This window comes from Phoca vitulina, unplaced genomic scaffold (genome assembly GCF_004348235.1).
Source record: "Phoca vitulina isolate PV1807 unplaced genomic scaffold, GSC_HSeal_1.0 scaffold40, whole genome shotgun sequence".
NCBI lineage: Eukaryota > Metazoa > Chordata > Mammalia > Carnivora > Phocidae > Phoca > Phoca vitulina.
The window spans coordinates 2,626,926-2,695,996 of record NW_022589743.1 but is presented as its reverse complement, the minus strand read 5'-3'; the positions used below and the strand labels follow the sequence as shown (position 1 = coordinate 2,695,996).

The window sequence follows — 69,071 nt, the reverse complement described above, 5'->3', positions numbered from 1 at the left end:
CTAGCTCCTTCTTCTGGCCTGAAATGGGAGCAGACTTCACTACTGGGGGTGAGGGATGACTTGCATGACAGTGACACAAACTATCCTTGGAATCTTCCAGACCAGGGCCCATTGTAGTGTCAGCAGCAGCTGAGTGGATTCATTTAGGAGGATACATAAGTATAGATCTTACTCTATGATGCCCTTGTACAACCATAAAGCACCAGCTCAGGCCTGTCACTCAAGGTCTGACTTTATGACTTTCCTAATGAGGATTCCATTTCCTAGCCATGAATGCAGAAGCGTTGGAATTCTTCTGGCAAATCTGAACACATTCACTCTACTTCACTTTGTCATGTATTTAATGACACAGCTGTTTATCTCCTCTTTCTCTTTGACCCAACAATTCTACAGCTAGGAATTAATCCTATAGCTACACTTGCACACATGCAAAAGGATATACACATGGGGCGCCTGGCTGGCTCAGTCCGTGGAGCGTGTGACTCTTGATCTCCGGGTTGTGAGTTTGAGCCCCACACTGGATGTAGAGAATACTCAAAAATAAAATCTTGGGGCGCCTGGGTGGCTCAGTCAGTTAAGCGACTGTCTTCGGCTCAGATCATGATCTCAGGGTCCTGGGATCGAGCCCCGCATCGGGCTCCCTGCTCCGCGGGAAGCCTGCTTCTCCTTCTCCCACTCCCCCCTTCTTGTGTTCCCTCTCTCGCTGTCTCTCTCTCTGTCAAATAAATAAAATCTTTAAAAATATATATAATAAAATAAAATCTTAAAAAAAAAGGATATACACACAAGATTACTTGTCTGTAATAACACACCACTAGAAATGACCTAAATATTCAGTAGAGACCTGGCCAAATAACTGTAGTATATTCATAGAATTAAATACTATGCAAGAGCAAAAAAGAAAAGGAAGCTCTCTGCACTGATGTTGGTAAGAAAAAAAAAAAGCAGCAAAGAAGGGTAGGCCTAATGTGTTCCATTTGTGTGAGAAGGGGGTCTCCAAGGGCACCTGGCTGGCTCAGTCCGTAGAGCATGCAACTCTTGATCTCAGGGTCATGAGTTCAAGCCCCATGTTGGGTGTAGAGCTTACTGAAAAAAAACGTGGCAGTTTGGGGTGGGGGGGAATCTCCAGTTGTTTCTGTGTGTAGAAGATATCTCTGGGAGAACAGAGACAATAGCACTGGCTGCCTCCGAGGACAAAGTGCATGACTGGGAGGGTAGGAGGGAGATACTCTTTACTTTGTGCCCTTTTATACCATCTTTGTTTTGAATCATAAAAGCAAATTTATATATTTTTCCTCCTTTAGGACACATATCCTTGTCTCTGGCCTGCCTTTATGAAGAAACTGATCGTCAGGAGTTCCTATCCCCTACCCCAGCCACCCCACCAACACCATGGATTCTTCTCTTTACTGAAGAGACCCAAGCCTCTGACACCTTGTAGTAACTGAAAACCGCCAGCGAGACAAGTGGGAAAAGGCACACTCAGCAGATCTGTTACTACACCTGCCTTGTCATAGCTCATCCCACCTTTATTTTTTTTTCATCCCACCTTTAAACATGTCCACACATCCACTTCTGCCTTCTCCACAGGCTTGTCACAGAGAAGGTGAGAGAGAAGGAAACCTTTGGAGGAGGAAGTTGCTGGTTGTTTCATCTGATTGGAAAAGCATAAATAAACTTCATATTTGGTTCCTGGAACAGTATGTGATAGTGTCAAATTTCTTTTTGCAGTGATCTCAAAAAGGCCGGTTCTGGGCATTCCTGCCACCTCCAGACAAAGTAGAAAAGGAGAGCCAGAGAGAAAACAAGAACCCGGACAGAGGGGGGGACTTGCGATTATCTTCCAGGGCAGAATCATCTCTGGAATCCGAGCCTGCCTGCTTTCTGTTTGGCTTCTCAGACTTCCTTTGGCTGCCTTCTTGGTGGTTTTTCCTTATGTGCTGAATCTCTGAAATGAGACAGGGCTAGAAGCAAGTCCTTGGAGTCAGCACATTGGAGAGTTCCTTCCTGGCCCTCAGCTCACAACCACAATGTGTCTTGCATCATAAGTCCCAGGCAAAGGCCAAGGAAGTGCTTTGGGGAGGGCTTATGTGTACACAGCCCTGTTCCTCTTCCTGTGGTCTCACGTTATCTGTGTCTTAAAGAGGCAGCAAACATAGTGGTTAAGAACATAAATTCTGGAAGCAGACAGCCTGAGAATAAATCCCAGTTCCCCATTTACTAGGGGAGGAAGTTACTTGACATAGACACGCCTCATCTTCCTCACCTTAGAAAGGGTGTAGTCCATTTCACTGGGTCATTAGGAAGATTAAAGAGTCAACAGGTGTAACATACTTGGGACAATGCCTGCCACATAGTAACTGCTCAATAAGGGTTCGCTATTATTATGGCCAGTCGCTATGCAGAAATTTTGAAAAATGGGCAACTGCGCAGCTATAGAAATTTTCTCTCTGGAACTGCCTATTCAGAGCAGCCCTGGGTTGGCAGTAGCCTTCCTCAGCTCTGTAACAGCCGTCTTCTAGCCCTGCAGTAAGACACCCATTTCACATCACCAAAAGAGAGAAACTGGAGAGCAAACGGGGATGCTTCAGTGCATTCCAAGTTTCTTAAAAGATTTTTATGCCAGCCATTCATTTCCAGATTGTCTGACCCAGGAGCATAAAAAAAAAAGGAAGCTTTTTGTGTATGTGATGGATAAGGAGGTAAGAAAAGGGGACAAGTGAGGTTGGGGAGGGAAAAAAATGAGATAAAAGGCAATACAGAACTGTTGGTAACGGGCCCTCCACTTTACACAGGGTGCTAAAGGAGACTGAACCACTAGGTGGCAGCAGATGAGCAGATGAACCAAAAACAACCAATTGCCTCCCCTTTTAGGAGCCTTTGCACCAATCCCAACCTACAGGTAAGCACAAGGGCATTGTTCTAAAGTGGTTAACAGAGGAACCAAACTGACCCCCCCCCCCCCAGAGTGGTCCCTCCCTTAAAGAACCCCCAGGGACCCAAGGCTGGAAGGCTGGTGGCTAAGAGAGGAGAAAGGCATTGTGCCATTGCTCTGGGACTGAGAGACACCGGAAAAGGGGACACCAGAAGAGGAAGAGACGGTATCTGGGACAGGGTCAGAAGGGGGATGAAAAAGGAGCAAGGTCAAGGTAACTTCACTCTCTGCACAGTTCAGGGATCTCTCAGTATCATGGTCATTGGCTTCCAGCATTTAAAACAGCATTTAAAACAAAATCCCCTTAGTGCAATAGTCCCTTCTATACCTCTAGGCTTGTGTATACCCATACCACTCACCATTCTGTGGAGGTCTCTGGTGACTGCAAGCTAGCCACCACTCCGACCTCTGACCCTGCCAGCTGGAAAGCCCAGCAGGAAGAGAAATCAGATTATTGGCCCTAAAAGATATAAAATGGACTAATCCGGAATTCGGTCCATCACCATGGGGCGATCTTTGACCTTGTTTCAGGCAGAAAAAGATAAGAGCAAGTCTGAGGGGTTGATAAGACTATCTCCAGGCTGTAGGGCATTCTCTGAGGAGAACGTTCCACAGGAGAGCTTTGGGAAGCACTGGGTTCCTAAGGCCTGAAGAGAAACCTCACCCAGCAAAACTGCTCCCCATTCAGTTCAACAGCCACTATTTTAACCAACAGCTTCAGAAAGCAACTGGCTAATCAGGTTACCACTTCTCTGTTTGACCCCACTAACCAAATCCCCACTTTAGCGCCTGTGACTAAGATAACCAGGGCATTAGACCACGTAACTAACCACATGGTATGTAGGATGGCTTCTTAATAGCCACTAATTGCTCTGGCATGTGAAATAGGAGAGGGAGGCTTTTTTTCCTTCCCTGATTTTATGTAAAGGAAGGAAAATAAGAAAGGTAAGATCCTAAATTTAAGATGCAAATGTATAGGGACGCCTGGCTGGCTCAGTCAGTTAAAGGTCCGACATGATTTCGGCTCGGGTCGTGATCTCAGGGTCATGAGCTCTCTGCTCAGCGGAGAGTCTGCTTGAGATTCTTTCCCCCACTCTTCTCCCTCTCCCTCTGCCCCTCCACCTGTGCTCCCCCGCCCCTTCCCCCCGGCTCATGCTATCTCTCTAAAATAAAGAAACAGGGCGCCTGGGTGGCTCAGTTGGTTAAGCAACTGCCTTCGGCTCAGGTCATGATCCTGGAGTCCCGAGATCGAGTCCCGCATTGGGCTTCCTGCTCGGCGGGGAGTCTGCTTCTCCCTCTGACCCTCCCCACTCTCATTCTCTATCTCATTCTCTCTCTCTCAAATAAATAAATAAAATCTTTTAAAAAAATAAAATAATAAAATAAAATAAAGAAACAAAATCTTAGAAGAAGCAGGAGCCCCAAATGTATAAGGGCACGTGGCTGGTTCAGTTGGTGGAGCATGTGACTCTTGATCTTGGGGTTATGGGTTTGAGCCCCACATTAGGTATAGAGATGACTTAAAAAAGTAAAATCTTAAAAAAAAAAAAAAAGGCAGCCATTGTATATCTTCCTTTTACAGATAAATAAATAATAATTTACCAAGAACTCGCTGACATCCACCGCATAATCTGACCTAGGGCCCCGTACGGTTGGGCCTGCATTGTCCAAGCTGGTATCTGAGAATACTAAATACTCTGAAAGCAGTCTTTCAGCTCCATTTCACTATGTTTTCTCTGTCATCTGTATAGCAAAATAGCATACACATTGTTTTGCAACCATCTCAATATTAAATTTCCTCGTACTGTTATTATCTCTTAGAAATCTGTATTTAATTCAAAACCAACTGCACTTCTTCCTCTGGCGAATAAAAACGGGAAAAAGAAGGGAATTCCTACTGCGTCTCCTTCCCGAAACCCAGACAGTTTGATTCCATTTAAAATTCCAAGGGTGGAACCGACGAGATGCCCGCCCTCCCGTTCGAAACAGATACTTGATCTAAACATAGCGCATAAGGAACTGCCTAGATTTCAAGTTATCATTCCCTTCTTTTTTTAGCCCTTCAGTTTGCCCAGTTGCACCACCTCACGTGTCATCGGGTCTTTGCGAGTGGCAAAGCTGAGGATCTGAAAGGGGGTGACTTGGAGGAAAAAAAAAATCACACAAAATCTGCCGGGGAAGAGCGAATGCAATGAAGGACTCTGGAAATTCTCGGTCTGCTGCTTTGCTTACTGAACCACTCGAGTTGTGCCGCCGTTGGACACCTCCGATGACACATTTTCAAATTCTACACTCCATGCCCAGCACGTGGGTCACAGTAAAGCAGAGAGCCAGACAATGCCATGATAATGGGGCGAGGGAGATTCACCCCTGCTTTTTTTTTTTTTTTAAAGATTTTATTTATTTGACACAGAGAGAAAGACACTGCAAGAGAGGGAACACAAGCAGGGGGAGTGGGAGAGGGAGAAGCAGGCTTCCCGCGGAGCAGGGAGCCCGATGCGGGGCTCAATGCGGGGCTCCATTCCAGGACCCTGGGATCATGACCTGAGCCGAAGGCAGACGCTTAACGACTGAGCCACCCAGGCGCCCCTCACCCCTGTCTTTAAAAACCCGTTGGAGAAAGGTGGAGTTGAGAGAAGCAAGAAAGAAAAAAAAAGAAACCAAAGTAGGATTTTTTGTGGTTGGTTTTTGGTTTTTTTTTTTTCTTTTTCATTTTAAGAACAAAACTCTCAGATGCCAAGGACAGGGGTACTTTCATCTTTGGCCCCAGAGCAGCCTTCCCCACAGGTTCTCCCCAGCCAAGAGTGGCTCGGAAGGGTAAATCTTACGTGGCATTGATTTGCTAATTCCCGGAGCACCAGCGAAATCTGTGGAGCTGACTTTAGAAAAAGGAGCGGTCTACACAGAGGATTATCCCTGCTACACAGCCCAGTGACTCAGACTCATTTACTAGTTTGTGGATTACCATAGTCCCTTGCTCCTCCCCCTTCCCCCCTGCCCAGCTATTGCCTTTCCCTGTAGAATTTAGAGATTGGGTAGGGAGTTTCAAACTCGCAACCAAAAAGAGATTTTTTTCTTCACAGGATTCAAATTGTTCTCCCTATTTCCCTATCAAAAACTAACTGTTCAGAAAACATGGCTGTTTTCTGTGGGGGGGTTTGTTGTTATTAGAATGAATCGATGACCATTCTTTTGCAACTCTTTAGGATTCAATTAATGATACATTTTAAGATGCAGCCCATTTTGTACAAAAATCTTTTATAAATGTAACGCCTCCCCCCGCAAAAAAAACCCTATTGTATTAGAGGAAACTGAAGTAGAATCAGTAGGGCGACCGTATAATTTATTTTCCAGAGACACTTTGAGACTGAAAGGGGGAGTTATTGCTAATTGACGCCAAGATCACAGGTGTAAACCAGGATCAGAGGTCACCCTAAAAATCAGGCAAAACGGGTTGTCCAGTCACATGGGGAGCGGGCGGTAGATAGATGACGGGGCTCTCCTGGTACGACGCTGGGCAACGTGCCTTCTAATGAAGTCCTCCCCTGCCCGCCTGGTTCCTAGGCAAACCCTGCCAACGAGGCTTTCTTTTCCTGATGCCCAGGCTGTCCTGAGAGGCCCGGTATCTTTGGCATCAAGCGGCTGGTGGGGCTGGCCGGCTGTCAGTAGCTATGTGTGTTCAGTTCCCTCGTGGGGCCCCATCACAGCCCGCCACCTGGCAGGGTGCCACGGAGGGAAGCATGTTTGGAGCACGGGGCAACAGTATGCCACTTCTTGCCTCCTGTGACGGGAGTGAGTTCCAAGAGGCTTCTAGTGCTGGTCCTCAAAGAGGGCAGGCATCTGGTTCTACTGCAGACGCTCTCAACCTGATGGTGAGCAGCTGGTCCTTTTATTCCCCCTCATCAGATCAGGGAACAGAAAACAGGCTACAAACACGCCCCTTTACCCACGGTCAGCCGCCCCGGCATTGCTCTGCCTTGAATGCCCCAGGCGGCACCTGCACCCCGCCCACACGCACCGGACGCCTGCCACGGGCCCGGATGCAGGGCTGACTTTGCGCCTGCTCGGCCTGCCACTGGCAGAGCCCGCCTCGGGGCGAGCGCCCGGCTTCTGGAGATTTTAGATCATTTCTTCTGACATCTCGAAGGCAGTGCAGGGGAAAGTGGGGGGGGGGGGGGTGCAGAACTTGGAGCTTATTACTTCACCTGTTAGTGCAAGCTCTCTCAACCTGGCACTCCTGGGGCCTGACATTTGGGGCCAGATAACTTTATGTTGTTGGGGACATTGTGGAATGTTCAGCAACACCCCTGTTCTCTACCTACTAGATGCCGGTAGCACTCCCCCCACTCTCCCTCCCCCCACCCCGTGCTGACCACCAAAGCTGTCTCCAGGCATTGCCAAGTGTCCCCTGGGAACAAAATCACCCCTGGTTGAACACCAATGTCTCGGGTCATTTGTTTGCTTAGGGCCAAGCACGGAGAAACTGCCCTACCTTCTAGAAGTCTGTGCTTTAGCCACTGGATTATAGCACTAGAGAGGAGCATACTGCTAGGTTGGGAAGACCCAGAGTAGAAAGGCCATGGATTCCTCAGGGTTTAACACCCAGCAAACCAACTGCCACGCTCCACAAGCACCTTAGAGAATCGTGGGCCTGCACAGCTGCAGATTTGCGCTACAAAAAGAGATGTTTTCAAATGAATAAGCCCAGAATTGCCGGTTTAGAGAGCTGTAGGCCAGCGAGTCCCTCACGTCTAGAGCTCTGTGGTTGCGATCCTTGTTTCCCTTTTCTGTAGCAGAAATCTAAAAGGGGAGCCCTGAAACTCTTGATCAGGACTGAGTGAAATGCCGTGTTCTGCTTCAGAGCGGGAGACCAGGGTCGTCGACCCACGGAGAGGGCAGCAGCTGCCCCCGATGGGGGGCTCTGGTGCCCCGCGCCTGGCAGGCACTGGGTCGGGCTGGTGCGGGGCTGACTGCAGCCGTCACGCAGGACAGATGTCACCTCCCGGCAGCTACGGCCTGCCATCCTTCCTGCTCCTCCACGTTAGTTTTGAAGGGGAAGTTTTCTTATGCAAAGTAACTCCTAGGAGCTCTATCAAGAACCAAAAAAGTAAAACCCAGCCAAAACCCACTGCCTTCTCAGGAGGCCAAGATAGGACGATGGGTCCATTACCTTTGTTGGTTTTGCCTGCACGGGCCAGACAGCAAGGCCATTGCTGGCCCTGGTGCCAGCCAGAGCCCTGACGACGCTGCCTCCCATGGGCCCCGAATCCGAGGCACCTGGAAGGGTTATTAGCAGGATTGGAACTCATCCCTCTGCTGGGACTAGATCATAATTACAGTAATTTTCTAACAGAGCTGGGCAGTAGGACTGTTTAATCAGCATCCGACTCCCTTGTGCTCCCAGGCCTCATCACTCAAGGAGAGGAGTGGGATGGCTCTTAAAGAGACAGTGCCCGCCTTTCAGCGCTTCGAACAGATGTGCCCTAATTGGTAGAATATATCTAAGTCTCCTAGCGTATAGCAGGCAGGTTGCATTGCCTCCAACAAACCGCCTCGGGCTCTCCCTATTCTGGGCCTTCTGCTCAAGGGACTTGGGTCAAGCTGCTGGTGGGCCTGGCTTCCCACACCAACGTAGCCACCAGGGGAAGTACAGACCCAGGGCTAGAGCACTTACGGAAAGATCTAAACTAGCTGGCCCCTTCAAAATGGATGGTAGAAGGAAGAGGTGCTTGGCTGAAGGATGGAGGGAGGGACGTACAGCCACAGATAAGAAATTCTGGCTGGGGGCTTCCCATAATCCAAAGATTACAGAAGCATCTCATGTTCCTGTCCTTCGATTGGGCGGGGGGGGGACCCTTAAAGACTTCCGGGCAGTCTCTGAATTCTCACACTCTAGCTTTCCCATCTCTCCCTACGTATTTTTCTTGCCCCTTTCACTGCTGAGTAAGTCTCCTTTGCCTCCTTTGCTGGTGGAAGTGGGCCAGGCCTTCCCTGAATGGACGGGAAGTAAAATTATTCACTTTGCTCATTTACTCAGGAGCAGTCTATCTCCTAAAAAGCATGGCTGTTACCCTTTTGAGCATAAACTATCCATGTTTTTTATTATATCTTGAGATTTGAGGTTCCAGCTTTCAACTCCAAATCTAGCCATTTCTAAGGCGGAACTGGTTCTTACCAAGAAGTTATTTCTCTAATAACATGCTAGGACTGGCCCCTGCTGACCTGTTGGTAAGTCAAGTGCATATTTGGTCTTTACAGCAGTTCCTGCAAGAGTTCTGTAGAGCAGGGAGTAAATGAGAAAAGGTGAATTGGGAGGCTCCCAAAGTGGGCTGAGGAAACCCTCAGGAAGGAAGGGATAGTGGTAAGGAGTATGGGAAGGGGGATGCTTCTCCACAATTCAAAGAAAGGTTACTTTGAGCCAGGTGACATGCCCTCTACAGAGCTGAGTCCCTGATGGCAGAGGGCTGCCCAGGAGGCTTGGCTTAGGATCCGTGCCCAGGCGGGCCTGAGGAAGTCACCATCCTGCACCTCGCTGCTTATCTGCTGGGCTTTAGCTGCGTCTCAGCTGGCAGCCTCCGCATAAATCAGCAGATGCCGCTCTAGTCCCTGACTGGATGGTCCTGTGGCCTCCGGGAGGCAGGCCAGGCGCTGGTCTGTTTCCATCTCTACCTTCAACCCCACTTCACGTCCTCCTGGCCCACTGTCTTCCCCACACCTCAGGTGGGAAGAATATCCAGCAAGAGCTGAGGCATAGAAACAAATTCACAAACATGGACCTAACTTAAAGTCCGATCAGACTGTGAAAGAGTCATGATTGCCTCCCAAACTCAGCTGCCGGAGAGGTGTCTAAGACGTGGTGGTGTGCATCTAAGGAAGGAGCAGTCCGAAAACAGGACTGCAGAAGAGCTCGGATTTCTGAGAACTACTCTGAAAAGCTACAAGAGGGGAATTGTTTTTTTTTTCCTTGAGTAGTAGTGGGTGTATTTTAGTTTAAAAAAAAAAAATGGGGGGAGGAAACAAACAAAAACCTCATCTTACAGAGCTGGGGAGGTAACTCACATAAATATATTCTCCCACCATCTAAAAATATGCTTTGTAGGGGCGCCTGGCTGGCTCAGTTGGTAGAGCACGTGACTCTTGATCTTGGGGTTGTGAGTTCGAGTTCCATGTCAGGGGTAGAGTTTACTTGAAAAATAAACAAATACATACATTTTAAATGAATCAAAACATGCTTTTTAAAAACCATGCTCAGCTCAGCTTAGTTTCCTCAGCTAAAAGATGGGTGTAGTACTGGACTTGCACTCCTCACTGGCCACTGAGGTCAAGTAAAGTGAAGCAAACAAAGGAGACTTATCTTCAAACAAGACCTACCTCCCCCTACACACACGCACCCTTCCACCAAACAACATGAAACCCATGAGCAGGGGATCACTTATCCTGGGTAAGAAGAGACAATCAGACTTGGGCCACAAGTAGCCACCTGAAGTAGCGGTCAGGTGGTGACTCAATCAGGCACAGAACCCAGCTGGAACCTAAATCCTAACACAAAATACTTTTGTTCTACAAAAGCTGAGTGCAGCTCAGCCAGCCACTCCCTCTACAGAGGTGGTCGGCCATGGCGGCCAGCCCTTAGCACACACAGGGACAGAGCAAAACGTGAGCGGCCAACTGCCTGGATGGGGAGAATTCAGCTTTGCTGTTTTCCCTGGAAACCAGGCCCGTGTTAGGAAAACTCTTCCCTTCTTAGGACATCTCCTCCCATGGCGCACACTCTCAACTGTGCACAAGCCGGTGAGGGGGTGGTGTCTGGCCTTGGAGTAACTGAGCTGCTATTGTATGCACTGCTGGTAATGGATCATTAAAAAAGCCAGGAGTCAGAAAAACCGCATCCGTGTCTTTGAATGGCTCCCGCTGTCCCAGCAGCCTACCCTGCTGGCAGAACTAGCTGCTGAGCCCCAACTCCAGGAAGAAAAGGAGCGAACAGAAGAAGGCCAACCCGGCTTGCTGTTTTTTGGCTGAGTAGGGAATTGACACAGACCACCTCCGGCTCCTGTCTGGAAGTTTCGAGATCAGAGAGCTTCAGGCACAGCTGGGTTCACAGCTGCACCATTTGGAGCATTGGGCTCATTAATATTCATGAGTCATCCCCACCAATCGGCAGAGCGGATGCCATTAGCTCAGCATCTGTCGGGTTTTTGTGAGCGTTGTGGATGGAGTTTTTTTGTGGGTTTTTTTTCCCCCTTTTAAATGAACTTCTTTTGACATTTTGGATTTGCCTCTGTAGGTTTTCTCTCCTCGCCTTGCTCGGCTGCATCGTCTAAAGGAGAGGCCCAGGGGAGGCGGGCAGGGAAGAGGGAGGAGCCCCCGCCAGGGCTCCGCATCTGCCTGTTGACAAACTTTCCCTCCCAGCACCTGGGACCTCAGACCGGCTGCGAGGCCGCAAGCGGCAGCAGGTAAATTACACCTAACGAGGCTCGTGCCCGCGACGGTGCGGAGGGCCTGCAGCGGGAGCCGCGGACGGTGGCCCCTCCTCAGACCCCAGGCCGCTCGCCCCACGCGGGAGAGCCGCGCCCGGCCCTGCCCCCACGCTGGTAAATTCGTGATTTATGAAAGCAACTCCCGCCAGCGCTCGCACCCCCTCCTCGGCTACAGCTTGTTAGGCACAAATGGCAATAAGAGCCTTAAATACTTGGATTTTATTTCAGGCCAAAGCCCCTCGACTCCGATCGCAAGGCCAGGACAGGCCCACGGCAGAGGCGGGGAGGGAAAGAGCCCACAGCCGGGGCGGGGGGGCGCGAGAGAGGGAGAGCCACCCGCCGTCGGAGTGCAGAGGCGCAGAGAGCAGGCAGAGCGGCCGCCGGCTGGGGCTCTCGGTGGAGAGGAATGAGGGCAGCGGGAGGGCAGAATGCCTCATTGTCTGAAGGCGTGTCGTTGCTCATCTCCATCCCCAGAGCCCTCTCTCCAGGCACAAAGCCCTTGAGCCCCATTGGACTGAACATACGGCCTCCCTGCCACACAGCAGAGCGACACTGTGGGAGCTGAAGCCCTGGGGGCAGGGGGCTGTTACTAAGGGAGAAGAGCAGGATTCAAAAAAGAAAGGAAGGAACCCAGGCCAACCCTGCAGAAAAGACCGCCAGGCCTGGGCTCTATAGCCAGAGGAGACGGTGACAGCCTGGACAGCCTTTTCTAAAACAAAGCCCCCCCGGGGGTGTTGCCTTTCCTCTGGCTTCCACCGGGTCTCGGGTCTCTCCCAGGGACCGCCGTGAACCACGTCCTGGGCCTCGGGCTCCTCACACCAGGCTGAGGGCTGGGGAGGGGCGGAACCCGCAGCCGTCAGTGGTATCCGGGAAGGAAAAGCAAGGAGGTGGGAGAACATTCACCACCCTGGCCACGAAAGGAGGGAGGCAAGAGGCCAGCCTCCCAGAAACAAAGTGCTCCAAGGGCTGCAGCAAAAACCCAGCCAGTGGGAATACAACTACACAAGCATTTCTGTTGGGTCAGTATTCAATAGGACAGCTTCAAAGTGGTCACTTGCAGGGCCCCCCAAAGCAGTCAACCTGAGGCAATGCTCCCGGGCCCATTAACAAACATCTAAAGAAACTCAGAGAGTAAATATACCCCATATTTCTGTGCAAAGCCAACAGCCCACGGGCCTTATGCCTTACAACTGTCCAGTGTTTAATCCTATGGAGGAAGCTTGAGGAGTTGTGGTGACCGACCTCTGTGCCACCAACCTGAGCAGAGGTGACCGTAAGACACTAAGTGGCCCAGCCTCCTCAACACCTACCCTGCGCCCCCTCCCACCCCAGCAAGGCTCCTTGCCGGAATCTTCTCTGCCTCAGAGCAGAACCCAGCGCTTGGACCAGAGCTCATTTTTCTAAAACCCTTTCTAACTGCCCAGGGTCCAAAGGCACAGCACGGTCCCCTCCCACGGCCCTCCTCACAGGCTGAGGAGCAGAGGTTTCCTCGTCAGGTCTTGCAAAATCACAGCATGATGGTGAGGGGGAGGGTGGTAGAGGGGGGCTTTCCAAGGAAGGAGCTTCACAGTCAACAACGGGAGCCCACACCTCGAAATGGTCCTTTTCTTCCCTGGGAGGTGGTGAGGGAGAGCTCCTCCTGCCCGATCTTGGAAGAAAGCAGCAACTGGAAAAGAATGGGAAAGGAACAAGAAGGGCATGAACAGAGAGATAAAAATCAATGGATAAGCCCAGTGAACAAACCAACAAAAGGCGGAATGGCCATGCAGATGGAATATCATTTGGCCACAAAAAGGAAGGAAGAGCTGATAGGCACGACAGTATGGATGAACCTTGAAAACATGCTGAGGGAAAGAAGCTCATCACACACGACCACGCATCATATGACTCCACTTGTGTGAAATGTCCAGAAGAGGCAAATCCATAGACGCAGAAAGATCAGTGATCACCGGGGGTTAGGAACTGGGGAAAATGGGGTGTCACTGCTGATGGGTACAAGGTTTCTTTGGGGGTGATAAAAATTGGGGTTCTAAGTTAAAAACTATTGAATTGTACATTTCAAGGGTGAATTTTATGGTATGTAAATTATATCTCAATAAAGTTGTTACTTTAAAATAGAGAGGGGAGAGAAATAAAGAACAAGCGAGACTTCTCTTCTTTTCCCCAGGTTTCAGCGGGAGAGCCGGCTACCCAGGTTCGGGCTCACCCAGACGCTCAGGCCCCGGCGCATGAGAGGAGAGAACCGTGCACAGGGAGGACGAGCCTCTTCTGAGAGCCTACAGCGCTGTGACGGTACTTCCTCTGTTAAGCGGACACCTCACTGGCCCAGGTGACAGTAATCCTAGCCCTCAGTGCCTCAAAAAAAAAGAGGGAGCTCCAGTTACCTCTTCGGCTGGTCTCCTTTAGCCAGGTGAGAGGAGCCCTGCCTTTCTTCCTGGACCCAGCCACAGTTTGACATAGCGTAGTGAAGAATGGCATCAGAAACGGTCATGGCGCTTCGGCCCTGGACACAGGCTTCTATCTCGGGCACCGAGAGCTGGCTTTGCAGGAAGAGGTGTAACTGGCTGTCTGAGAGGAGGACCACACTCTGCAGGACCCTGGGGCAAACACAGGGGTACAGCACAGACTCACCCTGAGCAGCTGCTCTCCCCAGCCCCCCCCCTACAAAGGGCTTCTGGCTTGAGCGGGCGCTGAAGGCATGTGGGTGCCTGTCTGTTCCAAGGGGCCATCCTGCCAGCACCTTCCCCCTCCCCGCCCGCACCCAGGAGGCAGGTGCTAGCCCACCCCATCTACTCACTTTTCCAGGAAGTGCTGCAGACCCTGTCGCCGCTTCTCGATGAACTCATCTGAGCTGCCAAAGAAGGTTGACTTCCCAGGAAGTTCAGGTACAGGCCTATGGGGTCACATAATGTAACACCCAAGATAAGTGCGACATTAAAGACAGTCATTCCACCCCCTGATCAAGGAAATCCCCTAAAAAGAGGCACAAATCAAAACAAATAGCTTTTAATAAGGTGGGGGGGGGCAGGGCTAATACTGACTGCAGGCCCCGTGTCAGCCACCGTGCTAAATGTTTTACAAACCTTATTTCATTTACTCCTCCCAAAAACCCTATGAAAAACCTATTGATGTCCCCATTTCAGGAGTAAGGAGATAGAATCAGAGAAGTTAAGTAAATTTCGCAGTGTCACACAGCTAGTAACCAGCAGAGCTGGTATCTGAACCATGTCTGTGACTTCAAAACTCTACTGCTGCTAAACTACATTGTTTACAAAACCCACTCCCGCCATCAGCTCTTATTTTAAAAATGGAGAAACTTGGACATGGAGGCATGAAGCATGCTGAGTCCCTGTGTGTAAATCAAGACTAGCTCCTCCAATCCAAGAAGGCCACATGCTTAGAATTTTTTTTTTTAAAGATTTTATTTATTTATTTATTTATTTATTTGGAGGGGGCGCGGGGGGGGGGGGGGGGGGGGGGGGGCCTAGGGAGAGGGAGAGAGAATCTCAAGCGGAGTCCGCACTGAGCCAACCTGGGGCTCAATCTCATGACCCTGAGAGCATGACCTGAATGGAAATCAGGAGTCGGATGCTTAACCCACTGAACCACCCAGGCACCCCTCACATGCTTTGAATTTTCTAAAAGTAGTTGAGTTGCAGCAAGGCATCCACAAACTCTTTCAATCTTCCTAGCTTCTATTATGAACATATTTTTTTAAAAAAACAACAGGCCAGGGGCGCCCGGGTGGCTCAGTTGGTTAAGTGTCTGACTCTTGATTTCAGCTTAGGTCATGATCTCAGGGTCCTGAGATTGAGCCCCGGCTCAGGCTCTGCACTGAGTGTGGAGCCTGCTTAAGATTCTCTCTCTCTCCCTCTCCTTCTGTCTCTCCCCAACTGTTCACGCTGCCTCTCTCTCTCTCTCTTACAAAAAAAAAAACAAACAGGCCAGGGTGCCTGGGTGGCTCAGTCCATTAAGCATCCAACTCTTATGTCAGCTGGGGTCATGGTCTCAGGGTTGTGAGATCAAGCCCCACATCCAGCTCTGAGTTGAGCATGAGGCCTGCTTGGAATTCTCTCTCTCTCCCCACCCCCCGCCCCTCCCCTCCAGCTCACACTCTCTAAAAAAGCAAAACAAAACAAACAAACAAACAAAAATAGGCCAGGCAAGAGAATGCAGGATCTGTCAGAAGTTCCAACTGGCTGTGAGGGCCTGACCCTTGATGGCGGCCTCATCAGTCCTACATGTTAACTAACTGGCTAGGTCACCCACAGGCCCCCTGTTCCCAGAGCATTCAGTGACTGTCTGCAACAGAATCACTGTTCTACATTGTCTCCAGTTTAGGACTTATTTGGAGTGGTGTAACTGAGGAGTGAACAATACTGCTTTTCCTAAGGCTTTCAGTCTGTTATGTCTCTGGGAAAAAGTCTCTGCATGAAAAAGAAAAAAAATTAACATGTTGTATTACATATCAAACGGACAGGAACACCACGGGTCACAAAGGTCCAGGTGCTAACAAGTTTCTGATCACGAGTGATACGCACATATAAAATGCTAGCAGTACATTTGTGTAGCCCTAGGTGAATATGCATCTAAAAAATGAAAAATATTTTTGATATTTGTATGACTTTGTTAAGTCAAAATACTACAGCTCTGTTTTTATTTTTTCCACTGACTTGAAAACATAATTTAAGAACACATTTCTCTCCTAAGTGCCTGACATGTTGCCAAGTTTTCTTTATTGTAAACTCTGGTTCTCATGTACGTGCCTAAAAAGCCAGTCTCAGACCCAAGAAAGAAGCAGAAGCAAACTCACACCAAACCAGCATTTCTCTGTAGCTGCTTCCTCAGCCACACAAACTCACGGTAGCGGCGACGCACACAGGACGTCTTGGCAGTAAAGGCCTTGCTGTTGGTCTACAGGAGGAATTACGTGAAAAAGAAAAAAAAAAAAAAAACCCAAGTAGAAAAAGACCAGGTTCACTCCCCCTCATCACGCTCACAGAGGATCCGAGCCACCAGGCCACAGTGCCGAGCCGGGGCTCCAGCTAGAGCCCGGGCCGGCAGGCAGTTCCCGCTGCGGTCCCGCAGGCCCCAAGCTCAGTCCTCTCCCGCCTCCTCTTCAGTCTCAGGACTGTCACATCCACAAACAGGTTCCGCCTCCGCACTAGCCCTGAGCCCCGGCGGGGGTTGACCCCAATATGAAGTCTGATGCACTTACGTGGAGAAATATCTTATAATCCACATAAGAATTCCAGGAGCCCTCATTCTGCACGCGGGGGTCCTGCACACGCACAGTGATCACCTCCTGGAGGTAAGAAAGGCTCCTTCAGCTCAGCCACAAGGTGAGGAAGCTCTGACATCACAGCTGCCAGACTCTTTCCGATCGGCACCGGCCTTCACTCATGCAGCCCTTCAATCCACCAAGTACTCACGGCCCGCCCACTGTGTGTCAGACACGGCTCTGAGGCACTGGGGGAGAACATGACCGCGAGACAAAAACCCTTGCCCTCGGGAATCAGACATCAGCTGCATCCCAACGAATGGAAAAGTTAGTCAAAATGGACCCTTATTTCCCAGGAATGGCTTTACTACGGATTTCCTTCTCCTGCCTTTATTCTGAGCTCATCAGAACCCCCGAGGTATTACTGTCATTAAAATACCATGGAGCAATGATTGGCGTCTTTCCCCAAATCCCGTCAAACTTTTACCCACCTGTTTCCTGAAGACCACACGCTTACCTCCTGCTCTTGGTTTTCCAACATCCTACACCAAAAGCCCATTGGAAGAAAACATCTGATGGGGGACAGAGGACAGGGGAACAATCATGGTTAGCATGCTTCTATTCTTATCACTCTTTATCAAGAAAAATTTTCATTGACTCCCCCTCGGGAAAACCCAGCCACCTTTTTTTTGTTGTTTTTGTGTAAAACTTAAGAGGAAGCAAAAAAATCCCCCTGTCTTAGCCCAGTGCCAAGCTAAAAAGCCCCGGGGGATTTGCCTCCCTTCGCAGACCACAGCCTGGACCCTTAACCAGGCCACCTCCAGCCAAAGCATGTTTGGGTCTATGCAGCGTTCACCTCAGGCAGCCGGAACAGGCAAGCTGGGTTGTCACACCTTTCTGCAGGAGCACGGCACGGGAAAGCAGCTGTCTTGTGGCCACACAACACGCCTCTGCAAGTGAGCCTGACAGCACCCCCTCCTGGCGGCTTAGAGACCACCAAGCCCCACAAACACCCATGCTCTGAAGTCTCTCTTTGTCTTGCTAACCAGTCGCCTACCCAGGGGTAAATCATAGAGCTGGAGAGCGCCGGGAGCACCTGAGTGGGTTGCCCGGTTGCGACCTTCCCTTACCTCATCTGTTCTCCGGAACCCAAGCCAACGGTTCCAATCATTTCCTCTCTCGACATGCTATCCGGTTTGTACCTCTGCCCAAGCACCCCACAGCTGCACGGGTCGGCTCGGGATGTTTTCCGCTCCTTTGTAAAGATTCATTAAAGCCTAAGCCCCTGATTTCCCCCAATGTAGCCGTTTACATGTGCAGCGACATCGCCCACTTCGACAAGGGGATCATGAAGCTTCTAGCACAGGGTTACTCCAGTCCAAAGGGGCCCATGATGTCACCTTCTGTTAAAATACAGCACTAATCTTGTTACTCCTAGAACCACTCAAACAGCATCCACCCTGGCGGCCGCCTCCACCCCCTTCTCCTCTCTTAAGAGCGGAACAATAAGGTTTAATTTCCCTTTCCAATTTACCTTGAAATGAAAACTGACTTCAGCCAATATGTACTGCCAACAAATGATCCAGGCTGGCTCCTGGGAAAACAAGACTATCTCGAAGCTCTCCCTCACCTCCCCCCATGCCCATTCACACACTCACTCATTTTTACAGTCCTACAATTAATTTTAAACACATTCTCTTATTAGTTCTGCCTTACCATTAGAACAGTGTGTAATGAGTTCCCTTCTATTTTATGTTTTGCTAACACAAGGCTAACGTTTCAAGAGAAGGGGAACTCATTTACACCAAAAAATTAGCGGAGCAAACAGCTTTCCCAATCCTTTCCAGTATACCGTTAGATCTCTCCACATAGCCACTGCACACAGAGACAAAACTGCATGGTGGATGACGGGACTGGGCTACACCGTTGAGCAAACCAGAGGTTTTATGACTGCGATGCCATCTTTGTACTTTTGCTGACAATCTGATTTTTCATCTGATGAAGGCACCTTCACAAAGGGGTCCTGAACTGAAAGGAAATTCCAATTCCTTAACAACCAATCTGTAACATCCCCGATGTAAGCAATCAAATGGCTGTGACCAAAAAGAACAGGCCGACTCGTGAACAATTAACCTCCTCAGATTAAAAAAAATTTTTTTTCTCTTCTCTTTTCAGGCATTTGGTAAATTGCCAGCACAGGAGCAGACAGTTAAATATTCTGACGTGTCTTTTCACAAAAGTAACGATGGGCAAGATGACAAGGAAATCAGAGTCATCCACACACTCAGTGGAGCTTACACATCTCCTGTGCCTTCAAAGGTTTGCCAAATTCAGGACCATAATTTAGTGACTAAGTGGCCATCATTCTCAGGTTCAAGAAGAGTGTGTCTAGGGCCCTGAACCACCTCCAAGCATAAGTTCCTCTCCTTTCCTTTGAGGCTAAAACCACTTAGAAAAAAATAGCTATAAACTGGCTTTAATAAACTGGCTTAAAAAAAAAAATCCTAGCACCCCCCCCCCAAGATGCTGTAAACTTAAATCTAAGTTTAAAGAGCACTAACAAAATTTCCATTGTAACTTTGCCTTAAAAACATTGGACACTGGAACAAATACAAAAACCTAGACTCCAAGTCATAATTTCTAGCAATTACCATTCTCCATCAGCTTCCTCCACATAAATGCCACTCCCCAGGAGGAAATGAAGCTCAGTTTTGCCGTGGAGGGGAAAAAGGAAGTTCCTAAAGTTAGCTCGTGATCTGGGAGATGGATCCCCGTCATTCAAATAAGGATAAGTCAGCAATCCTCTCAGCTATGTATATATGCATCTCACTCTGCACTAACTACATTTCCTGGGTCCTTTCAATCACATCTGAAGCTTCCTTTACTTTCTCCACCTATACCACCACCAATCTCTCTGGGAAGAACCCAGTTGTTTGCTTTTTACAAAGCAGATTCCTTGTAAGGTTTTCCTGTGTCCTAACAATTCAAGGTAGCAATTCAGGCTTTCGCACCACCATTTTCACTCCCATTTATTTATTTATTTATTTATTTATTTTTTTAATATTTTATTTATTCATTTGAGACACAGAGATACAGAGAGAGAGAAAGCATGAGCAGGGAGAGAGGCAGAGGGAGAGGGAGAAGCAGGCTCCTCACTGAGCCAGGAACCCGATGTGGGGCTCGATCCCAGGACCCTGGGATCATGACCTGAGCCGAAGGCAGACGCTTAACCATCTGAGCCACCCAGGCGCCCCTTTCACTCCCATTTAAACTACTTCAAAAAGACAGGTTGAAAAACAAATAGGGTGATAAAAGTGTATTGAGCCACCAAGACTCCTATCCCTTCTTACTCATTCTTGAGCCCTTGGAGACTGATGCCACTCAAAAAGCTCTCCTTCTTAAACACCCACAGGTGGTAGAGGATGCTCCCTTTTCTGACCAAGTTCTGTATGTTCCCAACCAAGTAGCTCCGCTCCATCCTTCTGTCCGTCTGTAACTTGCCACTCCTTACACTTGGGAGGTAAATTATAAAGGCGACCACAATCTAGCACAAGAGCCCGCCTCTGTCCCGAAAAATACCTGTCGTTACTCCTAGCCCTAGCCGTTTCGGTAAATGTTGCCAAACTCTGGTCACTCCACCTCCATTCTCCACGAACTAGGAGCAAAAGGGCCCCACGACCCTTCTTCTCCTTTGACTATTAAGCTTAGGGAGTGGAAAGGAAAGATGCTTTATACTTTAAAAACAAATGAAAAAGCCGGGTTTCCTTCCTTGGATCCGGAGCAAGCCCCCGCCTTCATCCCGGGAGGCGAGACAGCCTCTTCCCTAAGATGTCAAGCGAGATCCCCACGCACAAACGCCACTCCTGACGCTCAAGCCTCGCTTGAGAGCAGCACCCACTCCCCGCGGTCCCGCCCACGACCCCTCACCTGAGAGCAGCACCCACTCCCCACAGCGACACCGCCAGCGCCGCACCATATAGCCTGAATCTCGGCTTCTCCTTCCGGGTGAGTGGCCGGTGCCCCGGTGCACGACGGGAGAAGGCTCCCGGCCACGCCAATGCCCGGGGCCCAGGACGCCCCGCCCCTGCAGGCCCGAGCTCTTAGTGGAGATCCCGGCTCCCGAGACGCTGCGTTTGGCCCCGCCCAGGCCCTGGCCTGGAGTCGGGATCCCCTAAGACTCACTTGGGACACTGGAGGGTGGACGCGGGAGAGGAGCCGAGAATGGGCTCTGACGGCCAATCCGAAGCCGTGTCCCGCCCATCGTTGTCAGGACCAGCCAATCAGGCCCAGGGAGGGTTATTAAAGGTCCAAAGGAGGGTCTCCGAGGCCGAGAGGTGTCAGGAGGCTGTCTCCGGTATTTGTCTGGCCGAGGGCCATCCGGAATGTGGGAGGATCGGGGAAGAAGACGCCCACGTTCCTAGAGATTCGCAAAGTGCCGAGAGCTTCCCCATTTGAACCCCGTGGGTTGCAGTTCCCTCGCGGAGCTATCGAAGGCGTCCCAACTCACGTTCGTAAAACCACAGATTGTCACAGCGAAAACCGAACTGCGATGGCCCAACAAACACCGGATTCACTCGGGGAAACAAGTCCAAAGAAGGATCGTGCAGCTAGTTAGGGAAAAGAAAATACGTTGAATATGATGTTTTTATGTTGTTGAAACGTCTTTTACAACCTGTTAAAAGATCATTGTTGCAAAGATATTATCAAGGAAAAAGTCAGGGTCACAAAACACAAGCTCTGGGGTTAGGTGGCCTGACTACAATACCCAGCACTGCACTGGGCCGTGGGGCTTTAAACTGATCTTAAAGCTTTGTAAATCTTAGTCTCCTCATCTGTAGAATGGAGAATATTGTACAATCTCAAAGCAGAGTTTCTCAAACCTTTTAGTCTCAGGATCCCTTTACATTTTTTTTTTTTTTAAAGTAAATTATACACCCAACCTGGGGCTGGAACTCCACCCCAAGATCAAGAGTCGCATGCCCTAAGGATTCAACCAGCCAGGCGCCCCCACATTCTTAAAAATTAAGAGTGTTTGTTTAGGGGCGCCCGGGGGGGTCTGTCCATTAAGCGTCTGCCTTTGGCTCAGGTCATGGCTCAGGTCATGATCTCAGGTCTTGGGATTGAGTCGCAAATCGGGCTACCCGCTCAGCGGGGAGTCTGCTTCTCCCTCTCCTTCTGTCCTTCTCCAACCCTCCAGCTCAATGCGCGCGCTCTCTCTCTCTTTCTCAAAAAAAGAAAAACAGAGAGAGACTGTTTATGTGGGATATTCACCAAATTAAAAATTAAAATTGAGAAATTAAAAAGCATGTATTAATTCACCTAAATTAATAATAAATCAATACATTTTAATATATTTTATGAAATATAACTGCACCTTCCCCCCCCCCCCAAATTAGTAGAGTGGCGATGCACTACAATTTTGCAAATCTCTTTAATGTCTGGCTTAATAGAAGACAGCTGGATTCTCATATTTGCCTCCCCATTCTCTCTGGTTTGCTATGTTATTTTGGTCTAGGAAATGAAGAAAATCCGGTCTCACAGATACATAGTTAGAAAAGGAAGGGGTATTTTTAGCCAATAATTGTGGATACTTTAAGATACTAGCAAAACTCAACAAATGGTAATTTTTTTTTTTTTTTTTTTTGAGAGAGAGAGAGGCAGAGAGGGAATCCCAAGCAGGCTCCACACCCAGCACGAGCCCAAGGAGGGGTTCCATCTCACAACCCTGAGATCATGACCTGAGCGGAAATCAAGACTCAGACGCTTAAGGACTGAGCCACCCAGGCGCCCCAATTTCTTAAAGATTAGCAGCCTAGGCACCTCAGTCCATTAAGCGTCTGACTTTGGCTCAGGTCATGATCTCAGGGCCCTCGGATTGATCCCTGAATGGGCTCCCAGCTGAATGAGTAGTCGGCTTCTCCCTCTCCCACTGCCCCGCCCCCTCCCCCTGCTCATGCGCATGCTTGGGCTCTCTCTTAAATCAATCAATCAATCAATCTAAAAAAAAAAAAGATTACTTGCAATAGGGAATCCGAAACCACTTGGAAAATATTGGTTTACTGAATTATGCGGATCTTCCAAATATTGATGAATTTCACTACTCAACATAAAAAAAATCACATTTATTATAATCATCATTGATCTCAACAGGAAAATCCTGGGAAGCTGTCAAGCTCATTTTGGTGGATACCACCTTTTCCAAAATTGCAATATTTTTCTTGAAAGCTCAAATTTTGGGGTGCCTGGGTGGCTCAGCCGGTTAGGTGTCTGACTTTGGGTCATGATCTCAGGCCCCTGAGTTGGAGCCCCAAGTCTGGCTCCCTGCTTAGTGGGGAGGCTTCTTCTCCCTCTCCCTCGGCCCCTACCCCCTACCTGTTCTCTCTGGCTCTCTCTGTCACTCTCAAATAAAGAAAGAATCCTTAAAAAAAGAAAAAGCTCAAATTTTATCATTGACAAAATACTTGTAAGCCATTTTTCCTTGAAGTGTCAGGCTCCTTCCATTCAAATAGTCAAGTCTGAATAACCACAGTTTCCCTGTCATTCTTTCAAACAAAAATGGTGTTCTAAAGCCCACAGCCATACCATCTTGAACACCCCTGATCTCAGAAACTAAGCAGGGTCAGCCCTGGTTAATACTTAGATGGGAAAAATGGTGTTCTATGAAAAAATGCAGCCAGTTCAGCTCACACATCTCTATCACACAACTATATACGTCAGTAAGCAGCAGAAGTGTTTTATGTACCTCTCCTATTTCATTACACAGAACATTTAAAAGATGTATACTCCAGAAGAGAGATTTCACAAAATTAATAATTTGTACTGCTTCATAAAGGATAGTCTTAAGTGGGAGTGGCTTTCTTTTTTTAAGATTTTATTTTTTTTAGACTTTGTTTTTTTTAAAGATTTTATTTGTTTGACAGAGAGAGAGAGAGAGACAGCAAGACAGGGAACACAAGCAGGGGGAGTGGGAGAGGGAGAAGCAGGCTTCCGGCGGAGCAGGGAGCCCGATGCGGGGCTCAATCCCAGGACCCTGGGATCATGACCTGAGCTGAAGGCAGATGCTTAATGACTGAGCCACCCAGGTGCCCCTTAAAGATTTTATTTTTAAGTAATCTTTACACCCAGTGTGGACCTCGAACTCACAACCCTGAAATCGAGTCACATGCTCTACTGACTGAGCCTACCAGGCACCCTGAAGTGACTTCTTAATTCTTTTATTGCATAGGCATGGCAGGGAAGAATAGGATGACTCTAGCACCAGCTGGTGCTGTGCTGCCCTGATTGACACTAAGGTGCCAGCAATTTCACCCACCGTCGCCTTTGCACCATCAGTGAAAATATAAACACAGTGAAAAAGAGCAAATCATGTCTTAATATTATCATGAAAATAGTTTCAACCTTACAGACTCCCTGAAACTCTCTCAGGCACTCCCAGGGTCTGTGGACTACATGTGGAGAACCAAAGAATATATCTGCAAGTATTCATTAGACAAATATTCATTGAGCCCTTTCTATGGACACTGTTTTACACAGTATGAATAAAGTGAGCCCAACAGGAAAATACCCTGACCTCTTGGAGCTTATATTATAAGTAGTATAAGGGCTTAGCATCATTGCCTCACATATTACTCAAAAAAAAATTTTTTTTTGAGAGAGAGAGAGTGAGAGTGCGTGCACACACCAAGCTGGGGGAGGAGGGCAGAGGGAGAGAGAGAATCTCAAGCAGGCTCCACGCTCAGCACAGAGCCAGATGTGGGGCTTGATCTCAGAACCCTGAGATCATAACCTGAGCAAAAATCAAGAGTTGGATGCTTAACTGACTGAGCCACCTAGGCACCACCTCAATAAATGTTTTTAAATAAATTTATTGAACAGTTTGAATGTAATATAGGTTTCTCACTCAGTGCCATATCTTGATCTTATTTTTCCAACGATAATTTCTAACACGTGATAGTGGGGCCAATCTTTATCACACCTGAAATTCTAGTGCCCCTCCAGGCAGTTATCATTTTGCATGAGAAAATCAATCAATGTCAGGGCTATAGGTACATGATTTGAGAAGTGTAGGTTTTAATTAGAGTCCAGTAACTACCAGGAAGTCACGTGAGAATCAAACTGACCAGGGGAGGTAAGACAGATAGCTCTTAAGTATATTTGCCTCTTAAAAGAGAGTACTTATTAATGCCAAATGAATAAATCTTTAACAATAGAATGTCAAGTAGTAGTGAAAATGAAAGAATCTCACACCCATTAGGAGATGACTACTGTCAAAGAAACAAAACAACAAGTATTTGCAGGGGTGTGGAGAAATTGGAACCCTTGTGCGCTCTTGGAGGGAATGTAAAATAGTACAGCCACTAGGGAATACAGTTTGGCAATTCCTCAAAAAATTAAAAATGGAACTAACATATGATCGAGCAATTCCACATCTGGAGCTGAAGAAGTGTTAAACAAACAAAAAATGGATCCAAAATGGAGTCACCTGTTCTAAGCCTATGTCAGTAAACCAAGACTTAAAATCTAACCTAATTGCTGTTTCAGCCCCTCCCAGAATGTAATCTTAACTGGTCAGTCTAGTGAGGTAACCTTGTCAGCACCAGTGAGGTAATCTGCCTGAAAGACCCCTTCCATCTCCCAAAGAAAGATAAGATAATCCAATTGTTCCCATCCCTGCCCCCATTTCTCTATAAAAGCCTTCCGTTCGGGGGCACCTAGCTGGCTCAGTCAGTAGAGCATGCAACCCTTGATTTCAAGCCCCATGTTGGGCATAGAGATTACTTTAAAAAAAAGTCTCCCATTTTGTATGCTCTTCAGAGCTCCTTTCTATTTGCTACATGGGATGCTGCCCATCTATTGAATAGAGCTAATTTAATCTTTAATTTCACTTAGTTGAATTTTTGTCTTTTAACACCCAGAACTGAAAGCAGTGTCTCAAAAAGATATCCATACACCCATGTTCAGAGCAGCATTATTTACAATATCTAAAATGTGGACGCAACCCAAAGGTCCAACAGTGGATAAATGGATAAGCAAAATGCGATGTATTGGGGCGCCTGGGTGGCTCAGTCGGTTAAGCGTCTGCCTTCGGCTCAGGTCCTGATCCCAGAGTCCTGGGATCGAGCCCCGCATCGGGCTCCCTGCCCGGCAGGAAGCCTGCTTTTCCCTCTCCTGCTCCCCCTGCTTGTGTTCCCTCTCTTGCTGTCTCTCTCTCTCTGTCAATCTTTAAAAAAAAAAAAAAAGCAATGTATACATACAATGGGATATTCTTCAGCCTCAAAAAAAAAAAAAAAAAAGGAAATTCTGACACATGCTACAACGCATGAACCTTGAGAACATCACACTACATGAAATAAGCCAGTCACAAAAAGACAAGTACTATGTGATTCCACTTAAATGAGATTCTTAGTGTAGTCCCAATCTTAGAAAGTACAATGATGGCTGCCAGAGGCAAGGGGGAGGAGGAATGGGGAATTTTTGTTTAATGGGTATGGAGTTTCAGTTTTACAAGATGAAAAGAGTTCTGGAGATGGATGATTGTGATGGTTGCACAACACGAGTGTATTTATTTATTTATTTTTTTTTAATATTTTATTTATTTATTCATAAGAGTCAGAGAGAGAGAGGCAGAGGCAGAGGGAGAAGCAGGCTCCCCGCCTAGCAGGGAGCCCGATGCGGGACTCGATCCCAGGATCCTGGGATCATGACCTGAGCCGAAGGCAGTCGCTCAACCATCTGAGCCACCCAGGCGCCCCACGAGTGCATTTAATACCACTGAATTGGACACTTAAAAATGGTTCACATAGGGGCGCCTGGGTAGCTCAGTTGTTAAGCGTCTGCCTTCGGCTCCTGGGATCGAGCCGCGCATCCGGCTCCCTGCTCCGCGGGAAGCCTGTTTCTGCCTCCCCCACTCCCCCTGCTTGTGTTCCCTCTCTCGCTCTCTCTCTCTGTCAAATAAATAAATAAAATCTTTTAAAAAAAATGGTTCAGATGGTAAATTTTTATCTTATGCATATTTTACCATCATTTTAAAAATTGGGGAAAAATGAAACACAGAACTTCAGACAGGAGGGAAGAAAATATTTCAAAAGTGCTGTACTTCCCCCCACTCCTTAAACACATGAGAAGCAGCTATCCGCTGTACCTAAAATAGCTACTGTCTGTGCCAGTGTATGGCATTCCCTTCATACATTACAGTCCATCCCACAGAAATGCTGCAAGTCAGGTCTTTTTTTTTTTTTTAAGATTTTATTTATTTATTTATTTATTTGACAGAGAGAGAGAGAGAGAAAGAGCGCACAAGCAGGGGGAATAGCAGAGGGAGAGGTAGAAGCAGACTCCCCGCGGAACAGGAAGCCTGGTGTGGGGCTCGATCCCAGGATCCCGGGATCATGACCTGAGCCAAAGGCAGATGTTTAACCCACTGAGCCACCCAGGCGCCCCTGCAGGTTAGGTCTTGAGCAATGTTTCCATGTTCCAGATTTTTATGTTGGCCGAGGCTCAGAGAGGTTAAGGAGCTTGTTCGAAGTTACACGGCAGACAAAAAGTAGAGACGGAACTGAATCCAGTTTAGCCTGATTCCAAGTCCTTGTTCTTTTTTGCAGCATCCAACTTCCTCTCTTCCCCACATTCCTTATGATTTTAGGAACTTCATGTGAGAGACATTATTTCCTGTGGGCATGAGCAGTGTGACTTCAAATGCTGTCTTGAGCAAGGTTATTATGACTGAGTTGCCATTACCCTTAGAAGGGAAAGAAACTCTGAGGCTCTGAATAATTTAAAATGCCGCCCATTCTTATGGGAAGAGAAAAGAACTGAACCCATTTGATCCTAAAAAGACTTTCAAAAAAGATATTGTTATGCAGAAACTTTAGGCTTGAGAGTTTGACCTTCATCCCTGACAGAGTTCCAGAATAGATTATTAACAAGAGAGCTCTGAGAAGATTGCAGATTAGCAGAAACCAGTGGTGTTCCAATACCTGAAAAGGTGACCTTTTACTCCCTAATTCTAGAAAGGTGTAGAGCATCTATCCAGTGATGATTCCCTCTACTTTGAAATACCCATATAAAGAGCCAGAATTTACTAACAAACCATATGTGCTAGACCAGAAGCTGTTTTCCGATGACGTAGGTTTAAGAAAATGGTGACATTTAGCCTAGAGAAGTAAGACCTTGGGGAACATAAAGGCTGAATTTCAATACTAGAAGGATAATACGAAAGAGGAATTAGGTTTACAGAACACAACTGTGTGCAACCACACACCCAGAATTAGGAGGAATTGGTGGTATTTACATGGGAAAGCAGAATTCAGCTTAATATGAGGAATTAGGGATGGCAGCATTTCGTGTGGGCAGAACTATGGTTTGGAAGTTAGAGGTAACATCAAACTTCAATTCTACCCCCTTCTTGCTGAATGCCCCTGGTCAGATTATATGACCTCTGAGGGTCTTTCTGTAAAATGGAAATGGTAATTCCCACTTCTCAGCGTTGTTTAGGATTAAATAACATTAATCAAGGTCTTAACAGAATTCCTAGTGCTGGGATGAACATCAATAACAGTAGCTAATATTATTAGAATTAATTTTCTCATCATTACAGTTATTAAAAACAAAATAGGACACTTTAGGAGGGAGTGAATAGGTGGATTTTTGCCTCTTCCTGGACACCCAACCCAAATGTCTCAGGAAGAATTGCCCTCTTCTCTGTGTTCTCACGGCTCTTAGCAAAAGTATTACGATATTGTTGGGCTGGGTTTCTTAACACAGCAATTTTCCGGAACCCTGCACAGTGCCTGGCTCAGGAAAACTGTTATGTAAATACAGGCTCCTGCATTCTGAGGTGGAGTACAGTAGACTGGTCACCTTTCTTCTTTACCTCTGATTAGGAGGATATTTGAATATTCAAAATAAGGGGGGGGAAGTCATATTCTGGTAGTTCTATTTTTTTAAAAAAGATTTTATTTATTTATTTGACACAGAGAGAGACCACAAGCAGGAGGAGCAGCAGAAGGAGAGGGAAAAGCAGGCTCCCATTGAGCAAGGAGCCAGATGCTGGGCTTGATCCCATGACTCTGGGATCATGACCTCATGACCAGAGCTGAAGGCAGATGTTTAACCCACTGAGCCACCCAGGCACCCCTGGTAGTTCTATTTAGTTCCTGATTATATAGAAAAAAGAAGAATAAAGGAGAGACAGAAGAGAAAAACAAAAACAAAAAACAAAACCCATAAATCTGATGTGAAGAGATGAAGGAAAGGTTAATCACCCCCACTTTTCCATCAGATAGGAGAACATTTCATTAATTCACTTAATCATTTATTCAACAAATATTGCTTGACAACTGCATGCCAGGAACTGTACTGGGCACCAGGTGTAGAGTGGTGAACAACACAAGGCGAAATTTCTACCCTTAACGGGAGTTTCGAGAACAGCAGATATTAACTAATGACCATAAAGTGGGGTGAATGACGTGAGAGACTGAATTTCCAATATGAACATATCTGGGGACAGCGATATAGTTGAAATCAGAACTAAACCGTTTGTCTCAAAGAATAACAAGAGTGATTTTTACTTATTTCTATGTTTTGGGAGGTGGCTGGGTGAGGAGTGCTCATGGGAGATAAGGGGGTTCTGCACTAGAGCTCTCCCTTGGCACAGCCAATGAAAAAGGGAAGTTCAGGATGCCATGACAACTACCAGGGGGACTTAACCTAGTCTAAGACCTCGAAGGGGAAGTAGGATCTGAGGCAGAAACTGAGGATTACGGAGATTATTGGAGATTCGATAAATCTCTGGTGAGAAACCTATTTCGATTAAAAAATTTCGAGGATGTGAATTACTGTCCCGAAGTGGTTGATTTTTCGCACCAAGCATCATGGGGCTCGCTTGTAAAACCGCAGGTTCTAATTCTCTAGGCGGCAACGTTCTAAACTACACTCGCTCCGGCGCTTGCAGTTAAAAAACTAAAACTCCCTGAAACCCTCGCAAACTCCGCCTAGAGGCGCGGGACGCGCGCAGCACTTCGGGTCTTGTAGTCTGGGACGGACTTCGAGTCCCATACCGCTGTGCGGAGGGTCGTCGCGCCTGCGCGATGCGGGCGGCGGGCAGCGCCGAGTGCGAGGCTCTTTTGTTCGGCTGAGGGGAGGGCCGTTGGCCGGGGCCTGCGGTACGCCGCTTCAGTGAGGGGGTCGACTGCGGCCACCGGCTTGTTGCTTTTCTGGGCGCCACTCCCCCGGCCGGCCCGACGCGACGCGCCATTAGCGCGGCACCGATTCCTCTCGGGCTCTTGGGCGCTGCTCTGAGGTGAAGAGCCCGCTAGAGGCGGGGAAGCGGGGGGGAGGCGCGCGGTGGCGGCGGCGGCGGGAGCCCTGGGTGAGGGGCCGCGCGCGCTTGTGGCGGAGGTTGGGAGCGGGGAACGCGCCCGGTCCCGCGCCCTTCCGCGCCGAGCTCTCCGCCGGGTGCAGGGGGTCCGGGCGCCGGGCGCGAGAAGGATGGAGAGGGCGGGGCGGGCAGCGTACTCTGAACACGAGATAGAGGCGATTCGGGGTGGGCCGAGCCCTGGCGGGTCGCTCCTCGGGGCCTGAGTAGACCAGGACAATGCTGCGTGGGTCGGGTGGGCGGCTGCCGGTTTGGGCTGGGGAGGAAACACTTGAGTAAATTGGGAAGGGGACAGGCTGGGCAGCCTTGGTGCTTGGACATGCGTGGGGAGGGCTGACGGCTGCGAGACCCTCGGTTTCGAACGCAACCTGAGAATACTGGGTCCGGCCGGGGCTGCCAGCGGAATTTCGCCCGCCGGGCTACGGAGAAGTAACTTCGAGGAAATCGTAGAGGGGGCTGGGCAGCCCAAGGTGTGCTACTTGGGGAGGAGACCTGTTGGTTAAACAGGAGAGGGGGCTAGGAGAGGGAGGGGCAGTTCTGTGCCCGGCTTGGATCTAGAGGGGGAGGAGCTGTTAGGGTAAGTAGGGCGGAGGCCCCGAGAGTGTTTCTGTAAGGAGTGAAAGGGGAAAACTGGCCGCCTTTGCTTCTTGATGGGTCCTCACACAGTGGGGAGGCTGTAAGAATAATGTGTGAAGAAAGTACAAAACAAGATTTTTTCCCTCTTCCGGATTTTCTGCTATCTTCACTCTGATTCCTTCAGGGAGTTAAACAGCCCCAGTGCAGCGCTTGCTTTGATTCACAGTCCGTAAGTTGTTATCTGGGGTCGTCACTGGTCACAAAGGACAGTGAAATTGTAGAAGCGTCTAGGTGAGTTCATACTTAAGGAATTAAGTTAGTGAGAGAGACTGTGAGATGATGTGGGAAATGGGGAGACAAGGAGGAAAAGTTAGTGAGATCGTGAGATTTATTTCTTAGGCTCTTGTGATTTTTTAGCCAGCCTTTCTTTGTTGTTGGAAAATTTGAATACGAAATGAGCAATACTTCTTCGAAGCTTCAGATGAAGGGTTTTCATGGATGGCCTTATATACAGACTTGTATTGGTTTAACTCGATTGAGGTGGAGTTTACAAAAAGGTCAATTATACTGGAAACTCTGGCCTGGAGTAAGATAGCCTCCTCAGTTGTATTAAGAATCCTTTCAGCAGTTTGGAATAGCTCTGAAAAGCTCCAAGGTTTTGGAATGGAAGGACGAATACAGTGGGGAAATTAGTACCTGTGTTCCTCCCTAGGTGCTTACAGACACTTGTATTGTAAGTAATATGAATGAGTGGGAAACTTGTTGGAACTGGTCACACCTTAATAAAGCTTTAGGGCAGGTTCAGGACCCTCATTCATTTCCAGTTTTCCCTTTGGTGCCATTTTTCTTCATTGGCTGCTGTAGCCTAAATTGTTTTTTTCTTTAAAGATGTAAATAGTGTGTAGTCTGGTGCTTCTAGCTTCTTGGTGGAAAGGGACCAAGTAAGGATACCCTAGCCTTCTGCGTTTTTAAGTGCAGGATACGGATAATTTTCTAACCAAACATCTGAAAAGAAGCAACCATTAAATAGGGGCGCCTGGCTGGCTCAGTCAGAAGAGCATGTGATTCTTGATCTCTGGGTCCTGAGCTCAAGCCCTACGTTGGTGTAGAGATTACTTACAAATAAATAAACTTAAAAAAATAAAAAGCAACCATTATATCTTGTGTCCATTTTAGGGACTAGGAAAATGTTTCTTTTTGAGTTCATACCATTTAAAAAGAGAATTGATGCGTTTTGTCATTTTTTTAGTAGTTTCTTCATCAGAATCTCACCTTGTTTATATACTACCTCTGGTGATATAACAGATTGTGCATTAGACTTGATAGATTTTCATTTTTTCTTTTAAAGATTTTATTTATTTGACAGAGACAGAGATAGCGAGAGCAGGAACACCAGCAGCGGGAGAGGGAGAAGCAGGCTTCCCCCTGAGGAGGGAGCCTGATGTGGGACTTGATCCCAGGACCCTGGGATCATAACCCAAGCCGAAGGCAGACACTTAACGACTGAGCCATCGAGGCGCCCGATAGATTTTCATTTTGTAGGTTATTTCTCTGAAGAGTTTTTGGAACAAAATAATAATGGCTAGTATATGGGCTCACATAAAATAGGGCTATGCCTCTTGTTCCTCTAAATGTCTGGCACATAGTAGGTCATTCAGATTGTTGAATGAATGGATATGGCTTTGAGATCTTTCTTAGAATTCCATGTGCTAGCAGAATGAGTTAATGTGCACTTAAATAATTAGCTTTCCTGTCTTTGATCAATGACATTGGGCAGACTATAACTGTTGCCCTTGGCATGCTTGTCGTAGCCTCTGTTTTTAATATACTCACCTTGGTATGTAGATTGTGCAAGTGACAATTTTAAATACCTTAGGCAAGGTCTGGGAGAGGCCCCAGGTTCTAGGTTTCAACAGCAAGCTATAGTTTGAATATTTTGTTTTGAAAGTATCTTGAAAAATCTTTTGGATTCTTTGCATAAAGTTAAATAAATAGTGTTTCCAGATAGTGATGTCTACTGAAAAACTGAATAGCCTTTCCAGGGTTAATTGGAGAAGTTATTCAAATATGGACAAAATTCAGATCATGTCAGTATTTGAATTGAATAACTTGTATTAAATCTTCACTGCCTTTAGCTTTTATATTTGCTGACCAAAAAGGAGCTACCTAATTTAAATGTGAAATTGTGCCTTTCTCTTTAATAATAGCTAACACATTGAGGGCCTAACCGAACTGTGGTATTTGAGAGGTTAGTGTCAATAATCTGGTTTTGTTTTATCTTTGAATGCTTTGGTCTCTGCTTTTAACTCCAACTTAGCCATAGTTCTGGTCTAGCTTTCTAATCATTTTTATGTCCTCTTAAACTAAAAGACTTGCTTCCGGTTTATCACTGTGTCCTACTAATATTTGCACATCCCTGTGGCCCCTCAACCCAAAGCTGTGTGTGTCGGTTCATCCACATCAGCATACTGAAAGGGGTTAGCCAAGTTTCTGGACACTTCTCAGATGAAATTCTAATTTTATTAACACACCAGTATTCTAGTCCTGGTCCTGGAATTCAAGGGCAGGTATTCCTTTAAAAATGAAACTCCTGCTCACTGGGTATGTGGCACGAATTCTTGTTTTCTACTCAGTAAAGTTTTCCATCTGGAAAGCATTTGCCTCCCAAACAGCCATAGCTAACAAACAGACTAACGGCAGTTTAGAAATATGAGTCAAGAGGACTACAAATGAAGTATATATCACACATGCCTTCACCTGCCTTTTGATGACTGGTATGTAGTTGCTAATGCTCAGCAAAGAAGTACTTCTTGTTTTCCATTTGGGCTTGCAGATGAGATTCCTCTTACTGATCATTCTCTAAAACACTAACAGCTTTGGACTTCTAGTCCCTGATTTTTGGAGTCTGAGACATCCATCCTTACTGTCCATACAAGGAAGGTTCAACACGTTACACAGGGCTCCGACCTGCCTTTAATTGAGTAAAAATAGAAACAAAATGCTTTAGGAACCACAAGGAAAAGAGAAATAATATTTGACTAGGCTTCATGGAAGAAGTAGCATTTAAGTTCGGTCTTGAAGGATGGCTAGGATTTTGACTGTTGGTGTTGGACAGGAACACTTCTTAATGAGCAAAGCCTTGCATGGAGGAAATGTGCAGGACATGTTCAGGTTATAGTTTTGACAGGAGTGTAGGTTTTGTGAGCGAGTAGAAGTATGAAATGGTTGGAACCAAAGGGTGCTAGATGTTGCACTGAGGAGTTGGTTTTTGTTTTGAGGAGGAGGGACCTTGCAGAAAATTTTTTAGCAGTTACCTGCCACTTTCCTATTCAGTCTGCTCCGCCCAAACTGGTTTACACACCGTCTACCTCAGATGTGCCTCATTGCTTTTGTTCACAAAGGTTCCTTGGGCCAAATTGCCCTCCTCAGTCCACCTTTTCAAATGCTGTTGGAGCCTGGCTTCAATCCTAACTTTTCAAAACCTTTCCTAATCACCCTGTCCATTTATTCTTCCAAGTCCCTGTAGTGCTTTTGTGGCTATTCTTGCTTATGTTTCTTTTGCTAATTATTATACACTTTTACCATTTCTCTTACTGAAATAAAGTTCAACTTGCATTGTTTTGTATGTTTTTATCTTTCAGGCCTGGCTCTAGGGGCTTTGGGAAATCTTCATAAGCCTTAGTTTTCTCATTTGTGAAATGGGTCTAATAGAGTTGCCATGAGGATTGAATGCCTTTATATACATTAAGTGGGTTTTTTTGTTTGTCAGAGAGAGAGCACAAGCAGTGGGAGGCAGAGAGGCAGAGGCAGAGGGAGAAGCAGGCTCCCTGCTGAGCAAGGAGCCCGATTTGGGGCTCGATCCCAGGACCCCGGGATCATGACCTGAGCCGAAAGCAGACGCTTAACCAACTGAGCCACCCAGGCGTCCCTATATACATTCAGTTGTAAGTGTTCAGTAAGTGTTAGTTGTTGTTCCTACTTACCCACTAAGGGATTCTCAGAAGCCTGTGCTGCCTGTGTGGCCGCACAGCCTGCTGGCCTGAACAACCAGCTCCATTTGTCTGGGTGTGAGAGGGTCCCTTCAATGTGCAACTGTCAGTGCTTTCGCCAGAGGGACTTGGTCACCCTATGTTGCCACCCAGGCTTTTAGTAAATGCTTATTGATTTTATTTGGTTTTAAATAGATAGTATTAAACGCTGGAGGAGCTGTAGTTAAAAACTTTTATGGTCATTAATGCCTAGGTCTTAAACCTAAGCTAGAGGCAAAAGAGGCAGAAGGAAAATAAGGGAAAAAGGAGCTAGATGAAAGAGGGAGTGATGTGGGGAGTGATACGCACAATAATTATCATCTGGTCCTTACTGGCCATTCCTTCGGTCTCATTTCTACCTGGTCACATTTCTGTTCCTCAGATAAAGCAAGCTCTTCTCACTTTAGGACTTTGAACCAACTATTCCCTCAACTTGGTGTGTTTTTCTGATTTTTGCCAAGTTGTCTTGTCATTGGGGTTCTGTTTAAATGTTAATCTAAAGTTACTTTCTTTATAGCATTTATCACTAATACCTTCTTGCGTATCGTCTGTGCCCTGCTCTGCCTGCACATGCATGCATGCACATACTCCCACTCATGCTCAACTCGTCCACATTAGAATATAAATCCTAAGAGACCAGGGATTTTTGTCTCTCCTGCTCACCCCCTTTGTCTAGCACCTTACACATAATAGGTATCCAATAGATAATTGCTAAATGATGAATACTGTAGGAAGGTGTTCGTAGGAAGAATTAATAAAACGTAAACCTAGTCTGGGGCCTCAGGGAAGCTCTGACCCTGACATTTTAGGTAAGGGAAGCAGTCAAGTGAAAGAATGGGTCAAAGATCAAGGTAATTGTGATTGATAGGTTAGGTGTAGTGGTCTTCAGCTCAGATGCTCACAGATAATGATATGAAGAGATCTGCATTTTAAATGAGTGGCTAGTATTGAGATACTTAGGGTTAGGAGTTACCCAGTCAAGAGATGATGTTAGCTTGCGATAGGATGGAAGTAGTAGGCCTAAAAAAATGTATGAATTGAAGGATATTTACCAAAAAAAAAAGAAAAGAAATTTAAGATACAAACTCAATAGGATTTAGTAAGAGGCTAGATGCGGAGGATAAGTGGAGAGAAATCAAGGATGGTTGTCACTTTTGTCTTGAGCTCAGTAAACGCACTGTGAATTCTTAGACCATTGTTCATTTAATTGGCTTTTTTTAAAAAGTTAATATGTAAATGCTGAGCCTGAAATCACAACTTCTGAAGTTTGTTAAGAGCTTTACTGTTTGCATCATCAAAACTGATTTTTGGTATTTATACTGATTTTCAGAAATCTTAAAGTTCTTTCAACAATTCAAATGGTTGAAATTTTCCATTGTATTCAGAATTTACTTCCTTTCTCACCCATCTTATCTTTCTTGATAAGAAGATATATTCCTTTTGCCAGTTACTACAAGAGTAGTGCTACTTTATTTTCCTGTGCGGGCCAGTTAAAAGGAAGAGCACAAGAAATTTTCTACACTTTAGGTATATGAAGTGTGATTTTTCAGTTTCTGGCAGCTCTTCTGTCTTGGTCATCTAGAAATGAGATCTTGGTTTCTCTCTTTCATAATTATTGGTTCCTTCATAACAGCCAGACCTGGGTCCTTCTTGAGTGTGTTCTGGAGCTGCTCCCCGGTTTTAAAAACTAAGCCATGAATTTCAACCATACACACAGGATGGAAGTGCAGTTTTCTTATTGAGTTCTTAATGCATTGGGTTTCAGAAAGCTATCTTTAAGCTTAAAGCAGTAAATAATCTAATGAAATAGGACATATTTGCAAATACATAAATAGATAATACCAGAAGGTCATAAAAATTCACCTCAGGAATCCCATGAGGGTTGTTACACCTATTTTTTTTTTTACTTATTAGGAAATCGAGTTATTTAATAAATATATATAACTGCCTGTAGGTATAAAGTTGTTTTGAGAGGTAAGGACAGGAAAGATAACCATCTTGTCCTCATACTAGCTTTCTTCTGGTGAGAGGAACTATGACGATCCTTCAGGCAGTGCTCTTCCAATTTCATTGCTGTTGCAGAAAGGGTCTAGATTGAATAATGCTGAATGTGATATAGAGAAGGTTTTGTTTTCAAGAGCATCAGTTTATTGCTCCAACCTTATTCTCAATTCTATAAAGAAAGTAAAATGTTCACCTGCCTTTTAGCTGACTCTAAGAATTGATTTATGTCTGTAATAATGTGTGTCATTTCACCTGAGGAATGTAGTTTCTGCCAGTCCTCTTACAGCAATCGCTTTTATGCAAGGATATGCATTAAATCACCTAAGGAGCTTTTAATTTTATATTATTTATTTATTTTTAAGTAAACTGTATGCCCAGCGTGGGGCTCAAACTCATGACCCTAATATCAAAGAGTCACACAGATCACCTAAGAAGATTTTAAAGATGCAGATGCCATGGTCAAAGCAACATTGTTTGTAATAATAGAAAATTGGAAACAACCCAAATTTTCGTCACTAGGTGATGGTTAGAGTATGGTATGTCCTTACAATATGGAATACTGTGCAGCTTGTTATGAATGGAGATCTATATGGAACAGTGTGAAAGATGCACTACGTTCTATAAAAAGGCAAGTTGTAGAATTATAATAATCTATTTTCACTTAATGTATATCTGTGTTAGTTTATGTATAAAAGAATGAGAACAGGCTTTGGCAGGTTTTGGACCAAGGAATTTTGATTTCCTACATAAAATATTTTTGTAATTGAATATGAATACATGTATTATATTACAGATAGAAAAACAGTATTTCTTTAAGATTTTATTTATTTGATAGAGAGATCTTGAGAGCAGGAACGACAAGCAGGGGGAGTGGGAGAGGGGGAAGCAGTCTTCCTGCCGAGCAAGGAGCCCGATGCGGGGCTCGATCCCAGGACCCCGGGATCATGACCTGAGCCAAAGGCAGACGCTTTACGACTGAGCCACCCAGGCACCCCGAAAAACTATTTCTTAAAAATAATGCACACCCTACTTTCTATGTCATTGGATCTGGGTGTCTATTTATAAACTCCATGGGGGATTCTGATTCTTCTATAGCTGAAAGTTCTCTCCTCAAGGTCTGCTTTCCTGTGAATTCTTTCTTAGTAAAGATGGTCACCTCACCAGACCCAACATTCTGAGTGCTCCTTAGCATTTAGCTCAAAGCCCTACTGCTTTGGTTTCAGAGGTCTCTGTGATTGTTACCTGTCCTGACATCTGGAATTTGATCTTTCAGGCTGGCAAGAAATAAGTACCAGCTCCTCAAAAACAAAACAAAATGCCTTATCTTGTATCTGATACTGTACGGCCTTCTGCTTTCAAGTAGCATCGTTCCTCTCTCTTTTCTAGCTTCTTACGTCCTGGTGGAGGGTGTGGAGGGGGAATCAGGACAGTGCTTTTTTTTTTTTCCTCTTGAAAGTGCTATGAGTTCGTGACTCTTGCTTCAGATTTACACCATCCCTGGATTCATTGGGACACTCTAGATGAATTTTGGTTTCTTAAAATTGGCATTTTCTTAGTACTCTCTCCAGCCTACTTGGTGTAGGTACTTCAAAATTTCCGCACCGTCTATCATGTGTGAATTTAAGACTCCAAAGACTTGCTGGGGCGCTGACAACCAAGGCTTTGTTACTGCCTGCTGATTTAATTAACAATGAATACCTTTGTATTCCAGTAACCAATTAAGAATCATTGGTTTTTTAATAGCCATACCTTACAACGTCTTTTCTGAAAGAAAATCATTATCAGTCACTTTTTATTTACTGACGACAAATTGTAGGGAGGATCCATTTAAAGAAATCTCTGTCCTGGGGCGCCTGGGTGGCTCAGTTGGTTAGGCGTCTGCCTTCTGCTCGAGTCGTGATCCCTCGGGGTCCTGGGATCGAGTCCCTGCATCGGCAGGGAGTCTGCTTCTCCCTCTTCCTCTGTCCCTCCCCCTGCTCATGGTCTCTCTCTCAAATAAATAAAATACTAAAAAAAAAAAAAAAAAGGAAGAAAGAAATCTCTGTCCTGTTCTTGTACAGGTTGAAGGGAAGTTCTCCCTACAGATGTGTGGCTAGCTCCTAGTTCTGTGTGTGCAGCAGGGCTTTTAGCTCAGCCTTGCTAGATGTCCTTACTGAGGTGCTATGCTCTTTGTTAATTGTGTGACCTTAGGTGATTTATTGTGTGTAAATGTTCTGTTATCTATGAGGTGTCAGTAACATCTGAGTGGCTTGTTTCATGGGATGGTTTCGAGGATCAAATGAGGTAGCACTTTGGGGCGCCTGGGTGGCTCAGTCGTTAAGCGTCTGCCTTCGGCTCAGGTCATGATCCCAGGGTCCTGGGATCGAGCCCCACATTGGGCTCCCTGCTCGGTGGGAAGCCTGCTTCTCCCTCTCCCACTCCCCCTGCTTGTGTTCCCTCTCTCACTGTGTCTCTCTGTCAGATAAATAAATAAAATCTTTAAAACAACAACAACAACAACAAATGAGGTAGCACTTTGTAAACTAAATTTCAATATAAGTGTATTTTTCTAGGCAGCTTAAACTGTGGCAGACCCAGTAAATTTATTTGTGTATTTTGAGCCCAACGTGGGGCTCAAACTCACAATCCCAAGATTAAGAGTCACATGCTTTACCGACTGAGCCAGCCAGGTGCCCCCGCCAGTAATTATTTTGATAAAAGTTATAGCAGCTTAGGGTAACTCTAGGTGGTTTTGTCTGCAACATCGCCTTAAGGGGACTTGTCCAAGGACTAAGATTTCTGAGTTCACCCTTAACGTACACCTCTTGTGATGTTCTGTCATAATTTTTGACTCTTTGTTCAATGATTATGGCACTTTTTTTTTCTTTTCTCTTTCTTTCTTTTTTTTTTTTTTTTTTTTGATTATGGCACTTTTGGTGCCAGGATGCTTAGGGGGAAATGGCAAATTGTGTTGATGAAAGGCATTTTTCCGTTGTGCTACTACACTGAATTGAGTTACTTTGAGATTTCCTTGCCAAGCAATTCCAATTGAGAGTCCTCCTTCTGGATGCCCCCGCTAGTGTTTGGAGGCTACTATGTTCAGGGAAAGAGGATTTCTCTTGAAATAATCCATTTGGGGGGCACCTAGGTGGCTCAGTCGGTTGGGTGTCTGCCTTTGGCTCAGGTCATGAGTGGGGAGTCTGCTTCTCCCTCTGCCTCTGCTCCTCCGCTACTCATGCTCTCTCTCTCTCTCAAAAAAGTAAATAAAATCTTTTTAAAAAAATAATCCATACAGAAACTGAGAATCGGCACGTTATAATATTTAAGGGGGCTCTTGGCTTATCTGAAGGTGCTAGATTCTCTAGAAAGAGTGGGTTGCATTTTTAATCTACTTCACTGATTTTGACAAACAGCTTATTCAGGACCCTAGAGAACTACCTATAAATAAGGGGAAAACAAGTTGGGAAGCCTGGCTGAGAATCTCCAATATGAAGAATCCGGTACCTGAGGTAGATGCTGGGATGAGCCAGATAAGAAAGCCCAGAGAGAAGCAGGAGTCTGTTTTCTACATTCTTCACTTTTTTGAGTTGCTCTTAAGACAATGAGTTAAGTGAGTAAAGAAAATAAAGAGGTCTCACTTTAGATTTCCCCATTTGGGGGGGTTTCTTTACTTAACCTAAAGGATATATTCTTTGTCCCTTGACTCTTCCTCCTTGGGACCAGGTTAATGATACAAGGAGAGGAGGCCTGCTAGATAGAGTAGGCCCTGTAGAGTAGCTAGAGACAAACCAGAAGCTGTCCTGACCCTTTTGGTTCATAGTAGCAGGATAGGATGGGCAGTATTCAGTGCTGCTGCTTTTTGTGAGTAAGACAAATATAGCTATTAATGTAGATAACACAGGGCCTTGAATAGCTCTGAATTTTGAAGCCATAATGATAGAATGCCTTTCCTCTACTTTCTTAAATTTAATTACTTGGTAGAGGGGTTATTAGGGGACAGTTACTGTTTTTGGATTGTCTGTAACCCATTGTTTTCCTTCCACTTCCACCTATTGAGAAAGGGAGTATCTTCCAATTTCTAAGTCCAAATTAATGTATAGAGAGTTGTGGTACCCTTTGTTATCTAAGGTGATTGTCAATTTATTTTTCTCCACACGTTAACCAAAGACTGAGGATGAATCCTGCTTACTCCTTCAACTCATAGTGGAAGGAAGCAAGGAATAGCACTTGTTCTTGGGAGGAAACACAACTGCATTTATCCAAAAGGAAAACTAAATTTTTCTTTCCTCATAAAATAATACTTGTCATATGGCAGTTAGAATTCTGAAAACATGAAATTATCTCCCTCCACAAAGAAGCACACACAGCCTCTGAATCAGAGGCACAGTGAAGCTAGCCAAGAATTAGCCAGATTACATTCAGTGCCCTGGTTAGTCTGATCAGTAAAAGACGGAAGGGAAGACTTGTGTGGTATTTTCTCTAAAAAATAGAGAGGTTGGGGAGGGAAGGAAAGCAAAGCAGATTCTTCAGTATGTAAGTGGAGAGGAAGAGTGTTGAAAAGATGCCTCTTATCTGAGAACTGTTCTGAATCCTTCTGTGGACAGGGGCCTTGCGTGTTGCCTTAGACCACACTAAAAGCACTCCAGAAAACATTGTTTTGTGCCACTCTGCAAAAGTTCAGAATACCTGGGGCATCTGGGTGGCTCAGTCAGTTAAACCTCTGCCCTCTGCTCAGGTCATGATCCCAGGTGGGATTAACCCCACATTGGGCTCTCTGCTCAGCAGGGAGCCTGCTTCTCCCTCTCCCTCTGCCTGCCATTCCCCCTCTTGTGCGCTCTCTTTCTCTTTCTCTGTCAAATAAAGTATTTATTTATTTAATTAATTTATTTAATTTATTATTTATAAAGTATTTATTTATTTGACAGAGAAAGACAGTGAGAGAGGGAACACAAGCAGGGAGAGTGGGAGAGGGAGGAGCAGGCTTCCTGCTGAGCAGGGGGCCTGATTCGGGGCTTGATCCCAGGACCCTGGGATCATGACCTGAGCTGAAGGCAGGCGCTTAACCAACTGAGCCACCCAGGCGCCCCATAAATAAAATCTTAAAGTTCAGAATACCTTTAAGTAAAAGTGGTGTTTGCTTTTTTCTTTTCAGACATTAAGCATCAGAAAAGCAAGAACCATGTCTTTATTCTCTTGAATAGCCAGTATCCAGCAGTGTGTAGATTTTCTAGTAAAACAGATGTTTCAGTAAGTAAGCATTGCTCATGTATGCGGACATGGGAATATCTCAGGGTATAAACCAAAGCTTCTTGTGGATAATTTAACTGATTCATATGATGATCCTGACTTTTATGAAAATTTGTTATATTTCATATGGTCTGTAGATGGACTTTTTTAAAAAAGCATTTTGTACATGCCCGTTTTAAAGTATGTTTAGAAGAATTTCTACTTAGGCTAAGTAAGACTCCCTTTCTCAAGGATGCTCGGAACAACCAGTTTAACCCCAAATCAGCATTGCCTTGAATTTCAGACATGGTAGTAACTACTTTCTTGGCTTGGATTATCTGCTATATACTCTTGATTCTTTGTATCTCATTGTGGGCAACTGTGATCCATCAATTAGAAATTTTGGCCAGTTTTGTAGCTCATTTTGTTGTATTGATATCTTATGGCGCCACCTACTGACACAAATTGGTAAGCAAATGGCTTTAAGCCTACCAACAGTTGTTTTATTTGAAGGATTAAAAATAAATTCATAGGGAACTAGAATTTAAGCACTAGAAGTCACCCAGCCTGGAGATGTATTTTACAAGAGAATAAACTTAGGTTCTATTACTGTAATAACGATCTCTTTTTTTCCTATCATTTTCCAGATTGTTGCATTGTCCCAGTGTAGAGGATTTTGTGGTCATTCTGGCATTTTTAGGAGTCTTTTCTCCACCTCAGAAATAAACTAAGTAGAATAAGAAACTAACAAGAAACTTTCAGATTGTAAATCATTGCTGGCGTTCAGAAAACGCTGCATAAAAAACCTTAAGGAGACTCAGGAGAGGTGTTTTAACAATGCAAAGAAATGGGGAAAAATGAAGCCAGATGTTTGATAAATAGGACAAGCTACTTTACACTGTAAAAGTTGAAGTCCAGTAATACGGAGGTATGGATCAGAAGGTTATATGTATATAAGTCTGATGTGTGTACATTATTTTTAGGAGCCTTGCTTTCAATTTAATATTTTTTTAAAGATTTATTTATTTATTTTAGAGAGAGAGCGTGAGCAGGGGGGAAGAGCACAGGGAGAGAGAGAAGGAGACTCCCCGCTGAGTGAAGATCATGACCTGAGCTGAAAACAAGAGTTGGACGCTTAACCAACTAAGCCACCCGGGTGCCCCCAATTTAATTAATATTTTTAGATACTATGCTCTATATTAAAGGGATATTGGGAACGTAATAATTTAGAAAGAATAGGGACGCCTGGGTGGCTCAGTTGGTTAAGCATCTGCCTTTAGCTCAGGTCATAATCCCAGGGTCCTGGGATCAAGTCCCGCATCGGGCACCTTGCTCAGTGGGGAGCCTGCTTCTCCCTCTGCCTGCCGGACTCCCCCTGCTTGTTCTCTCTCACAAATAAATGAAATCTTAAAAAACAAAAACAAACAAACAAAAAACTTAGAATAGGTATAAAAGTTTTAAGTGGATATGCAAGAATAAAGTTTTGCTATGAGATTGGTTGGGGCTGTTTATGCACTAACTTTCTAGCTGAATATATCAGAAAACTTTATTTTATACTGAAGCTGAATGGGCAGAACACTTAATATAAGCAGCATACGCTATTAAAGTCAGTGATGTCCCTGGATTTCTAACCATCCACATATTCACCTAACCAAGAAAAGTGTGCCCTAACGCCCTTTTTATTTTATCACTTTAGCAGCGTCACCCTTTAGACCAGAAAGCTGGCGGGCACTATGGGGAAGAAACAAAACAAGAAGAAAGTGGAGGAGGTGCTAGAAGAGGAGGAAGAGGAATATGTGGTGGAAAAAGTTCTTGACCGTCGAGTGGTAAAGGGCAAAGTGGAGTACCTCCTAAAGTGGAAGGGGTTCTCAGAGTAAGTTTCATTAACCTGGGTAAATCCATTCACTTAGTCACTGACTATTTCTTAGGAGTCTAGTAATGTGCAAGGCCTAGGGTGCTCTGATGGGGAGTGTGACCCAGGCCTGGCCTTCATGGCTTATAGTCTAATTAGGAAAACTGTCTACATGTACAAAGTGCTATAATGCAAGACAGTGATTTCTGAGAAGCAGTTTTATGTGCAGCTTTAGACTGATTAAAGTATGCAAAGAGAGTAATTTTCCTTTGAAGAAGGAAGTTTCTAAGCTTTCAATTTGTATTAAAAAGTCCCCTACCTCCCCCCACCCCCAAGAAATTTCAGCATTACCAAGTTCTTGGTCTTGGACAAAATCTGGTTACTCATTATCATTAACTCCTCTTTTCCAAGGACACCAGCTCTCGTCATCCTGTGCGTCTCCTTAGTATGAGTGTGCTAACTTTGAATGGAAAGTGTGACTCACTGTGCCCTCTGGTTTCAGTGAGGATAACACGTGGGAGCCAGAAGAGAACCTGGATTGCCCTGATCTCATTGCCGAGTTTCTACAGTCACAGAAAACAGCACATGAGACAGATAAATCAGAGGGAGGCAAACGCAAAGCTGACTCTGATTCTGAAGATAAGGGAGAAGAGAGCAAACCAAAGAAGAAGAAAGAAGAGGTAAGGGGAGAAGAATTTTTACTAGTCCAGAATTCCTACTGCTGTCAAAGAAGCTGAAAGCCCTTTTAATTTTTAAATTTAAGGACTTTTATTCGGCTGCTTCTTGGACCTCAGCAGCCATCTCTCATTCCTTCTGGAATCTTAGGCTAATGCTTACAAAGTGTTAGGGGGTTCACTCTGGTAAAGCCACATAATCTATACTTATTTTATCTGAGGTTCAAGAATAATAAGTGCAAGTAAATTCATTCTTGTAGATAGTTTTCAGTGTTGTAATCATTATAGGTGTGAGATAGCTATGTTCATCTATTCAGTACCTTAAAGTAAGTTATCTTCTGAGGGTGAAGAAACAGTTGTGAAAATTTATTTTGCTTGAGATGTATGTCCCTTTTTACATACGGGGAAACCTCAAGACCTTGATGGAAGAATCACTCAAGGATGCAAAAAGGCCTGTGACTTGGAGCCAAGGTATTGGTGAAATATTGACAAAAGTGTGATTATATTAATCAGAGAAGCAGGAGTGACTCCAGTCTGGATAACAGTCCCATATAATTAAAGTTGTTCCATCCATCTGGTTTTTACAGTCAGAAAAGCCACGAGGCTTTGCCCGGGGTTTGGAGCCAGAGCGGATTATTGGAGCTACAGACTCCAGTGGAGAACTCATGTTCCTGATGAAATGGTGAGTCTGCCAGTGGCTCTGTGTGGTGGTTTTTTTCTTCTCCCCATCTGTTCCATGCCAGAGGAAAAGAGCTGGACCTTCGAAATTCCAGTCGCCCAAGTGTGAAATCTTTAAGATGACATAGTCCTTCGATAGTGACCCTCGGCCTGACTGCCAACCTGGACTCATGAGTTACAGGTAGGGGCCCTTAGGATTCTCAGATCTTTGCCCGGTTTTTTAGGAGGTGGGAGAAAATCCAGAACGGAGAAGATACAGGAAGGATCACATTTCACTTATGTAAATGAAGGGGGAGAATGAAATGTGATTGAACCACCCTCCCCTTGTACTACCTCCTTAATAAAGATCGGGCTGGCCCCAGGATCAGAAGTGCTGTTAACTTCTCAGGGTTAGTTAAGAATTTCTGTAGCTCTTCCTTTGTCCTTGATTGTTGTTAGATCCTTTCTACTTTGTGCAGATTCTGTAATTCCAGGATCAGCCAGTAGGGGTCAGCAAGTCCTCTTTACTATACTGAGCATAGAGCAAGGCTATTTTTTTTTCATTAGAAGTATAGCAATGGTAGTAATACTCCACGTAACAGCTTAATGAAAACACTTGTCTTGAGAGTTACAAGAACTGTAACCCCAAATTCTCTAAAATTTCCCTGTTCTCTGTCCAAAAGGAAGGCTTTCCTTTTTCTTGCTTGTTGAAAAATACTTGTGCTTCCCCCCCTCCCATAGGATCATTCGATTCTAAACTTTTGCCAATTAAGGCATCATTCTAAGGATTTTGTCCTTTGTTAGTCTAGAACCTTCTCTGAAACTCCCATCTACACTACTTCCTCTGGTTTAGAAGGTGGCCAGAGAGGCCTAATTTTGACACTACTGAAAGCCTATGTCACAGTTAGGTGAAACTGTTTTCTTATTTTGCATTCCCTAGATGTTCACTGAATCTGACCTTTTAGCTGATTTATTGCTAGCCTATAGGAGAAACGTTCATTTTTAAGGTGTGCGTCTGGGGGAAAAGGATTGATAGCAGGGTTTATAGTCCAACTAGAATATATTTTCTCTGTCTGCATGTGACCAGTCTGAGTGACAATACTATCTCCATATTGTTTAAGATTACACTCCTGTGGTTGAATTACTGCTATTTGTAAAGATAATACCTGAATGTAACTCTACAGGTTAAGATAAAAAGATTGGATGTTGATTATAAAACCAAGTGCATTTTAAGGTGATTTTCCTGGAGAGTTGAGATACTTGTCTATTTCCAAAATAGCAAATATTTCTTTGCTCTGAAATGACTGAATGAACTTCCCTCAGAAAGTGTTGTTTTTATTGTCAACAAGGGCAGCCTGCTTCAGGCTCCCATACTATCATACTCCTTTTCCCTCCCATTTTCTTCAGTCCATTGTTCAAAAACCTACCTTACCAGCTTAGTCAACCCTGGTTCTTTGGGCTCTCTGGCTTTGGTTTATCTTTCGCTGAGTTCTAGAAGTTTTGGGTGGTGCCTCATCAGAGATCCCATCATATAACTGCTACCTACCCTAATGCTACTGCTCCCATCTAGGAGATTCCCAGTGACCTTACTCCTAAGTCCCTTGTAATATGTATGTGATTTTCAAATTTTGAGACCATTTTAAAATCCAGAAAAATATAGAAAATTATGTAACAGTCCCTTATTTTCTACTTCCCAGTGTTGAAGCACCATTTCAAAGCACCTGGGAGTTGTGGAATATCTGTGTGAGCATGGCATTTGGTAATGTTAAACAGTGTAATTATGAGTCAGTGAGAACGTGTCCACCTGTGTTGGCTAGAGCCAATGGTATTAAATCTTATTATTGGTATTAAATCTTACTATCCAACCTGGTATTAAATTCTATTACAAAGCCAAGATCTCTCCATGGGCTTTCGGCAGCTGGGATATGGCTTTTGGAAGAGTGTGGAAGCCTCTCTTCTGCCCTCTAAGAATCTGAGAGTCGTGGTTTTTTTTTTTCTGGCCTTGCCCAGAGGTTCAGATGTGATAGATTGAGTTAAGTGACTTAGCTTTTAACAAAGATACCCAGAGAGGATTTTCAACAGAAGATCTCTGAGGATGTCACTTGACAAAATGCTGCTTGGGCCATGTTATCACCCTTCCCTAGGCTACTTTTCTGGAATTAGTACTTTTAAAGCCCTATCCCTTGTGTTATCCAAGTTAGGAGACCACCAGCACCTGGTCTCAAGGTCTCTCTGCTTTGTTCTGCAGGAAAAATTCTGATGAGGCTGACCTAGTCCCTGCCAAGGAAGCCAATGTCAAGTGCCCACAGGTGGTCATATCCTTCTATGAGGAAAGGCTGACGTGGCATTCTTACCCCTCGGAGGATGATGACAAAAAAGATGACAAGAATTAACTCTCCTGAGTACCTGCCCCTGTCACATCTGACTGGGTTTCAAGTGGGGAGGGAAGGAGTTCTACTTGTCTTGACACCATAGAGGTGGCTTGAGAAGATGTCCTTTGAAGAGTCAGTATCGTTTCTGTGCCCTACAGCAGCCCAAGTGCTTTAAAGCCGTTCCATGCTGTGTAGTTGGCACACCCATCCCAGTGGAGGGGAAGGAAGAGAAGTGTTGCAAGGCAACCCATTCTGTACTTTGCTGAGAAAGGCAAAGGGCCTTCCATGAAGGACAGAACTTGCAGAATGGGTGTGTGGGAGAGCAAAAGATACTGTAGATCTTCAAAGCGCATCTCCACAACCCACAGCCTTCTTCCCAATAGTGTTAACTCTGCATTTTTACAGCGTAGCATGTGTGTAGTTTTTGGCTATTACTGGTGTATCATTTGGGGGTGGGAGGGTTGGGGGAGGGAAGGAACAGAGATGGGTAGGATCATTTTTGTTAAAATTTGGGGCCTGATTGGGAAAATGGTGAAACAATGGAAAGAACAAACTTGTGGTGATTCGGTTCTGTGTCCAGAATATTTTATCTTTTCAAAAAAATGTCATTGGCAACCTAAATGAGGACTGTGAGAGACTGTTTAAAAGCTGTGAATGCCCGAAACTTATAAGCCCAGGTGTTCCCTGGCTGAGCTTAATGCTGTTCCCAACAGAGGACTAAGCCAGTTAATAAGTTACCAAAGCTGCCATTTTGGGGATGGAAACTGGTTGAAGAGGAAAAGTCTTATTGGAGTGTATACATAGGCAGATTGTTCTGTCTTAGAGGTGCTAATTCTTGAAATTGTTAAGAAGACCCTTTCTTTTCCAATTACGAAGTTTTAAACATCAGCTTGTCCATCCACGCCACTGGCTGAGGTATTTGGGGAGGGGAAGAGGGTAGTATAGAAAGTGGGCGAGTAGAGAAAGACAAAGGCCCCTGCTCTTAGGGTGGAAAACTCTTGGAGCCTGTTGTTTGAACTTTGAACTCTGAAATCAATCATTGGTGGCAGGGTTCAGTCACTGACAGCACAAGTTCACTGAATCACTTCAAGAGTGGAAGGATTTCAAAAGCCCTGGTCTCAGGAGAAGATTAAACTTTCATACTGGGGCAGTGGTTCACTTTAAAACACAAAACAAAACAAAACATTTTTTTAATCCTAAGAATTAACTAATACCCAAAATGCTGTCTTGAATCATGAGATCCATCAGTTCTTGACATCGTCTAGACCTGCGTTCTAGAACTCCATTGTAAAATCTTTTTAGGCATGTGTTAGGTTTCTGTGGAAACTTTGTTTAAATGTAAACTTCATACCACATTGTCAGTTTTTGTCTTAATAAAACTATAGATTTATAATCTTTGATTTCTGTCTTGATTAAGCATTACCAAAAACCCTCCCTGACTTTCATTACCTTGTAGGTTCAGCCTATAAGGAAGCAACTTCCACAGTTTGATGGTTTAATTTCTTGAACCCTGTAGGCTTGAAAATCTAATGTCTGGCCTGAATCTTTGAGTGGTTTCATCATTATTTATTTAGTAAATATTTATTGAACATTTATAATTACTCCAGAGATTGTAAAGCTTGTCACATCATTGTCTTCATATTGCTCAAAGTTTATTTAGCACTCTGACCTGCTTGCACTTTCAGACTATGATATGTTTGGAAACATGGGTTTTGAGTTAGGTTTAGTTCGTGGCTCATGTATTTTTTTTTTTTTTTAAGATTTTATTTATTTCTTTGACAGAGAGAGAGACAGCCAGAGAGGGAACACAAGCAAGGGAAGTGGGAGCAGGAAGCCCGACGCGGGGCTCGATCCCAGGACCCTGGGACCGTGACTGAGCCAAAGGCAAAAGCTTAACTACTGAGCCACCTAGGCGCCCCTTGGCTCATGTAGTTTGTAGACTTGTGTCACTTTAGCTAAATAGTCAACTCTAAAATTTTCAGGAATTGGCCTCGTGTTTGATCACTGAATTAAAATGTTACCCACTTTCTTAACATCATTTTCTGCTTATAATTCGAGAGCCAAAATGGAACTAGGTTCTTGTTATTAAAAGGGAAAATGGGATTTCCACTGAGATCAAATCAGCTTTACTCACTAGTACAAAGCATTTGTTCCAAATAAACTGATGCATAAATATTTTTTTCAAAAAGCCTCTTTGGGGCATCTGGCTGGCTCAGTCAGTAGAGCATGCAATTCTTGATCTCAGGGTTGTGAGTTTGAGCCCTACGTTGGGTGTGGAGATTACCTAAAAACAAAATCTTAAAAAAAGAAAAAAAAAAGAGCCTCCTAGGAGTTTGGGGAGATGAGGTAAAGCGGAGCCCGGGAGGAAGCCTTTCTGTGTGGAGGTCTGGGTGTGTCCTTGGGGTTGGCAGCGGAGCTGCTAGTTGAATGAGTTGGGGTGTGGTGGGCAGAGACGTTCTGGTTCTGTTCTGCCTCATTAGATGCACTGAAATTAGCCTTCAGCTTTGGTGTGTGTCCAGAATGGAGTGCTATTAAGCTTTTGTCTTAACCTTTGGAACCTACTTAATTGCCATTTCTGGCATTCCTGAACCCTTGTAAAACCCTCTCATTCTTCCCCCCGGGAAGATGCTGAAATTGATAATGCATGCATGAAAATTGAAGTGAGGATAGATTTTCACAATTTTGTTATCTTTGAAAGCCAACTGTCACGTGTCTAGATGAAGGGTTTCGGTATAAAATTTTCTCAAGTGCTTGTTGAAGCCACAGATGCATGCAGCAATGTTGGAAATAAAAGCTACACAGAGGCACAACAAAGCTTCCATCTGTTTTAGAAGGTATTCGGAGAGCGTTTCTTCAGGCAGCACAAAGGCGAGCTGGATGGCGTCTGTGGAGCTGCGTCATCGGAGACGCCTCAGCCGGGAGTTGAAGAGGAGACGGGATCACCTTAGTTGCTATTTCAGAAGAAGAGCTTACTAATCTGGGGACCAGTCACCATCTGAGGTGTCCTCCACTGTCTTCAGTTGAGTTTCAAGTTAGTACAGTAAATGACCACAGAGGCAATCTGTCAGCCGACAGTGCTCAGGAATAATTATTTCTGCTTTTCAGTGTGATTTGAAAGTCTGGACAACTATTTTTAATAGTTGAGTTTTTAAGTATTTATTTTCAGATACAATCTTATATTCTAGAACTCATTCCAACTCAGCTCAATTTGATTTTAACATGGCCATTTGGTGTTTGGCCACGTATGCTCAGGACAGCTTTATGGCCTGTGACAGTGGAATGTGTGTTCTAGTCACTATTTCCATCACAGAGAAAGGGAAAATGAGAGGAAACTGCTACTCCAAAATAATTTGGTGGAACTGGAACTCTGAAATCCCAATTTTCTACAGTGGCTCCAGATACTAAACTATGAATGGACCCAGGTTCTGTTTGAGATCAAATTAACCTGATCAGTTTCTGTGATACTAGTATTAATCTGGTTTGCAAGTTGGGTCGTTTGTGAGGATAAAAAGATCTTGTTTAAAATTTAGAGCTGATAGGACTGAACTAAGTCCAGGCTCAGTGTTTCCCCTCCTCTAGCATACAACTGAAATACAAGTATCACTACCAGGCCAGCATTCAGCTTTAGTAAAGGAAGGCATCTCGGCTTCATCTTGCTTTTCAGCAGTAGGAACCAATCTGGGCAGACGCATCCGGGTGTTGTGTATGGCTAAGGAAGCTTGGTGATGGTGGAGCTTAAAGATTCCGGGGACAATCCTCAATCTGTGATCTGCATATCATGTTGGTTTGACTGTCTAGCATTGAGGTTTTCTTCAGAAGTTACTGCTCTTCTAACTAATGTGTTCACAGTTGCTCAGCTCTCTTCTGTGGATGACTTTTAATTGACCTTGGCCTTGGGAGCTTCCCGCTGAATAAATGGTTGAATATTGAAAGCAAATGAAATCCAAAATAAAACCATCTTGCACTGGGATGAAAAACATAATTGGTCCTGCTCTATGGGGGGCAGGTAGAGCAAGTATTCTGTTCGCTAAGGCTTTTTTTTTCCCCCCCCAACCTTAGGCCAGTGAGGCAGCAGGACTATGAGGCAAGGCTGAAACATCATGTTTACGATATATACTGATGATTTGGTTCTGTAGTTGTTGCTTACGTTAAATAGCTTGTGTTAAAATATTCAATAGCGTATCTGGATCTGCATTGTAACCTTGGTGGTTTGTGGTAATACCAGAGCCACTGTTTACCCCACAAGGATTTTTTTTTTTTAAGATTTTTTTATTTATTAGAGAGAGAGAGCATGAGGGGGGGGAAGGTCAGAGGGAGAAGCAGACTCCCCGCCAAGCAGGGAGCCCAATGTGGGACTCGATCCCGGGACTCCAGGATCATGACCTGAGCCGAAGGCAGTCACTTAACCAACTGAGCCACCCAGGCGCCCCTACCCCATAAGGATTTTTAAATCCTAGTTGACTTTGACCAATCCTGCCATTTATTGTTTGCATAGCCTCAGGTCAGACTGGGCAACTTTGGGGCCCAGCTGTGGGGCACTGGCTCATTGTTTAAATTACTGCTTCAGCCCCTAGCTGAGAACTGGAAGGTTTAAGACAACTGAATTAGCCTGATTAAATTCGTGTTTAAAACAAAAGGCAGAGCACCAACTCCTTAGCCTTTTCCCTGCCTCCCCCGAAGTATAAACTAGGTTTTGTTTCCTTGGTTGAGATGGCATCTGGAATTAAGTAACAAATACTATGCAGCCTATCCATTCTGCAGTTAAGACTGGAAAAGAACCACCTTTAAGAACACACCTCTTTAGTGGGATCCCAAACTCCTCCAGACAATCTGCACTGGATTCTGTGTCTCAACTAATTGAGGCTGACATGAACTTTCAAAAGTCCTTGACAGAACAAGGAGTAGAACTCAAATCATGTGCTAAGTTCCATGTATATACCAAGTTCCCCCACACGTTCCTTCTGCACTACGAAGTTCAGAACTAGAGGCAAGGAGGATGGCTGGCCTCTGGGAAAAGTGAAAGGTGGAAAGGTTCTTGTTAGGCTGACAGAATGACAAATTGAAGGTCTCTGAGTCCCTTTCATGTCCCAGATGGATCAGTGATAACAAGGCTTAACCACTCATGATAATGAAGCACGTGGGTTTTGCTAGACAATTTCTACACTTGGTTGGGAAAATGACTTCCAGAGAGGCAGCCACCAATGTGGTGCCTGTGCTTGTCCGTGGATAGCGTCAATAATGAAATGGACTTCTTGCTGGGAGCGCCATAGAACAAGTTAGTTGGAGCTGAAGCTGTAGGTCTAGGTCAGTGCCTCCTGGGTGAGGCAGGAGACGTGAAGGTGGTGGGGATGTTATTTTTTTTCTACGAGGCACTTGTTTTTCCAGCTTTTGCCAAACAAACCTGAGAAGCAGCAAAGTCTGGCCTAGCTGGGGGTTGTAAGAGGGCCGAGGGCTGCCTGAGGAACGCAGGGCTCCATGGAAAGTACTCCCCATTCGCTGGCTGACTGCTGCTGTTCAGCTTTCCCTGGTCGGGGCTGGAGTCCGCCATTGGAGGCCAGGTCTTGGTGACACTGAGCATTCTCAAGCTCACTACATTTCCCCTTAGTTCGGGATTTCTTCTATTTTTATTGACACTGAAATAACAAGCCCAGCCTCACTGGTGAGATCTGTGCAGGGCAGAGGTTGAAACAAGGGGTCTACTTCCAAATGCTAATGTGAATTAGGACGTGGGGAGAAATCGGCTTGAAGGGAGCCCAGTGCTGCTGAAGTCAAGACAAAGCCAGGCTTCCGCCCCCACCCAAGCAAGTCACCTTGAAGTCTGGTGCTCAGTTAAGCCTGAGGCCTGCTCATCTCCCTGCTGAGTCTAGGACCTCTTCTCACTTGTCTGAGGTGTAGCAGCTCTTTGACGGGCTTTACTCGAGTCCTCGGATCTTCTTCCTGCCAGAAAAAGCCTTGAAGCTGGAGCGCTCACTCCACCTGCCAGCAGCAGAAAGAGGTCAACCCCCCAGCCAGCGCCGACCAACTTGGCCCAAAGCCGCAGCTAATCAGCGGGATCCTAGACACAACTGTACGTCTCTCCCTAAGGGGGCGTGGGGGAGGGGTGACAAAAATGTACTTTCTCAGAGCAGGGGCAGCACTAACAGGGTGAGGGAGGATTTTTGTTTTACTCTTAAAAAACATTTAAATATGTTAGGTTAAAATTGCAAAGCAAGATTAAAGTTCCAGCCTAATTGTGTACTTAAAAATACATACATTTCTAGAAGGGATACAAAAACATGACTTTTACCTGTCACAATTTATTCTTCTATAGATTTGTATTTTTTATCAGCATGAATTAAAGTTTTTCAAACTTAATTTTTAGTCTTACACGTTTTTCAAGAATCTTGCTTTTATGTGGCTTACGGACATAGCTAATTCCTAATTAGGAAAAGAGCTCATCTGATGACACTTTCCAACTAGATGGAGGTTAAAAAAAAAAAAAAAGCCAGTGTAAACTGAAACACATAAATTGATGTTATGAATTCTGTTCCATCCCTTGGGGTACTCCAGTAGCACCATTAAAGGACTATGGGGCTAAGCCAGGTCACGCAGTGGTAATACGGGAGGTTCCATTGTGGGGATCAACTGCTTCTGGTCCTAAACCTCGTCCAGTAATTTCACAGGCTGCCAGGTGAGCATTCATTCCTTGGCATCTGCTAGACCCCTACCCCAGCCTGTTGGCGGCGCCAGCAAGCAGCCAGCACCTGGAAGCATCCAGCTCTTCGTAGGCTTGATATTAAAGCAGGTTTCTGGAGGGAGAACGGATTCTGTTCACCTCAGCTGGGAGGCTTTCTGAGGCCTTAAGCCCCGGAGTCTGGCTTCTTGCTTCTCTAGTTCTGCGGCCCTGCTCTTACACTCAAGTACTGGGCATGTGTCAGTCTCGTGGATTTCTCGGGTTTCTAGTCCCGGTCACTGGTGTGGCTACTCTCCGATGCTCTGCAGCCCTTTGGCAGGTGGGGCCACCGGAGAAAGGACAGCATGCTCAAGATTAAAAATGCACTCTCTCAGAGGTGCACAGACAAGGAGCTGGGCCAAGGGACAGCACCCCCACCTAGCCCAGTCCTATGAGAAAGGCCAAAAAGGATTCTGAATCCTTCCTCTGAGGATTCAACTAGCGAACCCTGTGAAGAGGTACCAACACCTGCTTGGACGGTTTAATACGGTACTTAAGACTTTTGTCTTTCTAAATTCCTGTCAACCTCCCCTTTCTCCATCCACCTTCCCAAGTGAGCTCCGGCTTAGCCACACAATGGCCAGTCCTCCCCTCCTGGGGTCTTTTACTCAATTTAAATTAAAAGTAGGGAAAAACTGCACTTGAGAATGAATCATCCATTTTATTTTATTTTATTTTGTCATGTGCTCACAGCATCTCTTTCTCTCTCCTCTCCCTGGCAGGTCAGAGATAAATTAAAAATAAAATCTACAAGGAAAATAATTTATAAAAGCACTTCCCAGGCTCGTGCCTTCTATCCCTACTGCTCAGTCAGAACGCCCCCCAGTGGGGAGGAGAATCGGGCCTTCTCTCCCCACAACTCACCCCTGCTGGTCTGGGCTGACTGTACTCCGGAGCCAGGCAGGGCTGGGGGCAGCAGTGGCAAACAGTTAAAAATAAAGACACTGTGGTCCTGGAACCATCTGGCCACCTTGGCGCTCCCCTCTCTGCCTCCCCCAGGCAGTCCTCCTGCCTGGGGCCTTTGCTAAAGTGGGGGTGTAGAGAAGCAGCCTGTGGCCGAGAGCCTGGGGGGGTAGGTGCTCTCAAGCCCTCATTACATGCACTTCTCATTCTCCTAGAAAGAAACCCCCCCCCCAAAAAAAAAAAGAAAAAAGAAAAAGGCAGACAAAGACCTCGGGACAGAGGAGAAAAATCCCAAGTGTTCACACAGTTACACGGAGTCTTTATGGCAAAGAGAACATTTAGCAGCTTTGAATATTGGGGTATCTCCTTTTTACTCAACACAAGCATTCTAGACCCTATAAGTGAAACAGGGCTCAAGCCCTAAAAAAATCAAAGCGCAAGAAATTCTAAAAGGACTAGTTTGTTTTTGTTGCTGGGTTTTGTGGTTTTGTCCTCCAGTGACATGCCCAGTGGTTGGCAGGGGAGGCCTGAGGGAAGGGTCACTCCCCAGTGTTGTGCTGAATACTGCCTGGCTTCTCCACACGCCCTGCCTCAGAGCAGCCCCCCGAGGCCGCAGGCTCAGCACTGGGGGCGCAGCCGGCACCCCAGCTGCAGCAGAGCTCAGGCAGCAGGGAGGGGAGGGGCGGGGGCACACGGGCGGGAAGAGAACAGCATTCGCATGCAGGCTCTGATGGAAACGTGGGGGCCTCAGCTCGGGGGGGGGGGGGGGGGGACCGGGCACAGAGAGAGATGGAGTGGCCGGGCAGTGACGGACATGCTTGGTGTTGGGGCTGCTGCAACACGGCACGGGGGCCTCGTGACCCTTTCCTGTCCCCTCTCCTTTTTTGACCCTAACCCCCCCAAGCCAGTGTCAGGTCCCAGTGGCTCCCGTCCGAACGAGAACATCACAGGACACATCCAAGAGCTCCCCTCTCAGGGCTGCCACAGGGCAGGAGCTGAAAGACCCACAAAGCCCCTTCCAGATCCCACCTTGTGCTCCCCCCTCCCCTGGGCTGAAGTGGGGTTTACTCGTGCCTAGGGCCTAGACCCACCTAAAACCTGCCGCCTGGTATCCTGGCCAGAGCCAACCTTAACCTGCCCTTTGATTTTCTTCCCGCTTTGATTTTTTTGGGTTTTTTTTATCCCTCTTCCTTCCTTCCTTCCTTCGTTCCTTCCTTGCTTCCAGGAATGAGACTTCCTACGACCTTCCTCTCACCAGACCCCCCCCTTACCCTTGGTCGGCCTCCAGCCATGCCAGCGCCACCCCTTCTCTCCGAGGAAACAGTGTGGGTGAGGACCCTGCCCACCCAAACGCTCTGGCTGCTTCCGCCCCCCCCCCCCCGCCACGGGGGGAAGCTGAGCCAGACAACGCCTGCGCCCTCCTCTTCTGTCCACTGACCCGCAGTTCATCCCATCTGAGAAGATCTATTGGATAAGAAGGCATTCAAGTCCCCACTGTAGGTCCAGGTCCAGGCCCAGCCCTTCTCCAGTTTCCATCCCGGTGAGCGTCAACCCCCCTTTCCTCCCCAGGCTCACTTTCTTCGGTCCTTTGGCTTCCTCTCCTGTCGCCGGGCCTGCTGGTCGGCCAGGGTGCGGGGGATGAGGAGGACACTACCATCCCCGGCGTACTGGAGTGCGTACTGACTGGGCGAGTAGGGTCGCCCATTCTCATCCCGCAGCCGCCCAAACACCTCCTGGTACAGGCTCTGGACCTTCTGCTTCATCTGCCGCAGGGACCGGAGGAACTCCACCTTCTCCCGCAGCAGCCGGGCTTTATCGCGCTGCAGGTCCTCCACGTCCCGCTCCAGGTTCAGGATGGTGTCCAGCTTGCGCTTGCGGCAGTTCTGCGCCGCCATCTTGTTCTTGCCCCGGCGCCGGATGTCGCGGATGAGGCTCAGCTGGGCCTCGCTCAGCTGGTATTTGGACAGCAGCTCATTGAACTCCTCCACTGGCAGGTTGATGATTTTGTCATTGGTGAAGGGGATCTTCATGGCTCGGGCTCGATGCTCATCCCGGCTCATCTGCTTGTCTAGGAAGTCGGCCTGCTTCTCCTTGCTGCCTTTCTTGAGGGCGCTGGGCGGTGGCAGGTCAGTAGAGTCGAGGGCACTGGGCGCCATGTTGTATGTATGGTTGTGGCCCACGTGCTCTAAGTAGGGCAGGCAGGAGAGCTGGGACGGATCCTGGTAGCTCATGCGGCAGAACTTGGAATACTCAGGCTGGTAACCCACAGCGCCCTCGGCCTCTTCCAGATCCAGGGTCTCAGAGTCAGAGCTGTAGCCAACAGCACCTTCCTCAGAAAAGGAGGAAGAAGCTGAAGAGGAAGCAGAGGAAGAGGACGACGAGGAGGAGGACGAGGAAGAGGACGAGGAGGAAGAAGAGCTGCCTTCGGAGCTGCTCAGAGAGGAAGGGCTATGGCTGGAGTCCAAGGAGAGGCCTGAGTCAGAGTCAAACTCCTCTTCAAGCTGGGAGGCCTGCACGGGGTTGAAGCCCTCTTCGATGGCCAGGTCCATCAGGCTGATCTCGTCCAGCATGGCTTCATCTAACAGGCCCCCCAGTGGGTCGGGCAGCTCAGGGCCTGCCGTGTCGTTGGCCGAGCCGTTGAGCTGGGGTGGAAAGAAGAGGCCCGCCAGGTTGGTGGAGCCAAAGGTGGAGTTGAGGCTGGTGGAATTGCTGGGGACCAGCGGGAGCAGCGTGGAGCTGCTGGCCACAGGGAGGCTCTCCACGTCGGGACTGAAGAGTGAGAAGTCCTGGCCGCAGCCCCCCAGGGACGCCTGATGCAGGCTGACGTTCTGGTTGATGGGAGTGGTGGGGGCAAGGCTGTAGTTGGTGCTCAGGGGGTCTCCAGGAGGGGCACTGTACAGGATCTCACTCGTTGAAGTGTTCACCTCCATGGCCTGGCAGAGGAGAAGAGCGTCACCGTTCACTCTGAGCAGACTCCCTCCCCCGGGCTGGCGGGGGGCTCCCGCCAACAGGCACCCAACACAGGCACAGCTGAGTGCGTGGAAAGGCAAGAGACTGGAATCCAGAGCCCAGGGTCCACTCCTGGCCCTGCTCGATCCACCAGACCTACCAGGCCTGGCAGAGATGGGTCCTCCCTGCGGACCCCACCCCAACGCAGGGCTGACCAGCTTCCAGCTGTGTTTGGCCAGACTCCCCCACCTTGGAGGGAAAGGAAAGAAAGGAAACACCCAACCCTGCCTACCTCTCCTCAGTGTAAAATCCGCACAGCGAAAGGAACACCCAGCCTTGCAGGGAGAAAACCTAGCTGTACCACTTCGCTGTGTGACCAAGGGCACATCACTTAACCTCTCTGAGCTTCAATTTCCTCACCTTTAAAATAACAAAGGGCGGACTAAGGTGACTGTAAGGAGCAGGGGGGCTGGCGCCGGGGCTGCTAACGCCCCGCACGAATGGCCGGTGCTAAAGCTGGAGCGTTTGGTCAACTGGTTATCTACCTAAAGGGAAGGAAGAAGGCATACCTAGGGGACAGTCCTGTTTTAGAAGGCTTAGCCCTGGGCTTCTAACCCAAACCCCACTCCTGACTGTACCCCCTACCCCAAGGAGACACCCGGACAATGACCTCTCAGTGTCCCCACTTTCCTATGGATCAGAGAACTGCTCCGTTCTCTTCCCAGCGGGGACAAAGCAGCTGAATGCGAACACCGCCACCCCCACCCCCGGTCCGAGAACTCTGTGTCCTGCTCTGGTAATCCTACCTGCATTTCCATGATGGACATGAGATCTTGCCACTGCTGCTCCAAATCGAATGGCGACTCCGTCCCCGTCAGGAGAGGAGATAAGAGGTGGTTTTGAAGACCTGGGGGCTCACTCTCACTAGGCACTGCTTCTGTTATGCTGGAAATGTCTGCTGGAAACTAGGGCAAAACACAAGAGGCTTTAACAGGGGGAAGGCAAGACCACCGTCGCATTCCTCCCAGAGACTACCAGCTGAGGTTCTGTCTCTTCCTTCCTCTGAATTCAGCCCCGCAGCCAGGAGCAGGCCACACCAGGCGCTGGCCCCTCGGGCAGCCGCACAGGGACCCACGGCGTGCAGGCTGCCCTGCTGGCTCGGTGGGCTCTCCCTGGAGTCCTGCTCACCTCAGCATTCTCCCCAAAGGGGCAGGTGGCCTCCAGCAGCCTAAGGCACTCTTCCAGGGACAGGGCCGTCTGGTCCTCCCCACCAGGCACCTGTGGCAACAGCAACCGTAAGTCTGACTGACCTGGGCCTTGGCTGCCTGCGGGCCAAAGCCTCTTCCCCAGCCTTTCCAAGGGGGAAGCTGAAGGAGGGCCGCAAGGGCTACAGGCCCACACTCTCCCTCTGTGCCCGGGCTGATGGCTGGCCCTGTGTCCCAACCTCCAGGAAAGAACAGAGGGAAAGTGGAAGAGTCCTGACGCAAACAGGAAGCTGCTAGGTGCTTTGCCTCCTCCGTGCTGTTCCTTACCAAGGCCTGGCCCCTCTGCTTCTGTTGCTCATCCACTCCCCGTTCCTCAGCCCAAGTGACTTAAGAGACCCCAACCCAAAAGATACATTCGGGTTCATCCCACAGACAGAAGCGGCCTTCTCTAAGGAGAAGTTTCTAGAAGTGGGCAGAGGTGGGGGTACCTGTGCAGGGAAGCTCTCCCCAGTTTCTCCATCCACTAGCAGGTTTCGCGCCAGAGCTTCTGCACCCTCGCCTGACCAGGTGTCGTCCTGCTCCGCTCCATCTCGCAGGTCCTTATCCACATCCTGCTCCTTCTGGCGATGACTATAGTCAAAAATCTCACGCCCAGCCCCCAGGTCAATATCCTGTCGCCAAAGGATGTCAATCAGATCTATGTCCTGAAAGACAGATCACCGTGACTTTAGCTCTCAGGTCCAGGGGCCTTTCCTAGCATCACTCCAATTAGTCCTGGGAGTGGGAGGCAGCTCTCCCAGCCTCTGTCTCCTCCATACCAACAAGGCTTCATTCATCCATTTCCAGATACCAGCCTCCAAAAAATAAAAACAAAAAAACAAAAAAAAACAAGAGCTAGCAAAAATTACCAGCATAATCAACCCCATACAAGCCTGTGGGCTTAGGACCAGAGACACAGCCAGGCCAAAAGGCAGGGCCACCTCACCGCTACACAAGAAAGAAGGGGGAAGCAGGAGACACTTCTCATTCTGGGAATGAGAATCCCTTCAAACTTGGGTTTGTAGGATGCTGGCCAGGCAAGGGCGAACTGTCATGCAGAATTGCTTCGTGGTGGCCAGGCTTGCATCAGCCTATGGTGCCATTTCATTTGCATAAAGGGGTGGGGTGGGCCAGAGAGGAAAATCCCTGCATTTGCAACCACCTGCTGCACCCAATGGCAACTGACGGGCTGCCTCCAGCCCTGCCCAGAGCCGGTCCCCCTCCCTGGCTGAGGCCAAGAGTAAGGCCGGACACCCAAAGCCCAGGCTCACCTCAAGGTCCATCCCTGCCAGAATTCCCACTCTCAGCTGATCCTAGCAGGCTGCCTCTGTCCCAGGAGAGCCTCAGGCAGTCAGCTGATCCTCACTGGGCACCCCACCCCTGCCAAGGCCGGCCCCGGTGTCCCCTCACACCAGCACTCTCACTCCCTTCCTCACCACACCCCAGGACTCACTGGCGCTCCGTCAGTCAACCCACTCAAGGACATGGGCCCTGTCACCGCTCAGCCACAACTGCCACCTCAGGGACCAGAATTCCCCCTGCCCACTCTACCCTGGTGGCTCCTGGTCAGTCCTGCACCAACTGCCACCCCCAGAGCCACCAGCATAGAACCCCAATAAATAAGAGCCATTTGGGCTTCCTACACATGCCATCCCCCTGTGGCTGAAGAAACCCTGAACTCTTGCCTTCCATTCAGAGGTTAAAAAAGCACTTTCCAGAAAGCAATATCCTTACATGAGACCCACCTCCCCAGCCCTGACCAGGTACCCCTTTCCCACCGTAACCCTCCCAGATCCCAAGACCTCCCAGGTGTACCTCTCCCTTCAGTCTCCCCACATACACCAACCTGAACAGAAGCCCTGGACCCAGGAGCAGAGGGGGGCTGGGCCACCCGGTGCCCAGCCAGCAAAGAGTTAAGGGGCCGGCTCCCTTTGGCATGGCCCCCACCACTGTGAGAGCTGCGGTCCAGGCGGGTCATGGTCTGCGAGAAGAGCCCCAGGGCAGCTGGTGCCGGGAAGCCGGACAGGGGGCTGCAAGGAGCTCTTGGCTTGCAGGGAGCACACCAGGCTGGAAGGGTGGCCCCTTGATAGCTCCGAGGGGCCCGAGGAGGGTGCCCCGCCCGTGCTGCTGCCTGGGCGGCCCAGCCCAGCCCCCTTCCTCCATCCTCGAGCAGCCCCCTCCCACCTCACAACCCCAGTTCCACTCAGGCACCCGGCAGCCCCCACCCTGAGCTCACCGCAGAGGCTGCAGTGAGATGGGACTCCCACCCCATGCTCCGTGCTCAAGCTGCAGAGGAGAGCCAGCTCCCTCCAGGGCCTAGCCTCCCGCTCCTCCCTCTCTCCCCCTCCCCACGCCCCCCAAACTTGTTACCTAGGCTGCAGCAAGGAGCCAATCCCCTCCCCCTCCCACCCCGCAGGTCACTGCTGAGGCTGCGGAGAGCCAATCCCCTCCCCCAGGTCAGCAGCTGGGCTGCGGAAAGAGCCAATCCCCTCCCACTGTCGTTACCTAGGCTGCGACGAGAGCCAATCTCCTCCCCCAAGTCTCCGCTGGAGATGCGGAAGGAGCCAATCCCCTCCCACCGCCTGTTACCTAGCTGCAGCCGGGAGCCAATCTCTGCACCAGGGCAGCTGGAGAAGCTGCCGCAAGGAACCAGCCCATCCCTGGGCCGCCTCCGTCTCCTCAAGGAGACGCACCCAGGGGCGGGCAGCCCCACCCAGCCCAGTCAGCCAGCCGGGGTGGCGCAGTGAGAGAGCCCTGGCGGGGGGGGAAGGGGTGCCACTCTCCCTCCTGTCGCATCCTGCTTCCCCAGCCCACTCAGGACTGGGCAGAAACCACTCCCGCAGCTTCTCAGGGAATCTAGTTCTTCCCTGGAAGTGGAAGGAGTTTTCCTGTTCCTCAGCAGGGCTGCGGCCGCTCATCCTGAAGCCCAAGGATCGCAAGCTGAGGCCGGGCCTGCTGTGAGCCAGGGGCTCTGTCCCCCGACCCCAGGCCAGAAGAGAGGAAGGAGTGCCGGCCAGGCCTCGTCCCAGGCAGAAGGGAGCCTCGGGCCTGAAGGCCAACCCTGAAGGAGCCGCACACGTGCGCCACGCTCCCCCTTCACTCCAGCTTCGTTCAAGAGCTTCTCCCCCCAGACCCCTGGTCCACATGTCTAACACCAGGAAAACGCCACCCACAGAATCGGGAGCACAGTTCCAACGTCCAACCTCACTGCTGCGCCCCTCGAGCCTAAGGTCAGGTGAGGGACAGTATGTTCCCCTTGGTCACAGAATGCTCCTCGCCAGGAGAGAGTTGTACACAAGCCACCCCCTGCTCTGGGCAGAGTGCCAGCCTCCAGGGGAATCCTATCCCCGACAAGGGCCTGGGCTAGGGCTGCCCATCGAACCGGCCTGGCAGCGGGGGCGTGCTGCCACCCGGGGGGAGAATACCAGCTCCAGCAGTGCCTGTCACATGCTCTGGACCTGGGTATTTTTATCCCTGAGTTGCTGAGGAAATGTTGTTCTAGACACGTAATAATCCTCCCTTCCCCCACACCCAGCCTAGAGCCCTAATGCTGACCCACCCCAACCCCCAAAGAGAGCAAAGAAGGCCTGGGGTCAGGGACAGCACAACATTCATGAAGGCCAAGAAATGGAAGAAAGCTGGGTCAAAGTCTCATCCCATTCTGCCCCAACCCATCCAACCATATCCAAACTTCCCACCCCATCCCAGGAGAGCTCCCAACAGGGAGAGGAATGGAGCTTCACCTGCAGAGTTCCCAGGAGCGAGCCCAGTTACACACCCCACCCCCTGGGGAGCTGCATCAGAGCAGAAGGACGGAAGAGGAAGCTGGGAGACATACTTCTTCAGACCACCATGCCAAGACTGAAGCCCATTTGAAGGAAAAGGACAGAGGAAGCAGAAAAAAGGCAAAGTTCCCAGTGGCACTGGAAGAATCTAAGAACTGAGGCACTGTAAGGTAAGGAATGCTCACAGCTCCCGTGCTCAGATAATTCTAGTCTCTCTCAAAGCAGACCCAGCGAGGCAGCTGAGCAGAGAGCAGCCCTGGCACTACAGACGTGTGCGGCCAGATCCATCTGACCTCCGGGGGCCGTCCTGTGCTTTTTAGTAAGTTTTGCAGCATCCCTGGCTTCTCCCCACCAGTGGCACCTCTTCCAGTTGTGACAACCAAAACTGTCTCTAGACATGGCCATCTATCCCCTGGACGGGCCAAATCGTCCCCAGTTGAACACCACTGGCCAGAGAAAGCCACAAGCTCTGACAGCCACTAACATTCAAAGAAATGAGCTCAGGAACAGGCTCAAATGCAGGACAGGAGGCAAAACCTGGTCTGACTGGTGGGCAGAAAAAGAGCTAAGATCTGCAGCCCCTGTAAAACTTTTTACATACCTAGCCCCCCACCCCAGGACTCAGCTCTGGGAAACCCAGCCCAGTGCAATCCAGCCTTAGCCTTCCCTTTCCTAATGGCCAGGAGAGTGCAGCAGGCCTCTTCTCAAGCTCCTTAAGGCTGAGTGGCAAGCCCAGGCCAAACACAGAGCTCAAAGTGGTTTTATCATCATGCTGGTGAGGTGGGAGCAGCAGGAACCATTCACATCGTTAAAGGCTTTCTGTTCTGCCCAGAACAGTGTGTCAGCCACGTGTCAGGAGCTACAGATCTCGGACAGCTCAGAGCAAGCTGACTTAAGCAGCAGAATGCAGCTTCTCTTCTAGCTCCTAGCCCTCTTCTCCCTACTCCCTGCAGCAGGCCTTTAGCAAGGAATGGGAGCCTTGGCCCTCTTCTGGCCAAGAATAACTATCTAAATCTACCCCTTGGCTCAGGCCCAGAAGAGCCGACTTATCGAGGACCTTACAACAACAGGCCCAACCACAAAGGAGAAGAACTTCAGGATATGCATGTGTGTTTTGACGTGGGGGGAGGTACAAGGCAAGAGTCCACAAAGTATTTGTGTCTTAGCAACAGATACACACCGCACCAAAGCCCATCACAACACCACTCCCTCCCCCACTCTGGGGCCTCCAGCAGTCATGTTGAAATCCAAGCAGTAAACATGCTGGCATGTTCTAGGAACCTCCCACTGCCCTGACGGTACATTTAGAGGTGGGTCAATGGTTCAACACAAGGAAATGCTCCCAGCCCCCAATCCTGGTCAGACAATTCAGCTCATTCCTGTCAAAGAACAATGCCTAAGACCCCCCCCCCTCCAAACCACTCTAGTTCTTTACAGGGGTTAGTACTATGACCTCGCCCCTTCAGGACCAGGACCAGGACCAGAACCAGCCCCCGCCCCCCCCGAAACCCCAAGCCCTTCTCACCCACCCCGACGTGTGGTCACTAACCTCTTTGGTTAGGTCTCCACTGACTGGAGGGGCTACAGCTCCCAAATCCTCCAAATCTTCACTGAATCCCTGCTCCGTTTCGCTTTCTCGCACCCCGTTGTCTGGGCCTGTCACATCCTGGAGGCCACTGGAACTCTCGAGGGTGAGGCCTGAGCTGGGCTGGCTGCCAGAGACAGACCCCTCTGGATCCCGGTGGACCAGCCAGGCGTTTACCTCAGTGGTCGGCACCTGGAACCTGTCCAGGGCCCTCACCTGACTGAGGAGCCGCCGGGCAGTGAAGTAATTGTCCAGGTCTATGCTCTTGGGGTGGATACCATAGCCATCCAAGGTATTCCTCAGGTTGTGGAACTGGGTCTGAGTATAGGCAGAACTGGGCCCCAGAATGATCTCCCGGAGCGGGGGAAGCTGTGAGGTCAGGTAAGTATCCACGTCCACCCGCACCCCAATCAAACTCAGCAGAATGGTGAACTGGAGGAGTCCTTCCGTTAAGTATTTCTTCAGAGAAAGCATTGCTGAAGGACCAGAATGTTTATGCTTTTTGGTTTTTAAATCTTCCAAAAGACAAATCAAGGCCACTGCTCTGCTGCTCCAGCCAGCAAGTTACCCTCCTCAGTGCCAAACCCTGTATCCCACCCTGGCAGAACACAGGGGCTGAGCTCCCGGATGGCCTCAGAGGAAAGCACACCCTGTGAAGCCAAGGCCACTCTCCAGACCACATTCACTTTTCCCTTCTCAGCACCTCACCTCAGCATGTACAACTGTTGCTAACCCAATCCAGGCCCTCAGGGCCCACGTGACTTACTGTCTCCACAGTCCACATACAGTCACTTCCTCACTCACATTAGTTGTCCTCTCTGTAGTTTCCACTGCAGACTGTTCTCAGGAACAGCTGATGGGTTGGTTTTGTTTTTTTGTTTTTTTTTTTTTTTTCCTTCTCCCTAAGGTTTATTTTCTTTGGCTGGAGCTACAAGCCTTTTGTCTTGGGTCAGAGTGTCCCGCCTCCTCCACACTTACCAGGGGGGTTTCCAGAGAAACCTGAAATGGGAATCACAAGAGCAACAGGATAAGATTCCAGAATTTTCACACCATGATCAAGGCAGAAGGCAGGAAAGACGTTCAAATTCCACTTTCATATTTTATTGAAAAATAAGTCAATTATTTTACTCCTAAAGAAATAAAAACCAAAAATCTGTTATAGGCAGAACAACTACGAAAGGAAAATATTGCTCACAAAGGATCCCTGTTTCTGGATACTAAATTTGTAATACCCTAAAAGGTAGCTTGTTTTGGATAAGCAGATAATGCCCGGGGCATCCAAAATATTTTACATGTTGTCTGATTTACCAACCCTCCCCCACCCCATCCACACACTACCCAGCTTCTATTTTTAGCATGAGAAGCCCATTTCCTAACTTAAAGAAAAGTTGTATCCTCCATCTCTCAAGAGAAAACTGCCTACAATCCCTGTCCTTTCCCGTTTTAAAGGGAAGGGAGAAACTATTAATGGGAGAAGAGTGTAAAAGGACATGAGGACACGTTCAGGACACCACCTCACGAAACAATAATGCCTTTTGTTTTCCCAACTTTAAAATATGATTTCCCCTTCCTATCTCTCACATTAAAAGGGGGAAGGGGGGCTCAGAGGGCTTGGGGGGGGCGGGGAGCAGTGAAGCAGGAGGATTATTCGACCCAGAATTTGCAATAGGCAGGTTTTATTTTCATTCATATGACCTTCTGAGCCTAAGCAGAAGCATAAGGCCAAGTTCTCAACCTAGATAGCCAACTGGGGAGGGAGTAAACCTGCCTTTCAGTTTCTGGTCTCTACTTTTGAGCTTCCATTAACCTCACAGACCAAGACATAACTCTCCTCTTCACTGTTGTGACCCACCTACCAACTTCGTCCTAAAGGGGAAGAGTGACATACGGACGGACGGACGGACACACACACACACACTCCTTATTTGGTTAAAGTAAACACAACTGCGACTCAGAATTCCTGCTTACACTACCCTCCCGTTCTCACGCCAATTTATTACTAAAACCTCCCAAGAGACAATTAAGTTCCAGAAACCGGACAAGGCCCCTTAAAGACGGAGTAAGGCCAGAGGCCTCTGGTCTGAGCCCGGTCCCACCCCGCCCCGGATACCCGAGTCCGGCCGGGACCAAGTCGCCATGCCCGCTGTCGGCGCCTCGGCTTCCAGCCTTCTGGGGCAACAGCGAACAAGTGCGACTCGGCGGCCTTGACCCACCCTCACAGCCAAACCCCACCCCGCCCTCCGTCCCGATGGCCCCACCCCGCTCCAGGCCTGGGCCTCACACCACGCCTTCTCGCGCCCTCAGCCCTCCCCAGTCCAACCCACCCCGGAGCTAGCTTTCTCCACGGCCTCGCGGCCCCTCCCTGCCAAGCCCAGGCCCGGGCTCGGGCCCGACGCGAACCCCGCTCGCCCGCCCGTTCCCGCCTCCAGCCTCCTGCCCCTGGGCTCCACCCCGCCGCCCTTCACCCCACAAGCCTCGTTCCCGCGGCGCTGCGCCCGCCACCCCCCCACGTCGGGGAAAGGAATATGCCGGATACCCGCTGCAGAGCTCGGCGTCCGCCGCTGCCGCCACAGCAGGCCCTCAGCCCGAGTCCCGGCCTTGCCGCCGCCACCGCCGGCCGGCCTAGAGCTCCCCAGCCTCCGCTTCCCTCCCCGCCCCCTCCTTCCACCTCCCACCTCATTCGGAAGCCCGCCCTCCGCGTCCTTCCTAGGACCGTTTCTCCAATCAACGAGTCGAAACCGCGGCCGTCGCCGGATGTCATTTTGATTGACAGCCGAAAGAGCCCAATGGCTGAGCGTGCCTCCTCCTCCCTCTCCCGATTTCCCAAGACTGACATGGCCCACAGCCCAGTGGGCGCATAGACCCGCCCCGCGGCGTGGGCTCACCAGTAAGTGGGGCGAAGGCCCTACGGCCCGGCATTCTGGCCCCTCCGCGGTGCGTCGGCCGCCCAAGGTATTTCAGGCGGGGCGCGGAGTAAAGTGTGCAAGCTAAGCGCTACCAGTGCATTTTCCAGCTCGGGGATAAGGGCTTAGGGCCGGGGGTGAGAGGTGGTATCGCTGCCGGAGCGCGGAGTTCTCCCCCGCCCCGAAGGTTCCCACGGTGACTTGCAAAAGCCCAGTAAGACCTGAGGGGGCCGAGGCGGGACCCAGAATATTTCCCGCGGTGGCGACGCTCGAGCCGCCATATTGGGTGCTGGCAGCGGAAGCCGCTGTCGCCGCTTCCGCTCTGTACAGGCCGTGGCTCGCGCCAGTCGGGGACGGTTACGTCGCGGGAATGGCCCAGCGGTCGGGTTGCCACCACAGTGGTGGGACATTGGCGGTGTGGGGGGATGTGGCATAATTGGCGAGTTTTCTCGTGATAGGAACATCCCGTAGAGCTACCCTTCCCCGTCTCCTACCCTCCCAACCCCCGCCCAGACTACCCCCGAGTTTAGTCTTGCCGTTCAGGAACTTTCCTCGATTTCAGGTGCTGGCCAGTCTCACCTAGCCAACGTCTTTGTGATTTTCGAACATTGCTTTATTATCCCCAGCCTCTCTTGAGGGAGCTTGTTAAACCTGCAAATTCTGAGGCCTCACTCCAGAGATCGCGATTCACTTAACCCTGGGGTGGCGGCCTGATAACCTGCCTGCTTAGTAACGACTCGGGTAGTTTTAACACAGTTGATCCCAAGACCACCTTTAGGCAATCACTAAGTTGAAGTTCATAGTACTTTGTTCCCAGCTGTGGGAAAAAGAGGCATCAACTCAAATTCTTGACTCCCAGGAAGATCCTCGTAATCTAGTGGGTGAAATCACTGGTCCTTGTACAACTAAGGACAAGGCCAACTGCCAACTCTTCAGATAACATGCAGTCCTCACGTGTTTGGAGAGTTGGGAGGCTTAATTTGGGGTGGTTCACAGATTATAAAGCACTTTGAAAATTCATACAGAAAAGTACACCAGCGTCTGGTCATTGAATCCTTAACAAACTGCTAAGGTAGTTGTGCATTTCAAAGACTGATTCAGGGGGCGCCTGGGTGGCTCGGTCGGTTAAGTGGCTGCCTTCGGCTCAGGTCGTGATCCTGGGTCCTGGGATCGAGCCCCGCATCGGGCTCCCTGCTCGGCGGGGAGCCTGCTTCTCCCTCTCCCTCTGTCTGCCACTCTGCCTACTTACACTCTCTATCTCTGTTAAATAAATAAATAAAAGCTTTAAAAAAAAAAAAACAAAGACTGATTCAGAGAGCACATGTTTTACTTACTCGTTTTACTATTTGGCTTCTAGTAAATGCTAGAATATAAACTCCATGAGGACTGGAATTCTGTGCATTAACTGTTGAGTCCTCAAAGCCTGGAACAGTGCCAGGAGCAAAGTAGACAATAAATACTGAATAGTTGAAGGAGAACTCCAGCAGGCAGGCCTGTGATTAGAATTTCCTGCTAAAAGCAGAAATTAATATGTGGAAGAGATGTGGTTTTGAGGGATATGGCATGTTACCAAGGAAATGGGAGACCATTCGGACCCTGAATTAATAAGACCAT

The 69,071-nt window shown here is 47.8% G+C and overlaps 4 protein-coding genes across 11 annotated transcripts in view; 2 read left to right on the top strand and 2 right to left on the bottom strand.

The window, feature by feature from the left end:
* The window catches only part of SKAP1 (src kinase associated phosphoprotein 1), a 270,909-nt gene extending 269,212 nt beyond the window's left edge, over nucleotides 1-1,697 (top strand). Inside the window, exon 13 of the mRNA XM_032429037.1 lies at nucleotides 1,305-1,697. The gene's annotated coding sequence lies outside the window, so the exon portion shown is untranslated. The remainder of the gene's footprint in view (nucleotides 1-1,304) is intronic.
* An 8,431-nt stretch (nucleotides 1,698-10,128) lies between these two features.
* On the bottom strand, nucleotides 10,129-20,827 carry SNX11 (sorting nexin 11). Of its 2 annotated transcripts, XM_032429063.1 has the most exons (8): nucleotides 20,561-20,827; nucleotides 18,168-18,227; nucleotides 17,151-17,205; nucleotides 16,631-16,717; nucleotides 16,226-16,326; nucleotides 14,210-14,305; nucleotides 13,797-14,009; nucleotides 10,129-13,078 (listed from the first exon to the last, which is right to left on the bottom strand). In XM_032429063.1, the coding sequence occupies exons 3-8, from the start codon at nucleotides 17,190-17,192 to the stop codon at nucleotides 12,805-12,807; spliced, it is 813 nt and encodes a 270-aa protein (XP_032284954.1). In that variant the 5' UTR covers nucleotides 17,193-17,205; nucleotides 18,168-18,227; nucleotides 20,561-20,827; the 3' UTR covers nucleotides 10,129-12,804. The 2 variants fall into 2 exon arrangements, with proteins under 2 accessions (XP_032284954.1, XP_032284953.1); XM_032429062.1 differs by lacking the exon at nucleotides 18,168-18,227.
* Nucleotides 20,828-29,713: 8,886 nt separating this feature from the next.
* On the top strand, nucleotides 29,714-47,822 carry CBX1 (chromobox 1). The gene is made up of 5 exons (XM_032428998.1): nucleotides 29,714-29,933; nucleotides 43,518-43,694; nucleotides 44,176-44,353; nucleotides 44,935-45,029; nucleotides 47,253-47,822. The coding sequence occupies exons 2-5, from the start codon at nucleotides 43,555-43,557 to the stop codon at nucleotides 47,395-47,397; spliced, it is 558 nt and encodes a 185-aa protein (XP_032284889.1). The 5' UTR covers nucleotides 29,714-29,933; nucleotides 43,518-43,554; the 3' UTR covers nucleotides 47,398-47,822.
* A 6,921-nt stretch (nucleotides 47,823-54,743) lies between these two features.
* Nucleotides 54,744-67,698, bottom strand: NFE2L1 (nuclear factor, erythroid 2 like 1). Of its 7 annotated transcripts, none has more exons than XM_032428803.1 (6): nucleotides 67,091-67,213; nucleotides 64,519-65,553; nucleotides 59,634-59,849; nucleotides 59,129-59,218; nucleotides 58,747-58,905; nucleotides 54,744-57,924 (listed from the first exon to the last, which is right to left on the bottom strand). In XM_032428803.1, the coding sequence occupies exons 2-6, from the start codon at nucleotides 65,026-65,028 to the stop codon at nucleotides 56,563-56,565; spliced, it is 2,337 nt and encodes a 778-aa protein (XP_032284694.1). In that variant the 5' UTR covers nucleotides 65,029-65,553; nucleotides 67,091-67,213; the 3' UTR covers nucleotides 54,744-56,562. The 7 variants fall into 7 exon arrangements, with proteins under 7 accessions (XP_032284694.1, XP_032284700.1, XP_032284701.1 ...); XM_032428805.1 differs by lacking the exon at nucleotides 67,091-67,213 and adding an exon at nucleotides 67,440-67,698 and having other exon boundaries at nucleotides 56,563-57,924; XM_032428806.1 differs by having other exon boundaries at nucleotides 56,563-57,924; nucleotides 59,634-59,816.
* Nucleotides 67,699-69,071: the final 1,373 nt, after the last annotated feature.

Bases quoted from the DNA above. Each gene is read 5' to 3' on its own strand.
- SNX11 (XM_032429063.1), bottom strand. From the start codon at position 17,192: ATGGGCTTTTGGTGTAGGATGTTGGAAAACCAAGAGCAGGAG. The intron at 14,306-16,225 runs GTGAGTTTGCTT...GTGACCCCATAG, and splicing joins CAGAGAAATGCTGGTTTGGT to GCCTGTACCTGAACTTCCTG. The intron at 13,079-13,796 runs GTAACTGGAGCT...ATTCTTTTCCAG, and splicing joins AAAGGAGACCAGCCGAAGAG to TTGCTGCTTTCTTCCAAGAT.
- CBX1 (XM_032428998.1), top strand. From the start codon at position 43,555: ATGGGGAAGAAACAAAACAAGAAGAAAGTGGAGGAGGTGCTAGAAGAG. The intron at 43,695-44,175 runs GTAAGTTTCATT...CTCTGGTTTCAG, and splicing joins AAGTGGAAGGGGTTCTCAGA to TGAGGATAACACGTGGGAGC. The intron at 44,354-44,934 runs GTAAGGGGAGAA...TGGTTTTTACAG, and splicing joins CAAAGAAGAAGAAAGAAGAG to TCAGAAAAGCCACGAGGCTT.
- NFE2L1 (XM_032428805.1), bottom strand. From the start codon at position 65,028: ATGCTTTCTCTGAAGAAATACTTAACGGAAGGACTCCTCCAGTTCACC. The intron at 59,850-64,518 runs GTTAGTGACCAC...TCTGTCTTTCAG, and splicing joins GTGGAGACCTAACCAAAGAG to GACATAGATCTGATTGACAT. The intron at 58,906-59,128 runs GTGAGCAGGACT...GTTTTGCCCTAG, and splicing joins CCTTTGGGGAGAATGCTGAG to TTTCCAGCAGACATTTCCAG.